Consider the following 71,388-nt stretch of genomic DNA (forward strand, 5'->3'; position numbering starts at 1 on the left):
GAGGAAAGGGGCTCAAAAACAACACAAAAAAAACTGTTGGAACAACAACAGTGCAAAACATCCCAAAGAAAGCAACCATTATGGGCTTACCTGACCGCATGGGGATATTATTTTGGTACGGAAACAGGGACTAACTACCAAAGGGAGAAGCCACTGATGAGTAACCAAACCATCAGCAGGGTGCCCTCCCAGGGAAGCCCGTTCGAGCCCCCCGGCAGGCCGGCCGGCCAGGGGCAGCAGCCAGCAGCTGGCACTGTTGCTCCACTGGAGGAGCAGCCGGGAGCCGGGGGGCTTCTGAGCATCCCTTGCACACCAGTACACCCGTGCGGAATACATGCTTCCTGCACGGACATCTCACGAGGAAGGAATAAGTTTTACATCATGCATACGCACACCACTCTCGCTTAGACCGTGCACCCGCAAATCTAATCTGGTTGGTGAGATGGGTGGAAAATAGTGACACACTGCAAAAAAAAAAAAGGGAAATTCAGATTAATTTCCAGTGCATCACAAAGCAGCATGGGGCAAAACCCCTCATGAAAGCAATGAGGTACTCTCTGTAAGGATAGCTAGGACATGGAAGCTTTCTTCCAAACGAGAGGGACTCTCCTGTCCTCCAGGGGTTTGCTGTTTGCAGCGCAGCCCGCAGTAGCAATAGCTGGTGTTAAAGAGTGAGGTGAGGCCATAAGAGGGGATATTACCACGGGAAGTCATCCTTGCAGAACTCGCTGATACAAAGGAATAGGCATTTTCTATCTTTTCCCATGACAGAGCCCTTCAGTAGTACCTCACATGCCTTAGAGAAGTCACAGCACACCAAAAAGTAAAATAAAATCCTGTGACTTTAAAACTGCATTTTTTTTCAGGTATTAATGAAGTTAAAACAACATACACTTGTGCAGCAAGGGCAGGGAGAGTCTTGGGGCGGAGGGGGGGGAATAGTACCCCCACCCACAAATCTGCTCTTCACATACATTAGTACATTTCTTGGCAAAATATTAAGTGTATGAAAGCAAGGAAGAACAGGGAAGAATTAAATAAAAACATATGAACTTTTTAAAAATCTAAAATTACACATTGGAAAAATCTGGGAGGTGAGAAGGAAGAACTTAAATTGGAAAAAAAAATCAGTGTTAATCCACAGTAAAGGAACCACTTCAGTACATCATGTGGGGAATTTTAGCCAGCCCCAAGCACAAGACAAGCTTTCATAAGCTTGTCTGAAGGAAAAGTAGGTGTCTGAGCTCTGCCTGTGCTCCCCGCTCCGCACCAGAGCAACTACATCATAGAAGGCTGTTCTGTAATCAAGGTGATGACTGGCCTCAGGCATGTACAAGCCAGAAAGTCAGAGAAAAGTCTGGACTAAATAAAGAAGATGGACAAGGGTGAAGGATTATTACCCAAGGTCTCTCTGCTGGTCACTGGTTTTGAGGAGGTTTCCTCATTCAAGGAAGGGGAAAAAGAAAAAAAAAAAAAAAAGGAAAGAAGAAAAAGAGAAAGAATTATTGAGAAATAGGAAAGAGACATTCAAGGAAATTAATCAGTTCAGGGGGTTTAGAAAAGAAAACTGTCCAACAAACTAGAGCAGAAGTTTCCCTCTGCGCCCCCCAAAAAATAAATAAATAAAAGAGAGAGAGAGAGAGAGAGAGAGAGAGAGAGAGAGAGAAACAAGAGACAGCTTTGTCTAAATAATGTGCCACAAGAAAAACACAGCAACAGCAGCAGTGAAATCCTCCCCTACTGTGACTGCAGCAGCAGCAATTCCAGAACACATCGGGGGGCTTGTATACATTGCATTTGGTTTATTAGCCTGAAAAATAAGTAATTAGTTCCTTTGCATTGAGGAAACATGATGCATTCCTTGGACTGGGGAGGAAGAGGAGGTGGTTCAGCAGTACATTAATGTGTCTGCCTGTTGCAATGGTCTTCAGCAAGAGAACCATCGCTTGGGAGCTGCACCTGAGTTTCTCCACCAGTTTTTGGCACAGCCCCAAAAATCATTTTGCTAGAAAGGAATCTTTCTGCCAGCACGTTCCCTCAGAGCAAACCTACCACCAACTGCAAAATATTTAATCTTTGTAAATCTGAAAAGAAAATAGGATAATATTAACAATCCCCCCTTAATCTTCCTTCACTATTTATTTATTGTATCGTGTTGCACTGATACATGCAGCTACGTACATTTGCTATAGCCTCAGCAGCATGTAAGTGTGTGGAAAAGGGGGATATGATGCTGTCTCTTTCAGCTTTACCCCATGATAAGGCCCCAATGACTGCCTGAGGGGAGGTGATATGTGACCACAGAAATCAGTGCATAGCACTGAGAAACCAGCAGCCAGTCTGAGAGTGCCTGTGCTGTGCGGTGGGGTCTCACAGTGCTGCCAGAGCCAAAAATGTCTTACATATTCTGTGGAGCTCAAATCACTCTTAAGATCTGGGGTCTCAGTGCAGAAAAACAGAGGCCATACACAGCCTATCAGGCCAAGTCAGGACGACAGCATCAGTTTTGTACCAGTTACACCTTTTCTGCAGCTGGAAGTCCTCCTGCTGTCACAGAGGGATCCCCGCACAGACTGAAAGCTGGAGTTCACCTGCATCCCGTAACTGAATTTGGGGGGTTTCTTTTTCAAGGGAAACACGACACAAGGCACTTCTAATCTCACTTGTGACCTCCACAAAATCACTCTGGAGGAAGCTGTAGCAACAGCAGAAAAACCAGATCTCTGTAGTTACGGGGAGATCTGGATCTTGAAATACCACCACTAGACGTCCCCTTAGCTCCAGCCAGCGGAGCAGAGCTGCTTCTGCAGCCCAGGGAGCCTCTTCCCATCCGCATGCAGCATCAGCAGCGAGGGCAGGTCAGCATGGGTGAGCAGCGCAACAAGGACGCTCAGGGCCCCTGCCTCCAGCCGGGTGGTTTCCAGCCCACGGTAGCTCCACAAGTGGTTTAAGGATGACAGTCACACCCCAGCTCACCCAGCAGATACATACCTTAAGTAGTAGCACCTGGCCGAGAAGAAGGGGTCCATTCAGGCCTGGTCACAGCCTGCCTTGGCCACCCCGACTGCCTGGGGAACGCCACTGAGGTGATTTCCTCCGATACCTTCATGAAGAAGCTGGTGTAAGGCAAAGCAGCCGGCACAGGAGTAACGCCAGCCTGCACTCTCTGTGAATCACCCTCACCTTTCAGAGGAGAAACTCGTACATCCCCCACATCCTGCCTGTGACATGAGGCGAGATAAAATATGCTTAGGAGGCATGACCTGGCCTGTGGCCCGGCTGTCTGACCACAGTAACCGCACTCTTTCCTTATAAACAGGACACTGTTCCTTCTGGGTATCTGTGATTTGCTAATTCAGCTTTATTCAGCTCGCTAGACATTTTTTTGAAATGAATTCTCCAAAATCAAAGCAATGGCTGTGGAATGTTGTCGGAAAGCACTGCTTTTCCTGCCGCTTTGGTAAAACATGGAAAAATCTGCAGTTGCACAGCCTCTTGAAGAGGGCTGTTCAGACACCTGAAAAGATGTTTGAGGAGACGTGCTTGTTTGGGAGGTGCGTTTGTCTCCCGAGACTGAAACTCACTCGCACCTTACATCATGGACCACTAGAGTGACATCGCCACCATCACCTCGGTCACTTACAGCAGGAATGGAAGAAGCAGTTGACAGCTGAGGTAATTTCTGCACAAGTAGAGTGTCAGGAGAGCCAACTAAATGGCCCTGGAGAGGATTTTGGTCTGGTCTCCAGTTAAAGCAACCACCATTAGCCTCCTCACTATTTATTGTCCCCCCTCATTAACATTACTGCAGTAATCTCTCTACCAACAGGGGATATTGTAAATAACTCACCATGCTACTTACCTGGACATGACCATTAATAATCACCACAAGATTGTCTGCTATCTTGCTGTGCTCACATATTTCACATTCTCTCTTTTACGCACTCGAGGTCGCTCACCCTCACCTGAACGAGGTCTCAGTCACTGCTGAGCCTTGCTCCAGCCACATGGCAGATCACAAGTGTGTTATAAGGGAACAACTGCTTTGTAACACATCTTCTCGTATTCCTTTTGCAGTGTCCATGCACTGCCACTCATTAAATACCAGCAGCCAGAACACCCTGAGGTGCTTGAAGACCATACTGGTATGGTATAAGCAGAGTTTTCTGTCTTCCAGCCAAGCCCTGCTCAGCCAGAAAGGCTTGCAAGTCACCTTCTGAGGTTTGAGTTCATTTTCTTTGCTTCTGTGTGCTCTCTGAAATACAAACACTCAATGTTAAAGCAGGCAGAGCACACAGAGAGCATACACAATTATTTTGGGGGGCCAGGGTAAGAAGTAATAGTCTTTAAATGACAGGAAGATCCATGTGAAGCTTGAAGGCCTGCTTTCCAGCAGTAGGGATGATGAAGCAGTGTGGTGGAGTGCCTGGGCATGACGTGGGACCTTGATCCTTGGGCGTCCTTGAGGGACATTTGCCAGCAGTCAATTCTCCTACTAAATATGCCTCACGGCCTTATCACCCCTGATGCCACAGCTCCATGGGGTAGCAGTCTTGTCCCTTAATTTAAGATGGCATATATTCTGTGTGGTGACTGTGACAGTAGTAGTTGCAGGAGATGCAACTCTTTCAGACCTCAGCTGGGGTTGTTTTATGAGGACAATATTCAGATCAAAAAGGGGGCAGAGCTAATTCATTCCTCTGCCAACCCCACCCTCCATAAGTAGATGCCAATCTGTCTTTGGACTTTGTCCCTGAGTTAGAAAGGTAACCAGAAGGCATCAGATAAGAAACTGGACACGACAAAATAGACAAACAAAACCTGAAGGACTTTGAAAATAAACACACAGGGGGTGAAGGCACTTTCAGATGGATTCCTATGCTTCAGCGCATAGGAAGGCCTGTGGCAGAAATTTCATTTAGGAGAGCAAAATACACCATTAAGATCTTTATAACAATCTCCAGCCATTCCCTGTGGGGCTTTTCATCCCCCACACAAACCACAAGCTACAGAGGTGTCACGCTTTGGGCACCACACAAACACAGGACAGGTGCAGGAGTGCCATGGATGGCAGCGTAATATAAACAAAGATAAGGGAAGCAGCAAGCAAATGCACCCCAATGACCAGAGAAATCCTGGCTTTCTTCCTAGAAAAGCTGTGGTACCACCTGAACCAAAGAGGATCCCAGAGCAGAGGACAACGTAAGGTTAGGCAACATGCATGCTGACTAAATAAATCGAGTAAGAACTTCATCAGCATGACAAAACTAAAGACATCCAGAAAAGCGCAATGAAAAGATTTGGTTTAAGAACAATGTACTCACAGCACTGTAAAAGGCCATTTAAACAAACTAAAAACAGCTAAGTTGATTTAACTTAATAGCTTATGCAGCAGTGCCGTGCCAGAACAGGAAAGCCTGCTCATAGCGGAGGAGTAAGCCCAGGCGCATGCCCTCCCGAGGTACCTCTGCAGGCAGAACCGAGGGGACGCAGCAGTGGGACAGAAGCACACTGCTCTGTGGCTTGGAGGTGGTCCCGATGGGCACCCAACACCGGCAGTGGGTGCCCACGGGACAAATGTCCACCCACAGCACAAATGTCCACCCACAGCAACTGACACCAGGTCCTTCAAGAGATTAAAACCTGCTCCCGAGTCTGCCTGTCATGACGGCCGGCTCTGCTTTTCCTTTCCAACTGAACGTGGTGGGCATCGGGTCCTTCTTACCGCTCTCTTTTTCCCATGCGTGCATACACAGGCATACTAAAAACCTCCAGTGTCCCCTCACTGCAGTTCCCTGGGTTTTGCCTTCCAGCAGATTTCCTCTGCAGCTGCCAGCTCTTCCTCAGGTTTAAATGTGCCCTTTCACGCTGGTCACTACAGAAAGAGGAGAGTTTTCCCTTTTCGTCCAGCTAAGCAAACAAACTGAATCATCACAGTGCAAAACATGACTGCATTTTAGCAGTGGCACTAACATGTGGGGGAAAAGGAGGTTCAGATGGAAAGTCTTTCAGCTCTCAGTGTCAAAGTGTAACTCTGCTTGGACCCATGAATGGACTTTTTTTTTCCATTGAACAATTCTCTCTCCTACCACTTCAATGCCCAGCCGCTATCAGTATTCAAGCATGCAAATCTGAGCGAGCCGCAAAAACAAGCGCTAAAAACCTCCCTGGGAAGAAAAATGCTGTTTGTGCAAACTCTCCCATTCTTCTCTCAGCCTCCACCCAAAGGCTCCCCTAGCAGGTGGTAGGATGAAGTGGGAGAGGGAAGATGACAGCTTATCATTACGCACTGTTTTCGGTGTTTTGCTGAGCTGGGAAGGGACAGAACATCAGGCACATTCCCAGGCACTCTGCCAGACTGGGGCCCAAAGGGTAAACAGAAAGTAATGCACAGGATGCAAAGCATCTTTAAGAAAAAAAAAAAAAAATCAACACCAGATGGTCAATGAAATGATCCAGAACAGGAGACTGTGAATGAACATTTCGAGTTCTGCTTTAGCACCTTATTAAACATATAAGGATCTGTGGGCTGCATTCTGGGAGAGCCACGTCAGACCAAGATTTCGGAATACCCCATCTCCTCTGCAGCCACCATGAGACAACCGTGGCACCCGAGCACCCTGCTCCCTCTGGCACTGCAACGGGGCACAGTCCTCCCATTTCTTCCCCGATCAAAACTCACTTCCGATACCATTAAATAGTAAATCACCACAGGTTCTGGCTGTTTGTTTTTTAACTGAAGCCTCATATAACACAGCGTGCAAACCCCTGACGAAAGGCATTTGTGCGCCAGCGTGGGTCGATACCATAGTTTAACACAGAGCAGCTTTGTGAAGGGAGAACAAGGATACTGCAGTGTGCTTTAAGGCTTTTGCTTCCTATGGCCAGCCCCGGATCTCTGTTCTGCGTTAATGAACGGCTGCTGTATTCTGCATCGGGGTGGTCCAGTGGGACGGCACTCGTGGGACAATTCAGAGGGGAACTGCTGCATGCGAAGTTCCCCCGCTTCTCTGGCTACCTCATATGAACAATGCTGGCAAAATCACCCATGCGTATCACGGAACCTGGAAGTCATGCTGCATCGCTTAGGGTTCATGCTGCTTGGTTTAAAGACTCAGTGGGCAAGAAAAGGGCTCTGCTTCTCACAGAAATAAGCTCTCTTGTACCCAAAAGGCAGTTACAAAAGCAGCATCTCTCCAGCAGACAGCTCCAGAAGAGCTGTAGGACTGTCACAAAGGCTCCTCATATGCTGCTGCATGCAAGAAGCCACCCTCCCGTACAAGCTGTTCCAGTGATTTCCATTTGGCCTCGACAGCCTCCTACCCATTTCACAAAATACACCTCTAAAATTTGAACTCTGAAATTAAACTGCAAACATCAGAAATTTCCATGCCCTCATCCTTGCCTCTTTCAACAGAGAAGTGTGCATTTGTTCTCCAAGAGGTTGCAAGCAAAAAGCTTGGGAGCCACTAGAGGAGACTGCAATGCTGATATCTTGGGAAGGAGCCTGGGAACTGTGAGACACAGCTGAGACTTCCTGGGGATCGCTTTGCAAGAAGTCCACAAAAGCCCCAGTGGTACAAGGGAAACCAATTCCTCTTCACCTTTCTGAAAAGGAACCACGGTTTCCCAAGCTTTGTTCACAGAGTTTTCTACAAGTTTAAATACCATATCACAAACGTGTGTGAGGAGGTGCGAAAACAGTGTATTAGTCTCAGTCTGCTCTTAATTTAGCTCTGAGCTAAAATAACTCACAAGCCAATTATTTGGTGGGAAAAAATAATTACGTCAGTATCCTAATGAAATAAGAGGACAGGCACTTGCACTAGTTCACTGGAAACATGTTCAAATGCACGGCTTTAAGTAAAAGGGTGCAGCTCTTCTCACACACACCTGGACAAGCAGCCTTGCCTAAGGATGGGCTTTGGGAACAGAGTGCTGCAGGCCAGCCCAGGGAAAACCTGGCCATGTGAATGCGTGCTATTTTTTGTGCTTCCCTCCTCTCCCGTGCTTGCTGTCAGCCCTTCCTGGTCACCGCACTGCCTCCCTCAGCACACACAGAGAGCGAGCTGTGCCTCCTGCCCCACTGGCCTCCGACAGCTGCAGTCAACCCACTCTTATCGTCATTCTCCCTCCCTTGAAAAAGCAAAGAAAACCACCAAGCATCTTCAAAGCCAGTTACCAAGCAGCAATGAGGCAGAAACCCCAAACAGAAACATTGCTGGTGAACCAGATTATTTACAGGCTCAGGATCAGCAAAGCAAACACACACCCAGTGATTGCTCTATACTTTTAGTTTCTATTTTCTTACCTTTTTGTTTTGGCACAAGAAAGACCTAGCGTGTGACTGGAAGGTCAGGGCATCTCCAGTTACAGCAGCATCTCAGAAGCGTTGTTCTAGTAAGATGATATCCTGCACAAGCCACGCTATGCAAAAAGCGGAGCAGGCACAGGGCGTGGGATGCAAAACACTCCAGGCACAGAGATATCCACGCTACCTTAAATGACCATACCCCAGCTACAGGTCCTGCCTGAAAAGCAGGATGTTAGCCCAGGCTAACCTCAGCATTGCCAAGGCAAAACCCCTAGGGATACCCGAAAGAGAGAATCCCCCTGGAACGGCTGCCAAATCCACACAGCCTGCCCCATGCACAGAGCTGGCACCTCGTGCCGTGTCACAGGGGGCTCCTGGTACACCTCTGGTTTGGGTAAATCATGTCAATGTACTGACTTCGGCCACAGAGCGAGTAGGATATCCTCACCAAAAGCTGGGGAGGCGGCCATCCCCCCCCACTGCCTTCCTGCTAGTGCCACCCATGATTTCTGCAGGTGTTTGCCCAGGATTTCCCACCCTAGGAGTGCTCCTTCCCTTCTTTTCTGCTTGGTTTGAATCCTCAAACTCTTGGGTTTCACACAGTTTCAGAGGAGTAGCAAAACATCTGTGTACGTTCATTACACGCAGCAGAGGCTCTCCAGAAGGTTCATAAACCTTTCACTAATCTGGCTGGAGCTGCAGTTATGTACCAAAAGACCTGAAAGCAACTTGTCTGCTTTTCCATTTCATAAGGAGACTTCTGCGCAGCTCTAGCACTGGTATTGCAGCAACGACCTTTTGAAGCGGCTACTTGGCATGCGTTTTCTGTTTACTTTCTAATAAAAAAAGAATCATATGCACTGGGTTTTCTAAAAAGCAATTGCAGCAGCACTCAGCCACAGGGAAAAACTGTAAAAGTCCCTGATGCTTTCTGTTAACATTGCATTCAGACAGCTTTGTCTCTCAGCAAATGTATTTGCCAATAAACTTTCCCAGATTTTATTTCTTAAAAATTTTAATTAAATAAGAGGGCAGTTCTATTTATGAACAAACAGGACTCTGATCACTTTTACTTACATACAGACATTTCAGAAGTGGCTGAGGAGATGGTTTTCAGTCTGCAGTTACCAGAGGGACTCATCGTGGTTTAGACATTGGATCCTGCTCCCACTGAAATTTACAGCTGAACTCCCACCAATGTCACTAGGAAGAAGAGCAAGAAGGAGTACTCTTGTCTAAAATCTCAGCTTTTTCACACCATGATGGCTAACTTAGAGCTTCCCTGGCTACCATAATCACATTTCAGTAGCTCAACCACAGTAACAAAAACCCCTTTCCAGCTCTTTAAAGACTGGCAGAGCAGGCAAGCTCACAGAGGTGGAGGTCAGCTCTGCATCCAGGGGCAGCCCAAGCTGTGACTTGAAACCAGTTGTCCCTTCACCTCTGTCCCCACCAGTCAGGGCGTTATCTGCTGGAATCTCCCCAGCTTTCTTCCTACCAACATCCATCAGACTCTCCTTTTGCTCTGATGAGGAATGAAAACCAGACGTGCAAATTCTGACTTTTTCACAAGAAAATCTTCCATTGCCATTTCCTACCAATCCCACTTGTTGCCTTATTAACACATACCTATTTCAGGGGCACAGGCTGCCTTCAGAGTCGTGGAAATGTAGGTAAGAATTGTGGAGCAAGAGAACAGCATGCAACGCAACAAGAATCTAGATAAGATGAAAAATTGGACTATCAATATTTGTACAAATGTGTTTCTTTAGTATATATATGATGATTTCTGCAGAACAGTGTATTTCCAAAAATGAGATTGTCCAGAAGGGAAAAACAGGACAAAGTGAAGAAAGGAGGAGACAAAAATAAGAGATTTTTTAAAGAAAGGGACCTTTAAAAACACAATGGTGGGGCAGGCTGTAGTGAAATTTAAACACCAGCCTGCAGTAAACTCCATGTAACAGGATCCCTGAGCACAGCGCGGCTCTGAGGGGGGTTTCAGCTCCCCTTTCCAGGCCTATCTCTTCAGCCTTGCTTCTGTCACATAAACAAACTGAAACAAACACATGTTTTTAGGTTTGTTTCTAAAATAACCAGAGCAAAGCAGAAACACTGCACTGCCCACGCCAGGCTCCCCCCGCCCTCCTCGGGGAAAAGAGGAGAGAAAAACCATGCGTGTTCGCCACACCAGATGAAGTGCTACGGTAACAAGGATTTATACTGAAGGGAGCCAAAGAAATGGTCCTGTTGGGTGCCAGCTGGGCATCCCAAGGCTCTCAGTCTAGCCTTGTGGCATCCCCCAGGCACGTGTCAGCCCCGCCAGTAGGTGGACCACATCCAAGGGGCTCCAGGTGCCAAGGATCTGCTTCTCTCCTTCAAAGGATGCTAAAGCAGCCCAAGAGGTGCCCTGATGGGCTCCTTCTTAAACAGCAAGGATCCTGCAGTTTTAATCTCAATAACCACTAAAAAACTGTTTAGAAGTAAAGAGACATGGATGGATCTGACAAGGAATAAACACAGGCCGGGGGTTAAGGGTGAATGAAACCAGCTACTTCCCAGAGAGACAAGGGACAGCAAAAAGAGCGCACACAGTCCATTTTGTTTGATCCCAACAAAAGCAATTTCTGTTTCAAAATAAAGACATGAAGGAAATCATCACAATGAAGACATCTAGTCCTAAAAGCCACACCTTACCAATCTTATTCCACACTGAGCAGACACTGTAACCTCAGGGGTGCTCACTTTATTTCCAGGTTTGTAGCCCAAGAGACAGGTTTGTGACTTGGGAAGAGAGGGTGAGCCCAAGGCTTGGCAGCCTCCAGCCTCTTAGTCCCAGTCTGCCTCTTTCCTCGAGCTGCATACAACTCAAAGCAAATCCTATGACCCAGCATCAATGTTTTCCTGTAGTTCCTATACATATTTCTCATATTGTTGCAAGTATACTGTTACCCATGAAAGCCAACTGTGACTGTATCTACATCACTCCTCTCCTTTCTGCCTTAAACACTGAGCCCCACAGAGCCTTTTCATTTCACAGAGCTGCTTCTCCATTGCAAATCCAGGCTGATGCTCTGCATGGAAGAAAAAAAAGCATTTTACACCCATGTCTACAATAAGCAGAACAATATACCTGAAATGTTAGCTTGACTTTTCCTGCCACCTCAGTGGAAATCAGACATACAGTCTATTCAATAATTATTATTACACTGACAAAGGTACTGTCTCAATTCTCAGTTTGGAGACTTGATAGTTTTCAGGAAGGACTATCTGAAAGACACATCATCGAAGTGGAAAGAGAACCCAAAACCTCCTGTCTAAAATGTCACTTAATGTGACTACGAGTAAGATTTAAAATACACCTATACATTAAAGATGCTAGGAAAAATAATTTTCCATTTTAGAACATTTTTGTTGCTTTCCTACAACAGCATGTGCATGACTTGAATTGCTATCAGTGTACAGGGCCAGCATCAGAAGAGCTTACGTAGCTACTTTTTTCAAAACGATTAAAGGTTTCAGGATCAAACATTTCAAAGGTGCTTTGCCAACAACAGAAGAAAATTACTTCGCAAAATTTTAAAAAGCTTAATTTGGCAATGTTTCTTTAATTGGTTTTAAAACGCTTAATAAAATTTTAATTATACAGTCCTACCCTAGGGCCACTGTTAATCCATTATGGCTATGACAGACATTAAGTAACTTGTGGGATCCAGAAAAGAACATTTTGTCCTTTATTTCCCCACCTATTAATGTTTACTAAAGTAATTACAGAAGATTTAATAGATCTTCTCAGAAAAAAGAAGTTGCTGCAAGCTCCCCTTTCTTGTTATGACAGGCAGCCCACAAGCTCCTCTGGGTTCCATCCCGAGCTTTTCCTCCCCCCGCTTTTCTACTCTTACGCAAACGAGGAATTCTTGTCTGTCTCCATTTCCTAATCTGAAATTGGACTGCTACCACTCGATTTGCAGAGATGCTGCACAAGTCCTCGGAGAGAGGAGGCTTTCGAGCACAGAGCGGTGTGCTGCCTCCCTGCACAAGATAGCACGAGGCATGGGAAAGTGGTAGAGCAAAAGGACAGACCTTTAATAAAAGGCAGATAACTCAAGCCTAAGCTTGAATAAACCTGACAATGAGGTTCAAATGAGCAAAGTAGCCTGGAAGACTAGTGATAGGCTGGCAGTGCCTGGCAGAATATGATAAGCGTGTTACACAACACACCAGGAGATTTCCCAATTTTCCAGTGTACGTGTGAACATCAAAAATTGAATGGCAACACGGGAAAAGCAGAAAATGACTAAAGGGTGGGTATGGCTTTGGTTTGGTTTTTACCTGTACTGAAAAGCAGACAAAAGGAATGGTTGCTCTCAGCTGAGAGGGTACTGAGAGGACAAACCCTTGTGGTCAGCGAGCGGTACCTTGGCAATAAACATGGAATGAGAAGGTGAACACAGCTGTAAGTCCAGCCAGACACGATAAAACTCATAACACACAGGGACCCTCTTCCTCAGCTGCCCAGATGGGCTGCTTCAGCACATGAGAGTTATTTCAGCATGCCAGCTCCAGGAAAAGGCTAGCCCACACAAAACCAATATTCTCTGGTCTTTCACAGCACTCTGGCACACTTTAAAAAGCACACAAGTAGACTGAAATGCATCAATGGGCTGCCTGGAAGCCTACTCTTCTAAATTCCTTGTTTCTTCCCACTAGCAAGAGGCACCAGCAAAGCCTTCAATGCTGCTTATTTCTAAGGCATTCACAGGAAATACCTGCAAGCAAAGAAACCAGCAGGCTGTCAGGCTTTACCTGCAGGGGTCTCTTTCCAAACTAATCGTTTCCTCCTCCTGATGTTGGCTCTGGCCCAGGTGAGATGTACTTCATGGGAAGAGCTGCCACCGTAGGGACCTGAAGCTGGAAGTGCTGTGATAAATGGGGACTGGACACTTTGGCAGCCTCATCTCCAAACCTGCCTTGCTTTCACCCTTTTGAACAGTACAAGATAGGGGGGGAAAAGCCTACAAGCACTTATACCCTGCTATTTTATCTCAACACCATTTGCCAGGTGTTATGCCATGGAAAAATTTTGTTCATTTTAGCACACTGCCCCAGTTGCAACAAAGGTGCCTGTGTGGCTCTGCTGCAATTAGTCAGACATGTCTGCTTGTTGCCAGAGGCAAGGAAAGAAGCAACATGCCAGCGAGACTCTTAAAGCAGGTAACACAGAAAACATCTGTTTGTTCATCACAAGGAAGTAAGATGATAGCTCGTCAGAGCTGAACTGAAAAGACCTAACGTGCAGCCCTAAGGTGGACCCAAGAGAAACATGTTAGGTTACCTGTAAGGTAAACCAAGAAGATGGCTGGAAGTGTTGTGCTGCACAGAGGTGAGGGGAGCCCCCAACCCAGCTCTGTATGAAGAGGAGGCAAGGAAAACCTCAGGTTGGGGGAACACGTTAAGATCTGGTGATGCTTCTTATCTGATGTTAAGATCTCGTGCTTGTCCCAAGAGCCTGATTTGGAATAAATGACTCAAGTGGAGACATGGTCCTCTTGGTGAGTCACCTGCAATGAATTAGGATCAAAGCAAAGCAAAGCAAAGCAAAACAACAACAAAAACCACAACCCCACCCCAAAAAAAACACTTTAGCCACTTGATATAGGCATGAACTTCTTCCCACTGTGGCTACCACTCTTTTTGATAAAGAAGAGACCTGAGAGGGAAGAAGCTACCACTGCTCCCCCAGCCCCTGGCCTCTGTCAGCAGGAGGGTCTGTGAGGCATGGCCACATCTTCTCCTGCAGCTCCTTCTCCGAGGGCTTATTCAGAGCTGGGCGCAATGCACGAAGTATTTTCCACCAGCATCAGGTGGATGGCATACTGGAAATCCTCAAGACAGGGCTTGGATTTGCAGGATGCCAAAGGGAAGATCGTTATATCGGGCAGGATCAAATAGCCAGCCAGACTAAATGAGGTGAGATATGAGGACGCTTACTTAGGGCCAAAGGTTAATGTCTCCCCACATGACAAGGGCTGGTATCCGAAGAATCCAGAGGCCACCATGCAGCTACTGACCTTTGCCTGGGGAGCTGACAGACAGTGCTCACTGGCTTCAGGATCATGCAAGTGCCGCAGCAGAAACTGAGATACTGTTGCTAAAAGAGAGCGATAGCATCAGTAAACAGACCTGGGAAAAAATAAGCTGCCTCTGGCTTGATTCATTGCGAGCCCGGCTAGCTGAACTCAGGCACGAGGACGGAGCCCGAAAGACGGCAGGCTTACGAGACGGTGCCTCCGTATAAATGATGCTGGAGGACTAGAGGATTACCTTTCCAGAGGATCAGAAGGATTACCCTTGCAAACAGAGCGTCTCTTTCCCTCCCCTGACAGCTCCCAGACGCCAAAGGGTGATGCTCTGGAGCCTTACTGAGGAGCCCAGCGACCAAACCTACCCCAAAGGGGAGCAGACACACTTAGGGATTGTACTGCCAGTGCTGGCCACCCTCCTGCCATGCCATGGGAAATGCAGTGGCAGCACCTGAACAGCCCAGCTAATTCTTCCTCTCATGTTGTAAGGTTTTCCTTCCATCCCTCTCCCTCAGATGGGGAGACATCAAGACATCACACAAGGCTGCTGCCTCTTGCATTCATGCTCGTAGAGCATCCCCCCGGGCTCCACACCAGCTCCAAGGGGAACGGGGACAAACCAGGATGGCCATGGTGGGACCAGCCCTCGGGAAGCCCCTGTGCCTGGCTGGGTGTAAGCACAGCCCTGTGGCTGCTGGGAGCAGCCAGAGGATAATGCATAGCAGCTGCTGGCATTCCTCATGTGCCCTGGGCGCAATCAAGCCCAACAGTCGACTGACTTTTCCAGCGTTACTGAGAGCAATGGAACAGCGTCAAGGATACCTAGGAATTTCCCTTTTATCACAGCTGTAGCCACAGCGCGTTTATAGGAAGCAGAAGGGATCAGTGGCCCAGCCATCAAGTATTTTCCTAATTCTCTCCCCAGCACAAGTGGTAGGCACATTTTCTCCCTCTCCTTATACTCTCCTTACGGATCCAGCACAAGTGCTGTACCAGTGCTGGAAAAAATGGGGCCAGCTGAGGTTTTTGGAGGTTATGCATTGCTTTCTGGGTCTTGCAGTGAAAAGTTTCAGCAAAAGCACACGTGTATTATACTGCCAGTACTACAGAGCTGTAAGTCAGACACCATTTGAAAGCAAACTTCAAGACTCTAAGGCAGGACTTAACCAAACCAAATCCTGAGCAGACATAAAAATTATTTAAATAAACCAGAGCATGTCACTTAAGCGTTTCATTGTTTGCAAGGTAGTTTATACGCAACAGTGGAAGGCAGGGGAAAAGTGTTTGCATAGAAACTCCTAAGAAGGCCCATTATATCACACTTCCCAACAAAGCCCAGGCTGTTATCCCAGCTGTAATCAGTCTCATTGTGCAACAAACATGATCAAAGGGAAAAGATCTTGAACGCTCCCATACGAGAAAACCCTTGGCCACTGAGCGAGGAAATTACCCAGGCAATATAAGGTATCACTCATCTCACTGGCTGTCCTTGAGAACTAGACCATGGCATACAGGAAGATAATTAGAAGCGCAGAATATGGAATTAGTAGATGCTGCAACATTTTTTTTTCCAGATAAAAAGCATTTTTCAGCTCAGTTTAGACCATTTGTTTCTATACTGAAAAAAGCAGTAAGAAAATAATCTCATTTCATTTCCAGTTCACCTACAAAACACTAAGCAGACTTATTTCTTAGAGTTAAGAAGAGAGATTGGAAGTTTCTCTTTATATGTATTAGTTAATCATATTTAGTGAGGTAAAGGGAAAAGAAATATTGGTCTTGACACGTGCTACCAAAACCTCTAAGCTAAATAGTTGTAAATATACATTATAAATAGCTATTCCACAAGCACAATGGACGCATGCTAGCTTATATGAGCTATTAAAGGACTAGGCTGAAAATATGCAGACTTTAAAACCATGTTTTAAGAAGTTCTAACCAAAAACACATGCAGAGTATGCATTCTAGCAGATAATTACACATAGTGAAGCACAGCTCATACAGAAAATAGAAACAGTGTAGCAACATGCGTTTTTTGTCTAATAGACAAGCCCATATAGTATAAAAACACTTCCTGTTTTCCTTCTAAGAAAGCTAACTTTTTAGGCACTACAGGTCACCAACCTCTAGAAACTGACTAATCTAATCTGCGATGTGTAAACACACGTGAATTTACAAGATCCAAGATAATGCTATTTTTAACATCTTCCCTTGTCCAAAACATCAGCTTGCTAAAAAAAGAAAAAGGACCGGCAACCCACAAATCTCAGGAAAAACACGAAACCTAAATGCCCATCCTTTCCAGTCAACAATTCTTTCTCATTCCCGTCTTTTATCTTCCGAAATCCAGGGAGGCTGTATTTAAAGGCCACAACACATTTTCTCCTGTTCCTGGGATACTCAGCAATTCAATGCAAAATGAGAAAAGGGGTGATCTCTTTCCTTTAAAAGACTGCTGACAAACTTTGTTCGGCTAAGGGGGCAATTAAGCACTTTCTTTAGCTGAGATTTCTGCTATTTTTAACAGGAAGAAACTTCAGCTGTCTGATCCACTTTTCCTTTAAGATCTTGTATGAAATTACTACCTGTTGTGTGCATATACATGGGAACAAAACCATTAAAGTATAAGCTGCTGCTTTTCAAAACCCTGTTCCTTACTGGTCGGAGATGACTAATGGAGCTATAAAACTGCACCATCAATCCAGGAATCATGAATATACCTTAGCTGCTTTTTTAAGGTGTTTCTGTGTGCTTTACAAGCCTTGCTAGAGGCTGCGGACTTGTGCCGATAGGATGGTAATTCTCATTACTTGCTCCTAAAGCCAGGCTGAAACCTCATTGTTTTTGTTTCCTAGAGAAAGAGCTAAGAACACATCTGCATTTTATAAAAGCTCCTGAATAGTTGCTGATCAACAACAACCAGCAGCCAAAGCTTTGCCTCCAGAAACTTGCATTGTTTTTCAGTTGGAGTTGCTAGATACAGTGTCCTCGTAAAAAATCTGGTTAAGTCATTTAAGCTCTGAAGCTGAGAACTATACTTCCCTGAACAGCTATCATTAATTGTTACTAATGAGAATTATATCCAAAGGATTCTGGACTGCATTGTTCAGCTTCCTTTGTTCTTTAAAGGATACTCATCATCAAGCTAAAATCCACCAGTACTTCTAGATTTTGTGAAACAAAGCTATTTCGAGCTAGTAACTCAGACATAAATAGGGAAAAAAAATATTTTCCTATCTGTTTCCTGGGTTTTATTATAAGATCTGTGCAGGCATTAAAACAGTAGGGCAGGGAGCTGGAGCTGCGATGGGAATTAAGAAGTTGCATGTGTAAAAGCGTTCACGCTACTTGCTATTGGCTAGGGCTGGGGGAGGACTCATAAACCTCGCTGCGATTTCTCCAACCAGCACATGGGCTAAATTTTACAAGGACCAGGCTCGCAGTGAACCAGAAGAGAGGCAGCTGATGCCTGCTGCCCGGGGGCTGCCGGAAACCCCCACCGCACCGAGTGCCGGGGGCTCGCAGCGCAGGGGGCCCTAGGGCTGCCGGGCTCTCCTGGCAGACCGCTTTTCCTGACCATTCCTAGAAGCTGGAGTTGTTCTCCTGCCCCAGCTCCCTTTTCTGTGAATTACGGCAAGTCCATCAGCCCCCCTTTCTCAGTTGTTGGGTCTCCTCGTGCTTTTTCATGTACCCAGGACAGGCACCGCAGGCACAGCCACGTTGTGCTTAGTTTGGGGTCACGCAGAGCTCAGAGCATGCAGAGCTCTGATGCTGGAGCAATGGATCCAGCTGCTTGTGCCCCGACCCCAGGGCAAATGAGTGAGCAGTGCCATAAATCCCCCACAAACTGCTGGGTTAGGGGGAATGAGAAAAGTGTTGGGGTGGGCTTGGAGAGTGGGAGCTCAGGGATAGGAACCAGCCACGGGGCAGCAGGGCCTCTTCACAGGATACCGGTTGTGGACTGGAGATGCAGGTGCCCCCGAATGTCCTCTGCCACCTCACACTTCTCTGCTCACACCACTTCCATCTCACTCCATGCTGTTCTCTGCTGGAAACAGGGCAGAAGCAGGTCTATAGCTAAGAGCTGCGGCAGCCTGTTCCACGCACTGACATCGACTTGTCCTCCCACAAAGACACAGAGTACACTTGCGCATGGCTGGCATGGAGGGAGGAGATAAGAGCTGCTCCTGAAACAAGCAAATTGCAGCCAGTTACGCTGGGGAGGCATGGAGGAGGTCACTGGGTTCCCTTCCTCCCTATCCCGTGAGACCCCCTGCGCTCCCAGGCATCCGCAGCTCACGATAATGTGGGACGGGGTTCAGCAGGTCCAAGATGCCTACAGTGCCCACATCCAGGCTGTAGTTTGTCCCAGCTTTGCTCCCCGAGATGATAACTTGGCCACCTTACAGCTAGATCTTTGCAGTACGTTGTGCAGGTGGTCAGAAAAGCCTTGGCCTCAGTTCACTTCCCAAGGAGCACTTTACACCACGGCGTGCTATCCTTGTCCTGCAGCACTGCACATGCTATCTAGCAGAGATCTAGTGGGTTTGCACTTAGTCATGAACTGCTTGGCAGGTTCCTACCAGCAAAAGCAGCAATTTTTCAGTCTCCACCGGAGACCCTTGAAGGTGTCCAACCCGTAACGCTGATGTAAAAGGCTCTCTTGGCAGGGTGTTCTTCAGGCAGATCCCCAGCCTTAACAGCCACTACCTTTTCCCCAAATGCAAACTAGCACCTACCTATTGATTTCAAGAACCCTGTGAAGATAGCTTATGTGATGGATCCATGAACCCCTCCTTGAATTGCAGACTTGCTGAACTACTGACACGCACAGAAAGCTAGCTGTGGTATTACAAGAGTGAAAATAACCTCCCAGGAGAAGGACATTGCTATGGCCAAGGAATAACCTTCTCTGAGGGCTTACCTTCAGGTAGAACTAGGAAGATACGGAAGGCCATACATTTCAAAACGAGATAGGGAGAGCTCAGCACAGCACAGCTGCAGGACACAACGTAGCTGGCTCAGGCCAGGGAACATCTTTGCAGCGCGGAGTAAAAGCTTAGCCGCGGGTGGACTGAGAGAGTCGGAAAGGACAGCAAGAGCTGTGGGTTGGATTTCACAAGGAGCATTGTCCCCTTCAGGGATAGCAGCAATAGGAAACGCATGCATTTTTTCCACCGTGGTGCAGAGCTCGACTGCGAGGAACTGTAATTCGGGACTCACACTGAGGCAGGGGAACAATTCACCACCCTCCTGGCTGGGATTTTCTTCATTCCTCCCTGCCCCTAAAACACCGGTCGCCAACCTGCGGACAGAAGGGGTGCCCCCACCCGGGGCAGACACCAAGCGAGCCCCATTCCTTTTAAAACCCTTTCACCCCTCCGCAGGAAAACTTCCAAAACCCGCGTTCCCAAAGCCAGGGAAGCCTCGGGGAGCCCCCGACCCCCTTGGGCGCGGGCGGCTGCGCGCTCAGCGGCGCGCCCCGAGTTTCCCACGGAGCAGCCGGTGCCCGGCGCGACCCGGTGGGGGCCGAGCCGAGCCGTGCCGTGCTGAGCCCTGCCGAGCCGGGGCGGTGCGCGGGGACCGCCGGTGTCCGCGGAGCCGGGGCGGGGCGCGGGGCGGTGCGCGGCGGGGCGCGGTGCGGGGCCGCGGCGGGCACACGTGGTGGCTCAGCCCCCCAAAAAGGCTTCTCCCGGCCGGCGGCAGCGGCCACTTCGGAGCTCGGCCCCCGGAGGTGGGTCGGGGCGCAGGGGGCTGGCTGCGGAGCGGCACCGCCCGGCCGTGCGGAGGCAGCCCTACCTGGCGGCACGATGAACCTGACGGCCGAGAGCCACCGCGTCCCGCTGAGCGACGGGAACAGCATCCCGCTGCTGGGGCTGGGCACCTACGCCGACCCCCAGAAAGTAAGTTCGGGTCCCGGGGCAGGTGGGGAGCTGCCCTCCTGGTCCTTTCCTCTCCTCCCTCCCGCGCCCGGCTTGCTTTTTGCTCCTCTCCGCGCAAACTTTAAAGAAAAGGGGAAAAAAAAAAAAAAAAAAGGAAAGGAAAAACCCGACTTCTCCTTAAGAGCACCGGCAGCGCGCAGAGGAGGAAAGGTGGGAAGAAGGGGGGAAATATCCCAAAATCCGGCCGATCCCAAAATTCTTGCGCTGCGCGTCTCGCCTCCCGCACCACCGCCGAGCTCCGCGCTTGGGGGCGCACGGGGAAGGGGCTGGGGGCCGGGGACCCCCGGGGGTGCCGCGGGCAGCGGGAGGGGAGCAGCCCCCGGAGAGCACCGGGTCCCCGTAGGAGGTCCCCTAGCCCCCTCCCCGGGCGGGGGCGCCGTGTTTCGGCTCCCCCGGGCTGGCCCCGCTGCCCCCGGCGCTGATAAGACGAGGGATTTCGGACCGTCTCGCAGCTGGCCCCGCCACTTTCCAAGGAATGTTCCTGAAACAAAGACCCAAATTCCTGCATCCTGATTCCTGCGGCTCCCACAGCTGACTGCCAGCGGCCAAACCACTCTCAAATACTCTGCATCCCTCGGTTTTGTGCGTCCCGGGCAGGCATCCCAGCTAACTGTGGCACTTTTCTGCTGCGTCGAGGCCGTGGAAGCACACCTGATGCTTCTTCCCTCCGCGCACCTGGGAGCACGGAGGCAACTCCCTAGCAGCTACCTTTCGCTCTCCTAAGCGGACTGATCTTGCAGCAGCTCTTTTTTGTTTGTAGGGAAGCGAAAGAGATAGTCCATCGCCAGCCCCCTTCTTGTGTAATAGTATCAGAGTTGAGACGCAATGTTGTATGCATGACTCCGCATACCACGAGGTATTTAAAAATACCTTTTTTAAGAAAATTCCTGATTAAAGCCATTTAACAACCGCTAAATGTGGCATATTAATAACAATGTCAAAGAAGACCCTCAAGAAAGGCTGCTGCAGGCAGTGTATGAGTGATACAGAAGGGGTGTAAGAAATCCCCAGAGCTGCCAGTTTCCTTGGTTAGCAGCGCCAGTTCACACAGGGAGAATCAGTGGGAATCTGCAATTTCAGAGGCTGGGCACCGTCCCCCACATCACTAGAGTTTCTGGAGATATTTTTAGCTAGTGATGTTCCTTGAATAAGGGTTAGCGAAACAAAATTAAGTTCCCTAACAGGAGCTTTAACGTACCACAGCCGAAGATTGCATAATTCAGTGACAAAACAGTTCTGAATAAACTTGGAGCGGTCTTTGCAGTTCTGCCTGCTGTGCCCCCAGCCCGCGGGTTGCTGGCGAAGGGGTGGCCCAGCCTCACTGTGCTTCCCACCCGCAGCCTGGGCAAGCTGTGGCATTATTTAGCTAAAGCAGGCTGCTCGGAGTGGCAGGAATCTGCCTGAGCCCGGTGGGGAGGCGATGGGATTCCCCATCCAGGGGCAGCCTTCTCGGCTAAGAGTAACCCTGCTAAGAGTTCACTCCGCAGAAGGTCGGATGTCCTGAAAGCACCGTGGCCACAGTCCCACCCCTTCTGCCCTGGCCCTGCAAAATCCCATGTCCTCCTTTGCCCGCCTGTGGGTCAGGGCAATGGCGAGCCCTCCCCATGGAGCTCATCCAGCAGTCATCAATCATTTTTAGGTGCTGGTGGTTTCCAGCCGAATCAGCCCCTGGGAATTGGCTTTCTGCGTGTGCCTCCTTTGTTTTGTGGTGAGGGAAGGGGAGGACAGGACAATGCAGACAGGACTTTGCTATGGCAACCCCAATTTAGAGCAATTGCAGCCGCTGTGTAAGGACACCCTCTGTGCGGATGGGTGCGTGTCCCAGCCACCCATTCACACTCCCCCCCCACATCTGTAGGAGTTTGATTCTCTGAGCTGTCTCCCTTGCACATGATAAACACATTAGAAAGTTGTGAGTGGGAGGAGGAGCTGAGGAGAGGTAGCAAAGCACTGATAAGTCGCTTGCAAAAGTCTCATTTTCTCAGGAGACCAGGTGAAACACTACGTGTTGATCCGGAGATGCTGCAGCCCTATGCTAGGATTAGGACGGTGTGTTTGAGTCGGGGAATGTGCCAGGGAGGGCAGCTGGGGAAACGTGGTAGCAGGGCACTGCTGGATTTGTTGCAGGATTGTTTGCAGCTGCTGGTTGGTGATGGGGCAGGGCATTTAAATGGGTCACGGCTTAAAGCCTGTCCATCCCAAAAAGGCTGCTTTGCCAACGGGAGGACGGGGGGCTTCTGTCAATGTCTTGCCATGGCACGAAGTGTGGCTGAGCTGGGACAAGCTGCTCTGCTGAGTGCTGACTTGTGCCTGGCACACCTTCCACCGGGATGCCTGGCAAGGTTTCCATCCTGTTCCTCTTGCCTAGAGAGTTGAAAGGGATTGTGGCAACGAGGGACAGTTTCAAGGTTTACCTTAGCAAGCAAGGCTATAAACTAGCACTGACATGTTTCTCTTAAAATGGTTAGCTGTAGCCTTTTGTGGCTGAATTGTTTAAGAAGCAGCATATGAGCCACCCGTTTGCCAGTGGTGGGGGCAGGCAGCTGGTGGAAGTCACTGTGCCAGCCGTCCCGAGCACGCTATTTCTGCTCATGAGTCAGATCTCCGCGACATGTAGCCATTTCGTGCTTTGATATGAAACGCAGAGCCGCTCACTTGTCAGATTATTCATCTTGCTCTTGGAGGCAGACTTTTTTTCAAAGGTTATTCACCCTGGCACCTCCGTGTCAGAGCAGCTTGTCCAAAACAAATCTGTTTTCTCAATCTGGCGCTGTAGCCCAGTAGCTCGTAATGAGCCCGGAGCGTTCTTCCTGAAGTGCAGGAATGCGCCCGCTGGTTAAGCAAACCAGGCATATCTAGCTAGCCACGGAGCGGGGAAAGCTGTTCCTCCGACGGCTGGTTACAAGGAAACAGAGGCAGGAGGCCAGCTTTCATGTTTCGGGCTTTGTCTGGGTAAACTGCACAGCAGCGCGTTCAGAATTGAAATGTGTCAGCAGCTCGTCTTAAATAACTTAATTGTTCTCCTAAAGACTACTTCAGAAGATAAGTCCTGCTTGTGCAGTTGTGAAACATCAAACAGAAAAATAAAATCTGTTGACTGAAGCTTGGTCTCGTGCATGAGCTTACTGACTCAATGAAGCGCATCACTTAGCTGGAGCAGAGCTGGCTGCTGGGGAAGAGGTCTGTTTGACAATCAGGTTACTTTGCTTTTTTGAAAGCTTTTTCCCTGCACTGAAAGGAGAGCTGCTCTTCTGGCTGGGTACAGGTTGAACTAATTACTCGAGACTAACAACACTGATAGTGCAATGTTGGGAGTCTTTGATTTATTCTCCTAGCACAGCAGGAAAATGCAATGAATCCACTTGCTCATCTCCCTCCAGGAAGAAAGGAATCTTCACTGGGTCATAGAATTAGTGATAAATTTGGACTGATTGTTAAAAAAGTTATTAGAAGACATTTTTGCTGCTATAAGTGGTGTTTCCTATTCTTATTTTCACGGAATGCTAATAGCTGTATTACCAAAAAGCTTAGTTTGCTTTTTGGTGCAGATGCCAGTGCACTGAAGCTGATTTTGTGCTCTCCTTGCACAGGGAAGGAAAAAAGTAAAATCTTGCCTGCCATAAATTCACCTCTCCATCCTAGCAAGGATGGACTCAAGCAAAACATTGAAAATCTCAGTTGCTGTCTCCTTCTCCTTTTCCCTCTTTCCTTCTCCCCAGTGTCCCTTCCCTTCATGGATTTGAGTGGGAACCACAGCAGGAGCAGGGAGTCTGGACTATCAAGGCCCTCCAGACAGCTTTAAAATTTGAGGCCAATTCTGCCTCTCTCTGGCTGCGCGGATCCTCCTGGCAAAGCCCCGTGCGTGCAGGAGCGGCTCTGCCAAGGCTGCACATCCAGCTTTCCCTCCCCGAGGGCCCCCAGGCCGCTGACCCTATTCTTTGGGGTATTGAACACCTCGGGGAAGAAGGAGGGAGAAGGCAGCCCCAGGGGGGTGGGAGGGGAGGATGGAGGAGGACAGCCCCCTCGTTGAGCCTGTAGCATCGCCCGGTGCAAGTGCAGAACTGGATCAGAGGGCTTGGTTCCCAGTGCCACCAGTGACTGGTACCCACACCTGGCAGGCAGTGGATGGGGCATGGGGATGAGCAGGCTCAGAGGGGAAAGGTGCTAAAAGCGCTCCTAAATCCTGGAAATCCTACGCCTCGTTAAAACTGCACTTACGCCCGCTTCACTTCATAACTCATCCCTGTCAACGCGGCTAAGATCACCAGCCCAGTGCCTCCACATAAATACTTGCTGTCTCCCTGGAAGGTCAAGGGGCCTTGGCCGCACATCCTCTCCTGCCTTCCTGTTTTGACTGAGGGAGGAGAGGGCTCGGAGGGAAGGTTGTAGCAACCACACTGTACACAGGCACCGCTTCTGAAACATAAGATTGGGCAAAGCGCTCAAGAATAGCACTGGGTGAGGGCTTTTGGCAAGTTGTGACTCTGCTAAAAATGAGGTTCTGAGGTAGCCAAATCCATTCATAAATTGGAAGCAGTTTTGTGGAACAGTTTCAGGCAAAACAAATGGCAAAGCATTTCATTTTGGGCACTGGCAGTACAAGCTGAGGAATCAAAGGATTATTAAAGCAGTTGGAGGGAGCAGTTGCCTTACCCCGAATAGCCCGCTGGTTAGGGAACCCACTTGGGCGGTGGGAAACCAGATTCAGTCCTCCCCTCTGCCTCCGGGGGTCAGATTCATATCATGCAGCCCAGGGAAATAACGTGATTGTGGGGTATGTGGTAGCTTGAGGGGGGCAAGAAGAACCACGCACACATTGGAGTGGGAGGAGCACCCATCCCACAGCCCGGTGGCTCTGGCTGCAGAAGAGCTCTGCGTGGTGATTTCTCGCCAGGCAGGAGAGACCCATGCCTGAACCCGTAACTGCCACAAAGTCACCCTCGTGAGTGCGAGCCTGGGTTTTGCTTAAAAAGGGTTGGCTGGTTTGAATCAGGGAAAGGAAAAGTTCATCCAGGGCTCCCACATCCGATCTGAGTGACCAAGTGAAGTCTTTTTTGGATAAGTAAGAACACTGTTTTGGCACTCTGAATTACTTTTTACACCCAAGCTAGAAGCTGAACAGAGTAAATTTTTGCTGCATAGTCCTAGCAGCCCCTAGTGCTCTCGTAGGAGATTTTATGCCAAAAATGTTCCTCGCACAAGGGTGCACGCACAAATTATTTCAATCAGCCCTAATGGTGTGGGCTGCATCTCTGCTGCAGGCTGCCCTTTGCTGGGGCTGGCCGTAGGCTACCTTGAAGTCAAGAGAGGTATCTGTTAACTTATCCCCATGGTGAGATCTGGATCCCTAAGCTGCAGGCAGGGGGGGTTACACAGGATTCAATTCTCTTCGTTTTCCTCCTGGCCATCAGCAGCTTCTGAAACATGATCGGATGGAGACAGCAATGATAGCAAGTGACTTGTAAAGAAAGTCACCTGGCCTGAACCAAATCCATGAAATGGATTGGGTGTTGAAAGTCTCAGGCAGGAGCAATACCCGAGATCTCTGCAGTTGGGGTTGAAGCTTAAAGGCTTCCACTTCCTGATCTCTTTGCTATTAATTTCTCCTTCTCCAAATCCAAACTTTCTTCTGCATCCCAAGGCAAACCTCCCACTCTGCTACAAGATTTTACTTGAAAGAAGTAATAGAGGCAGAAGCAAGCAGGAATTGCCATAACATGCACCGTGTCCTTACAGCCTTAGTTTACTTCCCACAGCACACTATAATAAATATATATATAAATGTATAATATATTATATATATATATATATATATATATATTATATATATATAAATATATAAAAAAAACACAGTCCTATTGACATGAACAGTAACACACAATCATGTCTGTGAACTCAGAGAGTACCTGGAGTATGAAGTTAGCTCTGTAATGAACCTGCACAAAATCACCACAGATGTAGGCCACCGATACATTTTGCCTTTTTTTAGCCTTAAAAAAGGTATCTGGAATCCAATTTGAAAAGAGCTGTGGGGGAGTCAACTGACATACTTGGCTATGAAGCCTCATATTCATGCCCTGAACTTAAGTAGTACAAGTTCCCAGAAGAAAACTTAAAAAAAAAATAAAATTGTGGGGCCATATCTCCCTAGAAGCATTTCCACAGGGCATTGTGCCCCTTTACAGTGCCCACTGGTGACCACTGCTGGCTTTCTCAAGCCCTTTGCTTTCTGAGCAGCAGCATTTCCCCGTGGGTATTAATCAACCTTATCCCTGGGGAACACCTGGGAGCAGCAGAGCACACAGCAACATGCTGCCTCTCAGGGCCAGGATTTCTGAGGTGTCTCTCAGGGTCTCTGAGGACATCCTCAAGCCACACTCCCGAGCTGAGACCCGCACACGTGAAGCAAGGGTGGGAGGAAAGGAGGCACATTACAACAGCCCAGGGAGAAAGCTGTGCCTGAGCTGCTATACGTCCAAGACGGCTCTTTGCCTGCCTATGAATAAACCACTAGCCTAGTCTTCAGGCTGAACAATATTTACCCCCAAACTATGCCTCTGTAGCCAGATCAAAGTTATGACTCAGTTGGTTTCCCACTCGCAGGACTAGACCATACCCAAGCCGTTCTGCTTGCAGCGTGCAAGTGGCACACCTCGCCTTCGGTTATGGGCAGCGATGCCCTCATTGCTTAATCTCTCAGATTTTACTCCTTATTCCTCAACTAAGTCACAGTTACTGGCAAGGCCTGGTTGCCAAGAGTGGATGAAGGCAGGATTTCTTAGTATTTGGTCCCCAGATGCTGGGATGAGGCAGCAGCAGGCGCCAGCTTTTAGCAGGCAGCAGAACAACGTGGCTCTTGGGCAGGAGAGCAGCCAATGGTTTGGAAACACAATCAAAAGCCCCGTAAGTAAGAAGTGACAGGAGAAGGAGTCTGTGCGAGGCTTCAAGAAACTGCAGTGACTCTGGGCTGTGTTACCGCCTTAATCCATCTCTGCTTTTTGCTACAGAGGTGGTGAGCATGCCAGAGCACGAGGGACAAACGCTTAAGGTACTGCTTTCATGGGCTGTCCTTCTCATCACAAATAAATGAGGGTACTAAGTAGAAAAATGCAAAAAAAATCAAATGGTTTTCAAACAAATCCTGCTTTCATCACTGACTTTTGCTAAAAATCTTAAAGTTGCATGACATTTTATATTCCCCTATCATATATGTTTTAATGGCATATTTGCCACCAACGAAGAGCAGAGTTCATTTATCTTGCAAATAATCAGAGCCTTTTCCACTGTGCCATACAACTTTCCTGCTCTGCAGCTGGAACAGTCTTTCTACACTCCTGTGGCTTCAATGCCTTCTCAGCCGTGACCTCTCCTCCCCCTGCCTGCAACCACCTCTTGACGCCTCAGTTCCTGCTAACTCCCTGTAATCTCATGTTATACAATGGAACAGTTTTGGCTTGCATAAATGCAAGATCGCATCTCTAACTCATTAAGAAAGAAAAATTAAGTCATCTAATTATATATTAAAAAAAAAGGACCTGTTAATCAGAAAAGGCAGCCTTTTTTTTTTTCTGATACTTGGCAAGCTCAAAAGCTCCTACCTTTTGCGCAAGAACTCTCCGTTTACTGGTAAAGTTGGATTTGACAAAATGACTTATCACCCTCTGTCAAGCTGGAGAAAAGATTCTTGCACATAACTTTCTTAACAATGTAAGCCGTGTTTTTATGAGTCTTATTTGCACAAAGCCCTATTTTATTGGCTCTAAGACAGTGCTGAATTCACAGAAATGCCTGTTTACCTCTCTCTATCTTCTCTGCTGAAATCTCCGTGGTTCTTCATTTCTATGAATCCCGTAGCTTACAAGAAAACAAACTGATAGTATGACTAATCTCTGCTTCGTGCCAGTGGCTTCTGTGGTGTTTCCAGCTCTGAACACGATTAGTGTCTAATCATATGTGGCAGATTAAAAGCTTCATTCACTGAAATGGTCAACATGTAAAATGCCTGATGGGGATGGGCCTAGTCTCAAGGAAGAGGGCAAATGAAAGACTAACTTTCTAGCTACAAAGTTCATCAACCTATGGAGTAAAGTGGCCACAAAATTGGTAGTTGCAGAAAATGGTAGATTTCTTAGTTTGCCCTGATGAGCAGATGGAATCACTGGTAAGTCAGAGTGACTTAGCCCACACCCCCAAACCTGAATATTCCCTAAACTACAGGACCAAGAGATGTATATCCCCCTTCTGCAGGGTGGATGACCTGGGCTGATGAAGGCGTTGACAGCTAGATAATCGCCTGGCCCCAGTGCAGCGATGCCTGTGTAATCCAAGCGGAGGGGCTGGCTCTTGCAGCCAACCTGGCACAGCTTCACTTGGCTCCCGGAGGCAGCACTGACACACGCGGGCTTGGATGCCGCCGGAGCACTCTAGGGGGAGAAGTTCCCAGAGCAGGGCGACATTTAGGAGATGACAGCTTTGGCTGGGAGCTGGTACGGCTCTTGGATGGTGGATATCAGATGCTAACATCACCCACTGGAGCTAGATGTGTGGCTGTGACAGAGGGTGGAACTGCATTTAATCAGTCCAGATGCAAAACTAACAGAAGGTTAATCCAGATAAGCTTTTAAGGACGGTAGCACTACCCAAAAACAGTTTTAAGGATTCTTGTTTGAAAAGTAACCAAACAGGAAGCAAACCTTTTCCGTTCCATAGCTGTGCACGGCAGTGATGAGCACGAGCTGTTTCAATACATCCCTCTTCCAAAAACTACAAAGCTAGCTGTTACCAATGCAAGAATATGCAGCCCAAATATTGACCAAAAAAAGATTACTTTTTCTCTTTCTCTGGCTTTGTAAAGATGCTGGATTTTTAACCCTGCCCAAGAGCCATAGGGAAAGCCCTTCTACGTAAACAAAAGTTCTGCAGACTGCTTTACAGAAGTGGAGACAGGGAATCGCCAGCACTGTTGAAGAGAGTGGAAAAACTGAACCCCTACAAGTGAGTCATCTGAATTAACATGACTGAAAGATACACTTTTTGGCAAGAACACTTAGAGCCCAATTTCTAGGCAAACCTGCTCCATTTTCTGAAACGTCCCTGAGTGACTCCATACGCTAAACGTGGCCGCGCACTCCCATGTGTCCCTGGTTCCGTGCGGTTCCCTGAGGAACAGCGTAAGCATGTTCTTACAGCTCATGCAGGAAGAGAACATCTGGGCTGCGTCTTCGGTTGACCCAGGAGGCCACGTTTGTCAAAACTTGAAAATGCTGTGCAGAAAATGCCTCTTTAAGCTTCATCAAAGCCAACTTCTGTTGGTTCAGCTAACTAGGTGGTGGAATTCCCCAAGCTTTACATCTGTCTTCATAAACATTTCTGCCAACTGGTGCCAGAAACCTCTCCCCATTAACTCTAGGGAATGAAGTGGAGGAGCTACTGGCAATCTTTGCTTTCTCCTCTGCTATTGCACAAGCTGGTGCTTCATCCTCCCCTAGTACCTCACACATCCCTGGGATCACATTTCTTGTTTGAAGGATGTTTAGCATCCACCCTTTCAGTTAGATGTGTGCTTTCTAGGGCTGGATATTGTGTGCTCCAGCTCTACAGGAAACTGTCCCAGTACACCCCACTGGCACTGCGAGCATGGGACGCCAGCAAGCACATCATTTTCTTCGTTTGCTTTAATCCTCTAGCTGCTTAAAATTGGGCCATAGCAGACCTTTTGCTTAGGCTTGCCTTAAGTGAAAACTTGCTCTCAAGCTGAGGATTCTGCAATCAAGTGGTAAGAAAAACTCCAGCAGCCTCTGCCAGCTACAATAATAAGGCTTTCCTGAACACAGCTTTGGCTAAATCCTAGAATAACAGTGTCACAGGAATTCTAGAAACGCTAAATCTGCAGTTATGCAATCTAGGTTGCTGCGGTTCAGGCAGTCAGGCCTCAGGCTTCGGACCACTGATGGGACTTCACACGAGACAAAAAGGCAACCCTTGTCCACGCTCATTTGCAGCACGACCTGAGGCAGAGAGCATCGCCATTCACTGCATCTACTGTGGGTGCATTTCTCATCCTCCACTTTCTAATGAAGTGCAGTGCTATGGAACATAGCCCCAGGCCAGCATAGCAGCCCCTTGCTCTGCTCCCTGCCGCGCCGACCTCAGCTCTACCTGCTTTTGCAGAGATCCCTTCTCCAGGTTTTGCTTCCCGGATGGTGGCTGCCAATACTTCCGGGGGAGGAAAGCCAGATTTTCCTGTGTACAAGAGAGAGAGATGTGCTGGTGGTTGCGTTTTCCAAGAAAGAGGTGTACGGTACAGCTTCTCCTTTACAAGATTAAACAATTCTAAGAATGTACCCTTGTGCAGCTTATATCCTCTGGCTTTGTAAACTCAACCTGCACTTTCCTGTAATGTCTTCAGTACACGTTTTCTATGCTCTGCTCCTGACATCTTAAGCCAGTCCTCTTTGCCAGTTTTTCCGGAAAACAGGCAAATGGAAATAAGCAATTGGGCTTCTAGAAACTTGCATAAGAATCTGTGTGTGAGTGCCGAGCTCTGGCAACAGAGGCGCTGAGCCCAGGAATGTACCTACTTTCTCCTTCCTGTATTTAGCTGACTAAGATTCCTAAACAGCAGCTCCACATCTTAAATTATAGGTTAGCACTGGAGCGCTTAGCCCACAGTTTGGATCCCTTGTGTAATTCAGCTGCAGCTCGAGTCAGATTTTTTCCAGGAGTTGGCCCTGTCTTTCCCAACACCTCAAGCTCTTCCTCCCAGGATCACCAGTCCCAGAGGGGGGACTGGATACCACTCACTGCCCAGGTGAGGTGCTCAGAGCTAAGGTAAACGGCTCATCCCGTCAAGTGTTGCTTCTTCAGCTCCCATGAGCTGCTAAGGCGGGGGCAACTCTAAATCTGCGTGAATGAAATGAGGCAGAGCAGCACGTGGGAGCCTGTCAGACTGTTTACCGTATGCGCCAGTACGGAAAAAAATGACAATACTGGTGTTAAGACATTGAAAAGCACTGCCCATGGGAGCTGTTCATGTGGTCTTGCAAGATTGCTATCTACCACTGATGTCCTGTTAGCTTCGTCTTTGGAGGTAGCCGTAATCCCTCTGTATCAGATAAAAAGTAGATAGAAATTGCTGACCAGAAAAGGATGCTACAGAAAAAGCAGAATGACTGTCAGGAAGCTGAAATGCAACACTAAATTGCAGTAATGTGTTGGACTACCCCAAACACTGCTAAGCAAATACTGTCCTACTTGAGAGGCAACATAAAAATTTGTGGGTATGCCTGCAAAAAAAAAAAAAAAAAAAAAGTATTCTCCTGTGGCTTGATCGTGTGCAATCCTGAGTAAAACTGAAGCTGTACATTTTCTGTGGTAGGGAGAATAATTTTTGACAAAATGGGATGTGATGGAAGGTGTCTGGAATAAACATTAAAAAAAATTGATGGTCTCAGAGGAAAAGAGAGCATACCCTTTCAGACAGGCAGAACTGATGAAGCACATTGCTTTTTCAGACTCATAAAATGTGGTAACTGGCCAGTTGGCTACTTCATCTATGGAGAAGGGGCCAAATTGCTTCTTCCTTTCTTTCAGTGAAGGTGCAGATCTGAGCCTGCTCCCCGCATCCTTCTGCCAGATTATATTTACCATAGAACATGAAGGAAGTGATTGCTGGTTTAATCTGTCATGTGTGCCAGTGAATCAGTAGGTTTACAGGCTATTGACTGATAGAGTGGAAAAAGCTGTGAGTTGTTTCTTTAACCTGTATGATCTTAAAAATAACTTAGATGCTATTAAAGGTGTTCTTAGTGAAAGAGCAAATGGTTCTAGTTAACTGACCGGTTTTTCTTTCATCAGAATAGTTGTAATAAATGTAATACTTTTCTGGCACACAGTCACTGAATGTAACAGCACTGCGGATAAAATCTGGCTTACAGTGTACAACTGGTTATAAAATTCCAGTTCTAAAATAACAGCCCTTGACCAAAGTAGCACGGTTGCAGGGCACACTGATTAGAAACTGAAACATTAATTACAGCTAAGGATCAAGCACACCTCTTATCTACGGCTAAATAAAATGTAATAAAGAAGTAAAGATTTGTCTTAAGGCCAAAGCCTCCTGAATGACTACTGACAAAGCGCAAAGGTTTATAGCGCCGAGACATTTCAGTACCTCGTCAGGCATTCGTACTGCTCAAAGCCTAATCCCCACTTACTTGGGAAATGGTGTGAGAACATGTGGAGGCCTGCCTGAAGAGAACAGACAGCATGGGCAACCATTCTTGCTGGTGGGATGCACCACCACCTGTAGGTATACAGCCCGCAGTGAGGCTGCCGAGGTCTGGCTGCCCTGGTAGAGGTGAGCCACTGCCCAGCCCCTACTCCCTTTACTCCATGAAAGACTGAAAATTGAACAGTCTCAGGCTAAGCAGGTGAGTAGAGGGGAGAGATCCAGGCTTGCGCCTTCTCCGCTGGAAAGGCGGATGAGCCGTGGTCATGATCTGAGTCATCCTGCTTTAATACGGTCTGTCAAAAACAATGGAATAAGATACGACACTTAAGGCAGCACTTCTAAAAAGTGGCATAAACCACAAGATAACTAGCCTGTGCAACTCATCAGCGCAGTTTACCACAGCCCATTACTGCAGGCTTTGGAAGGATTAGAGATGTGAAATGCTAGAGATGATAGTTTCTCCATCAGAATGAAAATAAACATACAGTATAAAGTTTCCAGACTCACAGATGTCCCAGGCCTTCAGCTTGGAGGGTTCAATAAAGGCATTTTCCAAAAACCATTCCCTAGGTTCCCTTGCATTTTCATCTGAAACACCTTAAACTAGAATCTGTCAGAGCTAATATACCACATCAGATGAAATGAACTAGCACAATGAAAACATTTGTATTTAATACAAACCTATCTCCAGCCCTTAGTAATCAAGGCATGATCAAAAAAAAAAAAAAAAAAAACCTCCTCCAGCCCCTAAAGAGTAAGATTAATCCTTTAATCCTTGAGATGGAGGAGTCTTTCACAAAATTATTTGTACAGATGTATATAAGTCCCATGCAGAAGATTAAGAAATACATACAGCTCTAACATAAACTAGCCAATTCAGCCAAATGCAATTGAAGTAGCTGCACACTTGCTCATTTTCCTCTGTTCCACCCTCCTGCCAAGCCTGCAGTGATACCCTTCTGTGGTATGTGACACTCTGCTCTTCTTTACCTATCCCTTCTGCTTCTCTTACCGACCAAATGGCCCCAGTGTCAGAGAAAATTAGACAACCGAGAAAATCAGCAACTCAGTAATCAACTCAGAAATCCTTGCTTTGCGGAGTTTAGTTTACAGCTTGATGAAACAACTGGGAGCTGTGCTGATGCCATCTGACAAGAGCAAAAGAGAGGTGAGGAAATGTTAGGATCAGGTCCTTAACCCATTTTCAGGCTTTCCAACATAAGGGAAAAAAAAAGAAAAAAAAACTTTAAAAAACCTGTATTAAGGTAATATGTCACTGTAAACTGAATGTTCTGGTTGCATACACATGTGTAACAGAAATCAAACAAAAATGTCTAAAAGCCACAGTTATTGAAAAATCAGGTTTCATAGAGAAAATACTTACCACACTTTTTAAAATATATTTCTCTTTTGGGTAACTAGTCATCCCTTGGACCTGCGCTCACACAAGCTTTAAGCTGACCCCCCCTTGCTCTGCTGGTCAGCCCAAGCCTTGCACCGATGGCTACAGTGCCGTGCAGCTCGTTGCTGCGGCAGAGTTCTGAGGTTACTGTCAGCAGCACCTGCAGACTCAGTGCTCGTGCCAGAGCTTTTCCTCTCTCACCTTCCTCAGACCCTGTGCTCGCAGGTTCAGGCAAGGACAGAGCAGTGAACATGTTAGATGTTGTCACTGCTCCGTGCCTTGCGCTCCTGTCACGCTGCCCGGCACGCCCCGAGTGAAAGCTAGCCACCGACTGCTCCTGAAAAGCTGCCCTGATCCTCGTTACATCCTATCAACAGCTAGGCGAGGGCCCTCTGGGGGCTGAGCATGCCCTTCGGAGGCTCCCCCAGTGAAAGTAGCAGCATTCAAACAAGTGTTTCGTTGTCTCTCTTAATTAAGCAGACAATATTGCATCGTCACTGCTCTAATTACTTGAGCATGTCAAATTGCACCATTCTGCCTCTCAGCCCTCTGTAATAAACCAGGGCAAGCACGAACGGCTTTACGTTTTAAGTAACATTTAGGCACTGCATCCTGGCGTAGAAAGTCTCCACTGAATCTGAACAGAAGCCAGCCCAGTCCTGTCTGACAGCGGCCAGCCCAGATAGGATGCTGAGGAGCAGAGCAAGTTGGCAGGGATACGGTCCCATTACTCCAGAATAACCCACTGCCAGCCCCCAGCTCTGGGATTTTAAAGACAGAGATATTGACCCCCTTGTGTCTTCAGTAAGCCTTTCTTCCATTAACCTGGAAGAGTAGTCCAGTGTTCTTGCAGGCTGCAGCAACCTGTGGCAGCTATGAATTTCACACCTTCCAGTTCAGCAGGTGGTGGAAGAGCAATTGCTAATTTTATTGGAAACTCCTGGGAAGCCAAGCCGAAGGAAGGCTTGGAGGGGGACAGTGATCCTTGTGGGGAAAGTGGTCCTCCCCAGCAGCACCTGATGCGAGTCCCATTTTTTATCGTTCCTTGTCATCAGCAAAACCAACAAATTTGACATCCTCTCTTCATATCCTGTCCCCATTCCAGATGTCTCTGGCTTCTGTTTTCTTCACAGGAGAAGTTTGGTCTTGGTCTCTCACTTGGAAATAGCAAAATTGACTTTTTGATATTTGCCTGCTGGCAGACAGCAGCACAGCAGGTTGACTCACCCTATTTCAGTTTTCCTTCAAGTGAATCAGATGTCCCTGTCTTAGCAGAGCAATGCCTATGAAAAGTGGGAGAAAAGTGTTGCCATGTGTTATTGAGAGCCCTTGACCACCACTGCTTAGAGCTGCTCTGCTCACACATATTGCAAACTCTGGCAACAAGGAGATGTTTTTCAGCCCAATTTCAGTGAGCAAATGCTTTCAGTGAGCAGTCTTATGCTTTTTTGCTTGGTTTGGCCTGTGTGTATTTTGCTTGCCACATTGGCTTATGGAAAATATGGCTGTTCCGGAAAGAAAACACACACACGAAAAATGCTTACTCTGAATTTCAGCAAAGATGAGTAAGCATAAGTGCAGCACACAGTACAGAAATGTGCCTTGAACTTATTAAGAGGTTTTTTGAGCTCATCTTAAACCAAAGCAGTAAGAGGTGTATACACATACACTAAGAGCCTACTGATTCTTAGCCACACTGTAAAGCAACTGTCCACAGCTGCGAATACCAGTAGACCCCCCTGAGCTATTGCCCTTCGGACTGTGATGCCCCTAATTGTAAGTCAGTTTGAGGAGAAAGATGTCATACGCAAATTCCTTCTTGCCCTGCTGAAAGCCCTGATGGATCACAAGGTATTCAAGGAGCTTCTGATCAGACAGATGTTTGATCAGCTCTGCCCAGCCAAAAAGCCTTCTTCCATTTGAGGAAGGGAATTTATTGAACGGCTGTTGTAGGACAGCCTTTACTCTCTAGAAGAGAAATTCTGAAATCATTTCCGCCTCAAATATATTCAGTTCTTACTTTCTGAGGACTCTTGTACTCTTTCTTTCCTAGATGCATAGCAAATGTTCTGCTTTTCCAGCTCATTTTTCCAGCCTAGTTCCACATTTATGACAGTTTTGAAGAAAATTATGCAGCACATTTTTGTTCAGAAGTTGAAATACAGGTGTTTGGGGAGGTAGGGGATGCTTAGACTGGGTGAACTCCATCGTGAACCTTGTGGCTATCTCAGTAACTCTATTATATTGAAAGAGAGGGAAGCAGGATGCTCTCTTGCATACTTTTATTCTTTTTCTTTCCCGTTAGACTCCCAAAGGCTCCTGTTTGGAGTCAGTGAAGATTGCCATTGATACTGGTTATCGCCACATCGACGGTGCTTTTGTCTATTTCAATGAGCATGAAGTGGGCCAAGCCATCCGGGAGAAGATTGCTGAAGGAAGGATCAAGCGAGAAGACATTTTTTACTGTGGCAAGGTGAGAAACTTGTGCTCAAATTATTTACACTAAATCCAGGATTTCTGTGAATGGGCTTTCTTAAGAATGCCAGTGCTCAACATCCGGCACGTTTCCAGACCCAACGTCCTTTGTTTTTCTTTCCTAGCATTTCCATAATGCCTTGGCAATATCAGCACTAGATTTGCTATAAAGCACAAGAATCCCTGTTGTCCTCATCTTAATGCTAAGTTAGCAGTGAGAACAACACAACGTGCATTCCGCCTAGTATTGTAGGCATTTGCAAGTTCCGACCATTGCTACACATAGAGTTGCTACCTAGGCTGTTACTGTCCCATGTGTTGTGCTGGCACAAGCATTTGTATAGTCACACACTGAGCCAGACCTGGAAAATAATCTTGCAAATGAGTTATTTTCTGTTAGAGCAATTCCCCATACAGGTTTGCCTTGAGATTGCACAATGAAAGGGGTGGGAGCAAACACGTGCATGCTAGTGTCTGTGTACAGGAGAACAGCAAGTGCTTGTGTTGGTACTGCTGCCAGAAAATTACTCATCAAGCTACACCCTAATTACTGTATCAACTGTCATTAAAGACTTCTCTGATCATGAATCAACCCAGTTCGAGAGAAGAGGTCATCACACTTCCGCTTTAGAGCAGCAAGTCTGGAGTAGTGCATGAGCTACTTAATGCTTTAAAACCCTAGCTGTAAGAGCCGATTCTCTGCTAGAAGAATGAAATCCCTTGCCTGACAAAGCATATGATAGAAGCTGCTACAACCACGATGACTAGATTGAAGGTATAAGAGAGAGAGCTCACTGCACGTTGCTGAATAAAGATCAGATGACCCCCAGAAAGTTCATGGTCTCTGCCCAGTTTCTAATGGAGTTTATGGCCTCAAGTTCCCCTTCCGGCAGTGCTACTTTGCACCTATCAGCCTCATATTTTCCCTTTCTCCTTTCCCAAATAAGACGTAATCCAGAGAAGTTACTCAGCAGCCTTGGAAATAAATATCATGGTTCCTAGAGTGAAAGATCTGATGGGATAAAAGGTCTGTTTTACTATGAACAATTTGGTTAAGCTTTATGATCAGGGAAACTAAACTTCAGACTGGGTAGTTTGCAGACCAAGTGGATTTTCAGCAGCTACAGAGCAATTTCCAAGTAAAGCAATTTCCAGTCTGTAAAGTATGCAACTCTTTTCCTAGTTCCCTGCTCAGTTCTGCTGGTAACAACCTTGCCATCTTGAGAAAAGCTTCAAGTCCTCAGATTTTCCACCTTTATCAGGGTAATCTCTCAATCTCTCATAAGCCAAAAAAGTTGATTTGGGTCAGGCGAAATATTTAGTTTCAACTGCTTTATAGATTCATTACAGCAAATTACCAGTAATATTTCAAATCAAAAACACAAAATTGTGCCAAAAGTTTAGAACCAGATGTACTAACAATATTATGTCTTTAACTTTCCCAACTGCTTCCCCTGCAGTTTATTTTTCCATATAAATTTTTAGGATCTGCAAAAGTGCATCTCTTGGTAAAATTTTACCTTGATTCCAAACTTACTTTATTAGGGCTTTCTATGTTCAGATGTCTGATCTAATCACCCAGTGATTTTCCCCACTGCTTAAACATTGAACTATCTGTGAAACCACATCTTCTGTTTCTCAATTATAAGTTCAATTGTTCCCTAAACTGCAGGTCCTGCTAGTCTCGAGGTTGCAATTGGCAGTACCACAATAGTCAGTGCCTGTGGTTCCAGCCTTCCCTGTGACTGTGAGATAAGACACACATGGATTTATCTTTCTATTGTGTCCTAGTTTTGCTCAACAAAATGAGGGTTTTATTTTAGGTGGTCACATCAAGCATCTCATTAACATTCATGAGAGCATCTCTGTAGTCTTTAGAGTATTCAAGGGCAGAGGTGGAAAATATACAGCAACCAATTCAATCCATCACAAGCCAGATTTTCACAGGTTTCACTAGACATTTTCACAGCCACTCTGAACCTCCCAGGAAGACTGGGACTGGATGACCCTTATCTTAGGAGCCTACATATCTTCAGCTTTGTGTACCTTATGCACTTAAGCATTACACAAACTATAGGCAAGTATCAAGCCACCAATAGATACATCAGCCATTCACAGGTAACTGACCAACATTAACTGTCGCATCTTCTGTGAAACATGGTGATAGACCACTCCTGAAAGTAGCAGGTGCAACAAAAAATGCGTTTGTTTTCAACCTCTTTGAAATCATAAGTCCTGAAAATGCAGAAGACTCTGCACACTCAAGCCCACCATGCAGACCTTCCCTCAAACAAAGATGATGCAAACCAAAGGTCCATCAGCGGGTACTAACAGGAACAGCCCCACTGAGTGGCAGTGTTACTGGAACAGTGAGTTGGTGCAACCGTGCTGCATCTGCCAGTTGAAATCATCAGCACTTGCACTTGGCTCTTGCTGCTGGCTGGCTGATCAGGCACAGCAGCTCAGGATCCAGAAATTTTAGAGGTTTTCTATCAATTGCCAACAGCTCTCTTGGCTTATATAGCAAGACCTTTTTGGTCTCCTCTTTCATCCCAGGATATTTCTTTCATTAAACTAAAAGTAACATTTCCAGGAAATGTGGTGTCCTGAAATGCCAAAGCCAACTGGCAGCTTTGACTGCTCAAATGTCTACATGGGTTCTATTTAGGTAGATAATACAATAACTTGTACAAATCATGAAAACAGTTGTGAAACTCTTAAGTTTCCATGGTATCTATGTATTAAGGTAATACAAATGTTTGCTATTGCTAAAGGCTGTTTCCTTAGAACCTCTGCAGTTTTTTTTAAAGGGATGGATATTCACTGCTTAGTACTTAGCTCACTAAGCTAGGAAGGGCACTCGGAAAAACAGCTCCTAAGCTGTCGACATACCTCTGGTTACTAAATTTCTAAATCAAAGTAACAAAACAAACTGAAAATGAAGGGTATACAGACTCACTTCCTTACCTATATTTAAGCTCAAAAGAACACCTCATTTAACATAAGAAATGAAAATCAGAGATTGGCAAATGTTCAAAAAACCACCCAAACCAAAGGCTTTCAGGAAATCCAGCAAAACAGCTTAAAACTCTGAGTGCAGGACCTTGGTCTCTGTACCATAGTACACCTCAACCCATGTAACCAATACTTCACTGATCATAAACTCTTCATGCCTTGCACCATACAGCTGGGATAAAGCCCACTGTGAATTTCCAGGTGCCAAAGCCTGCTTTGGTGTGTCAGCTCAGGGCAGGGACAGACGTGCTGCTCTTGGTACAGCTAAGCTTCAAGATAATGTGTCCTTGCCTTTGCTGGCACAACTGAGCAGGTAATTACTTGCTGGTTAAATAACAATCTAAAACACTTCAAAACTTACCCAGGCTATGTCCTTTGAAGCCTATAATCCCCATGTTCTCCTGATAATCTCATTTCAAGCGTTTCATGTCTCAGAATGGATTCATTCTACACCTTGGCATACTGTGGCTGTCAGCACTGGTGGCAGAATTGGCTAGACAATGACTGTATCAACAAACGTCTTTTTAAACATCTTTTTTTTTTTTTCCAGCCATTAAAGGTGCCAAAAAGCTCAACATGACTCTAAATGTCAGTTTTCTGCGTTAAGGGGATGGGGCAGGGGGTTGGGGATAAAACAGTCTGGTTTATTTTGTGCAACCAGATGGCACTTTTAACCTTCTATTGTGTGTTAATTCCACTTTTTGTAGATTTTAACTGCAGCAAACAGTTTACAAAGAGCTCTTGGTTACTAATTACCATGCTATGACTCCATTCTTGCAAGAGATTTGCATCAGCAGAGTTTCTGTTAGAGGTAGCACTGCACGCCAATCAACTGAGCATACCCCGTGGCAACCTCGGGGCATAGCCCTGCAAGGAAGTGGCTGTGATTAAAGAGGATGAAGAGGCTGTGCTTTAACTAGTCACACCTGCGTTACAGCAACAGAACAATAAAATACTTTTAGTGAGGCTAGGGGAGTAAGTTAAAGCTTCCCTAGGTCAGGCAGTCACTCAGGCTCCATGACCACAGGAGAAAACCAACAGCTCCTCTTCGTGCCAGGTGCCTGGCTATTCAATAGCCAACTCACATGATCTGAGCTTCTGCCTTCAAGCATAAACCTGACCACAGATTTCTTGTGGGAACAAAGTTTTCCAGTGAAAGCATATGCTTGGAAAGCTCATAAAACAAAAGGAATCTGCCTAAATTCATTGAGCAAGAGTTTGCAATATACTCAACTCTGAATAACCTGTCTTGTAATAAACAAATACCTTAATGGCTTTACTGTATCAGCACACAGGCTGTCCTGGGCAAGGATTCCTGTCTTAACCTCTACAACTCCCTCGGGCAATAGGCAGGATAAGACACCTTCTCTTTGTCTTGCAGCAATGTAGACCACAATGGCTTTGCAGTATGCATGCTGGACTTGGTGAGAAGAACAGGGATGTGTGTGGGAGGGAGGAATCAGCTGAAGGGTGCTCACTATGCCTCTGGCACCAAAAAAAAGAGCCTGTGTTTGCCTCCCCAGCTGTGGAATACCTGCCACCCCCCAGAGCTGGTGCGTCCCACGCTGGAGAAAACCCTGAAAATCCTGCAGCTGGACTACGTGGACCTTTACATTATTGAGCTGCCAATGGCTTTCAAGGTAAAAAGAAAAATTGCCCTAAAAAGTACACGGTTGGCTTGAACCAAGGCATCCATTTAACATCATCTTTGTAGCCTCCAGTCCATGTTGAAGATAGCATTTTGGTGATATGTTGTATGTCCACTGCCTGCTCACATTTCTATGCATTACCCACACAAAGAAGGGCTTATAGGTGTGTGAGAATAGTTACTAACAGCTGTAGCACAGGAAGGACAGGACTCCTGACTGCGATTGAGCACTTCATATGCTGAAGAACTGCATAGCTGAAGCTGCACATGTCATACAAAGCAACAAGGGGCCAGAGGCAAAGCTGGGGGGGAGGGGGGGGGGATGTCAGTGTAAAGAGCCACCAAACTGATTTCTATTAATCTCTCTCAAAAACAGAAAAGCCTCAGTAGCACTAAAAACAACAGGCAAATCATCATTGTGATCTTAATCTCCATAACCATAGTGATCCTCTCAGACAGCTTCAGTAGATGTCAGTTGCAATTTTTTTTGTCTTTTTTTTTTTTTTTTTTTTACAAGGTAGGTAGTTCTCTGATTATTAAAATTATGTTGTACCACAGACACCAAACTGCCATAAATCATCAGATAGGAAGCAATTTACCAATGGAGCAATCACTTTAGACCTGCAGTTCCTTTTTCCCTAAGTCAGCAATATCCCATTAAGACCTATATAGGAGTACTGTGCTTAGATTTTAAAACTTTATTTATATGGTCCCACGTATGGAATCCTTTTGGGTGCATTTTTAAAAATTTCCCACCACTTGCAATTTCCTGTTTCCCCTTTCTTGTGTTTGTATTCTCTACTAGTTTATTCTCCCACATAGTGAAGGTCGTTGTCTCACAATATAAAGATATAGACAGCTGGCTTTAAAGTAATGTACATCTGACTCCCTGAGGCTTGTATCAACAAGCTGGCTTGTTAAAAGAGTAGAAGTCCTGGAGACTCATTCATGTCCCCCTTGAGAGGGGATAAAAAAGAAGTCACCTTCTGCCCGAAAAATATACATTTTTCTGTGCCAAAGGTTTCCTTTTTTTTGCTCCCTCCCTCCCAAATACACCCATCCCACGCACAGTGCTTGCCTTTGGTGAGGAGTGTGCAGGTATAGCACACTAACAAACTCCTACTCTGCAAAAGCTGGCACTTTGCTGTCTCCCCAAAAGACTCCTAATAAAACTACTTTCTGCTTGAAATCAGTGAATAACTTGAGCCAAAGCTCACAGTCCCACTCTGGAGCCAGAAGGAAACATGCCTCTGCACAGCCCAGTGGTGCAAGTTCTCACAGGGGCTTTTAGGCAGACTGAAAGGCATCTGCTTCCTGGGAGCACCACTCAGAGGAAAGCCCCGCCATGATCTGAGTGGATCAGGAATGCTGGTATCTGGGGTGGCATTAATTCCATCCTATTGCTTTCTGTTTATGCAATAGGCATTTACAAGTTGTTACACTGCTCTCTTGAGAAAGCCCCTACGTCAAAGAACACTGTGTGACAGCAATGGGACATGCAGACCTGTCCCCCTACATCTGTGTTGGTGAGGAAATCATTATCATGGGAGAAGGTTTTTCTTCTCAGTGATTACCAGCTGCTGTGCTTTAAATATGCAAGTAAATTGTCTGGTAGCTTTTGGAGTGCCCCCAGACTTGGAATATGATGTGATATGATCAGAACCCTGCACAGCAGCAGTGGCTGTACAGTGTTGTCCCAACTGTTTGTGCTCTCACACAGCAACATGGTATGAAGCCACCTTATCATAGAATCATAAAGGTTGGAAAAGACTTCTAAGATCATCTAGTCCAACCATCCACCTACCGCCAATATTGCCCATTAAACCATGCTCAGTCTAACGTGTGTGGCCATCTCCATGACAATTGCAAGAGAAGATGAGAGCATTTGTGGGAATGACTGGTGATGTATAGTCTGTAAGAACCCAAGCTGAGAAACATGACAAACTTCTGAGAGACCTTTTTAAAGACCTAGTAACCACCATCCCATCACCATCAAAACACTGTCTTTATCCCTCTTTATCCATCTGCACCCAGGTTTTTCATTCAGAAACTTCCTTGCATTAAAAAAAAAGCGTAGCTTGGCAGAGAAAGTACTGCCTAGAGACTATCAAGCAGAGACAACCATACTTCAACATCTTGTGCAGTTCCCTGGAGGTAGAAGGAAGGATTTATCCTTGTGGAACTCCTAAACTCAGTCAAGAGAAGTTCATCCTCAAGCCACTTTCATCCTGACTTAGTTGGCTTTTTAGAACACAAGGGCTAGAAATAGAGGAAGACATTGGGGAATGATAAATTAGCTAATGTAGCTGCTGAATATTGGCTACTATAAAAAGTAACATTGAACAGAATTAAAAAAATTAGAAATGGAACTGAGTAAAAAGTGTTGAATTCAGAGCCATTGATCTGCTATGCTTGCGTGCACTGAGCTCTCAGTCCTTGGACAGCCTGTTGGGATATCCTAGGGATGAATGGTTTGTTCCAAAATACCAGAGGGTGGTTTTGTAAAGAGGATTTCCCCACCTCAAAGTATGATGGCAAATAGTTTGACTTCTAGTACAAAAATGTATCTAATAACCACCTGCCTCCTTCTAGTCAATTTTTTTTTTCCTCCCAGCAAGACACAGAAACAAAGGCAACAAGTTGTCTTTGTGAAATTCATTGAGGAAAGCCAGTACATATGAAGGAGATGGGCTTATGCTTGCAACTTAGACCTCGGGGTCTGAAATCTGAGGCCTTGTTTTCCCTAGGCTCACTTTTCCCATGAAATGCCTTGATTTTGAACTCGAGAATTGAGAGGCGCCAGTTACTGATCATTAGTCACAGCTGCATGTTCACAAGGAATTAACATGTCAACATCTTGTACCCGGTCCTTTGAAATGTAGCAGCTTGCAGTCAGATCAAATGTCAAACAACACTGAGGGGCTTTTATGAAAAAAAGTGAAATTACTATCAGACAAAAGGGAAGGAGGTGTTAATGCATTGCCTGCAATGGCAGTGAAACAGTTGGCAAATAAAAGAAAGCTGTGCTTGTGAGATATCGGCTCATAACTCATCTCTGAAGTCTTGTTTGTAGAGTATAGAGTTAGGAAGGAAGAGTTCCTAGTGCCCCAAGAAAGGTAGACAATACACTTAGAAGGTTCACGACCTGCACTACGGCTGTGCATTTAGACCTCTAATAGTAATATGTAACTCTTGGAAATGGTCCCTCCAGCTGGAGCTGCACTGAGGTACTCTTCTCAGGTGCCCGGGACAAAAAAAGGTCAGAGGAAGGCTGGGAAGAAAGGAGGGAAGGAAAGAAGGGGAAAAGAATACAGGTTGGCACTCTAACCCAGCTCTTGGAAGCAGATGAGCTCTTTGGTTGCCATACCATAAGGGTCAAAAGTTTATTGAAAAGTAAAGCCATCCTGGAACTCCTGAGTATGCACTCATGTAACAGTTCGGAAGGGTATCCAAGGACTATAGAGCACCAGAGGATGTGGTAAGCCCAGCATGAACGACCTGTTGAACTTTTGAGTGTTTTAAAAAAAAAAAAAAATAAAATCAAAAGCTTTTTTTGTTTGTTTGCTAATAGAAACACCAAGACTGGAAAAATCTTTGTTCTGAGGTGCAAGAGTTCTCCACCCCCCTTTCTTTTTTCTTTTTTTTTTCTTTAAAAAAATAGGAAAAAAAAATGTGGTTTTACTTTTCAGCCTGGAGATGCACTCTACCCAAAAGATGAAAATGGAAAATTTATCTACCATGAGACAGACTTATGTGCCACCTGGGAGGTAAGCAAACACAACTTCCATATACGCTATAAAAAAAAAAAAATCCTCATTTTCAGTCCTGCTTGTAGCCTTCATAAACAAGTTTGAGGCATATTAACAGGGCAAATGGATCAGATTCTACTAGCTCCATGGATAAATTTGACTTCTGTCTCTAGGGATGTTGCTTCTTGCCATCACTTAATTATTTTTATAACAAAACAAAACACTGTTGAGATATCTGATGTCTACATTCCTTCTTTTAGAGGATGCACATTTGCTAGTTTTTGTAGCAAATATTCATATCTGTAGGGTTTTGTTTTTTTCCAGTCCCTCCTTTTTATCAGACCCTTATAGCAGCAAAAAGTTGCAGCCCTGAAGGACGAAGTGACTTGATCCTCCTCAAAAAAGGAAGTTTTTCACCTTCAAGATAAAACAGAATTTGCCCTAAAGCTAATCATTAAAAATACATAGAGAGAGAGAGAGAGAGAGAGAGGGAGAGAGAGAGGGTCAAGCTCTATTCCAGGTCTAGTAGATGAAGGTGGAGAGCGGGAGAAATTCTGAGTAAAAGTTCAGAGTGGCCAAGAGCCCAGGGCAGGCCAGGGCTTTCTCCTGGCAGCTGAGACATCCAGGCAGGGTCTCATAGGGCTGAGGACTTCCACATTAGCTGTTTATGTTTCCCTTATCTTGGGCTCATGCAATTCATTCCTCTGTTTCACAAGCTAGTTGCTCAAAGGAACAGCTGTCTGAATACTTCAGGCTGGTGCTTTATCTTGAAGGATAGCCTGTAGTAGGTCCCTCTTTTCAGTTAAAGAGCTGAGAAAAATAGCTAGTGGTGACTGTCTGGAAAGAATACCATCAATCTAAATAAACCTGGCTAAACTCAGTCCACGTAATTTCACTCTTTCAGTATGGTGCCAGCAAGCAAAAGTGGCTCCAGATGATATTTGCTGACTTGTCACTGGATGATACAAAGCATATGAGGCCAACTAGAGGTCACCAAATACCTGGTGCCTCTTACCTCCCTGCTTTCAGCTCCTGTGAGACATGAAAGGAAGAACAAAGCCGGCAGGGGGGGGACACCCAGCTCTTCTGGGGGTCTGAACTGCTTTGAAGCTCTGTGTGCAGAGTTTCTGGGAGCAAAGGGGGGAGACCACAGGAAAGGGCCCTCTTTTTCCTTAGAAAGACTTAGCAGATGAAGCTTAATGAAGAAGACTGGAGCACATGTTTATATCCAGCATTAATAAAACTTTCTCAGCTTCTAGGATTTTTTTGAATTGCAAAATCTCTAGAGTTCTCCGCTCTCAAATTTTTCTCCTACTTTGTATTGTACCAAGGTTTCTGTGCTGGTTTTGTGATGTGCCTTTCTAAGTATTCGAGTGATTACACAGGACTTTATATGAAAGATTCTCATAAAATGACTGATCAGAAACAAATATGTTTTGTTCCCTCTCCCTTCTCCAGCTTTGAGACAGTGCTAAAGCAGCACAAACTAAGCAAAGCTCTCTGAAAGCAAACATCTGATGCAAATATCTATACATCAGATTAACCTGTCTGCTTTCCAAATTCTACCCTTAGAGGAAAACATCAGTGTTTGGTCTGGAAAGTGGGCCTAATGGAGTTTAAATAGCAGGATAGCACCATCCCTTGTGGTAAAAGAGCTGCTAGCTCTGCTGCTACAAGGGTTTTCCAGCAGTCTCAAGAACTGACTGCCTTCCACCTCTCTAAAGCACGTGCTGCAAGGAACGAAGCCAAAGTTTGGTAATCCAACCAGCCTTTGCTGTCTTTGCAGGCTATGGAAGCATGCAAAGATGCAGGCTTGGCAAAGTCTATTGGAGTATCGAATTTCAACCGCAGACAGCTGGAGATGATCCTGAACAAACCAGGACTCAAGCACAAACCCGTCAGCAACCAGGTATGACCACAAGCCGAGGGCAGTGCCCACCCCAGCATCACTGCCCAGCAGGGAACACGGAGACAAGACATGGCCCAAGATGCCACGTGCAGAAGGGTGATACATGCTTTGCCATAGCTGCTGCCCTCTATACTGTCACATATTTCCAGCTTCAAATACTGCTCATCCTATCTAAGCTAAAGATAAACACTTGAAGGTGCTGGAACGCTCAGTTTCTGCTCCAGGACTATAAAACACCTCTCTGTGCCAAGCTCCTTAACAAGGTTGAATGCTGAATCAAGGCAGATTTTAAATCTCTGCCATGTACCTTACCTCACACCCAAAAAGTTCACAAGATAAATCATTCAGGGCTAACCAGTCCTCAATGAAGCCACATCTATATCAGCTGACACCACACCTAAACAACACTAAGTATCAGAGACTGAGTCACTCTGAGCTTCCTGAGATTTACAGCCATTAGAAGTAACTCCTAAATTTCCCATACTTTGTCTCTTCTGCCTTTCCCATAAGAGTTCCAGTAAGAGTTGGAGAAAAAAATTAAATAAATAAAGGGGAAAACACAGATAAGCGACCAACTGGAGCTGAACAAGCCCACAAGGTTGATAGGGATATTTGGGTTAAATCACGGTAGCTAGACTCAGAGATGGTGGCAGGCAGCGGTGACCCATCCAATCGCCCAGTATCTTTGACTGGCATTTGGCAGCTCACTACATTTCCTAGAAGTCACTGGGAAACTCTTCTGACTCATCTGGCACAGACGAACATCCATGTTAGCGGTATCAGAGAAGAGGCCAGAAACCATCCGGGCTCAACTTCCCACCCTCCGCGCATGGCCTGGAGGGCTGGGATTGGCACGGGACAGGGCACGGAGGCTGGCCATAGCCCCCATTTCTGCCTTTGGCCTGCACAGCAGGGCAGCCTGAGAGAGGAGATTCCGGCACCCTTCACTGGTACTAACATTCCCAGTGGGTACAAAATGCAACTGCAGTTCGTGGAATGCCCCTAGGACTGCACTGTGCACTGCTGCTGCTGCCTTATGGGGTCAAGGGAAATTGGACAAAAGATTAAGCCCAGCTTAGGGCAGCTGGCCGGCAAGTGTAGATGTGCCAGATAGCTTCAAACTGTATACAAACAGAGGTAGATCCATCATCTTGTAGACCATCCCTTTCCCAGAGACCGAAAACATAGCCAGAAAATCCCTGCCTGCAAGGGAATGAGGCACAGTATTTGCAGTGTGGGAGGGCAGAACTTATAACAAGGTCATAACCGTTGTCGAGATCTCACCTTTTACACATTCCCCCTCACCTTTCTGCCTGGGACAGTTCATGCCAACACATCCCCTAAAAAAGATATGTTGAAGTCATCCTGAATGCAAAAGGCAGAGAAACAATGATCTGTCCCACAAGAGATGAGTTGCCTTCTCAGCCTAAATCTCTAGTCAGCCTCCTTCACCTCAATCCCCCCACTTATTGCCACCTTTCCACTGGGACCAATACAAACGCCCTGCAGCCAAACTGTAATCATAGACATTGATCTGCTGCCCACCCATAAATAAATACATAAATAAAAATCCATCACCACCCAGCAGCGTACCATTAGAACTGTAACCACAGACTGAATTTCCCTGTTCCTTAACTTAATATATATCCTTTCCTGAAAGCTGAGAAGTCATCCCTAGTCTGCAATGCTTGCAAATATTGGGACACCATTTGGTTCTGTATCTGGCCCTATTGATTAATCATTCTTTCTATCTTACTCTTGTAGGTCGAATGCCATCCCTATTTCACTCAACCCAAACTCTTAGAATTTTGCAGACAACATGACATTGTTATTGTTGGGTACAGCCCACTGGGAACCTCAAGGGATGAAACATGGTAAGTCCCCTGCTACCCTCAAATAGCAGGGCCATCATCCAGAAAAAGAATAATAGATCTCCACTGCTCAATCTGTGTGAAATGCATGTCCCCACTTTTCACAGTAGTTTTGAACATGAGTGTCTAAATATTGCAGTTGTGAATGTAAACTTGCAACACTCCTGCTGCATGCTGTCATCAAGAAGTGCCAGGTGGTCTGTGTGGGAGGTCTCCTCTGCCAGAAAGCAAATGTCTGTAGTTGGGAATGCTGAGGAAGTAGAAACTAAGTCAATGTTAGGACATCACATAGGAAGTTGTCTTTGACAGTCCTCTATCATAAGTGTCAAAGCTTCTCTACTGTCCTTCACACTATTTGCCAAAAAGCTACAATGTTCTGTCCATGAATGAGTATGTCCTGTACGTTTTGACATTAAAAATAGGGAGATTTTTTTTTTTCTTTTCCCAATTCTCTTCCAGGGTAAACGTGTCCTCCCCTCCTTTACTGAAGGATCCTGTGCTGAATGCCATTGGCAAAAAGTACAACAAGACAGCTGCACAGGTTGCTTTGCGTTTCAGCATCCAGCGAGGGGTGGTGGTCATCCCAAAAAGCTTCAATCCACAACGCATCAGAGAGAATTTCCAGGTACATTTGCACTCTAATGGTGCACACATGAATCCATTTGCATTGTCTTGGCTCCTGAGGAAGGCAGTTTTCATATTTTTTTTCCCCATAGACACAAAGCTTGACCAATGCCAAGCTTTGCCACATTCAATTGTTTTTCTCCCCATCACTTCATGGTACTAAGATATGACAATAACAGAGCAGAATAGAGAAGAAATTTTGTTGTCTTCTAATCCTTTGAAGTGGCTAAAGTTCCAGCCAGTGGTGTTCCCCAGAGTATCCATTGCTGCATTGAACAGCACAATGGAGATGAAGTAATTTGGTAGGTCAGCAGACCAACATTGCTGGCAGTAGGTGTTCAGGGATGACTGATTTTTTCTGCCCCATTTTCTGCCCCAGTTTGTTGGGTAAGGGAAGGTGCTGCATATGGGTGTGCCAGGAATGCTCATAACCGCTCCACCAGAAAGCAGATGGCTTGACCACCACCACCCTAAATAAGATGAAGCATTTTTACCTGTATCCCTTGCAGCACTCAGTACCCCCACTGCTATACACTTTCCCTGCCAATGTATTACTTCTAAAGCCAATGGCCTGGTACTTACCAGACTGCCTTTCTCTTCTTGGAAGAGTGTGTAACTGAATGTGACTGAACTTATTCATGTCATATTCAAGACTTCCCTATAAACACAAGCAAGTGTAGATTTGGGGGAGAGGGAAGTGTGCAGGGGAGGAAGGAAGGGGAGGATTTTTTCTGGACTTCTGAAATATGGAATATATTAATATTGCCTGTGACAAGAACTGCTAACTTACTCCTAACTTCTCCTTCCATTAGATCTTTGACTTCTCCCTCACCGATGAAGAGATGAAGGAAATTGCAGCACTGAACAAAAACGTTCGTTATGTGGAACTTTTAATGTAAGTCCAGGAGGAATCCTATATCCTCCCAGAACACTTGTGTTTTCAGAGAATTTTTTTTTAAACTCACTTTTAAAATAAGGTTGTCTACACAGAAATTAATATTAAAGTAAAACTTTGATATAGGAGCTATTTAATGCAGCCCAAATAGATCCCTTGGCCATTTGCAAAGAAGTATGCAACACATGCTTACAACTCAGGTGTCAAATACCCACCTAGTAGATGACTGTATCTGGCTACTCCACCTCTGCACCACCTCCTTAAGCACCTTCCACTATATGTTGTGATGGCTGTCTCAGCCAGTCACAAGCTGTACTGGGTACAGTACAAACACCAGTGTGGATAGCAGAGCTTAAATTCAAATAGGAACACTTTCTTGTCTTTCCCCTCCTTAACACCTTCTCTCTCAGTGCTTAGCAAGTCACATTGTTGCTCAAGTGCTACTGCTTATGGATTGCAACCCTAGTATTTTCAGAGGCAATTTGTCCCAAAATGACATGCAGAAGAATAATAATTAAGAGCAATGCTATAAGAAACCACAGGACTAGTTTAAGGTGAGCTCTGCTCCATCTCCCTTAACAGGGCTTGGTCAGAACATAATTTGCCCAACCAACTTCCTCTTAAAACCACAGACAATCAGAAATTGTTTTGGCCTTCCCTGAGGCCAAATTCTTCAGCAACCTCCCTTGTCTGCTGCCATGTTGAGTTCTACCTTCTTACATGGAAAGCAGAAAGCCATGTAGCTTGTATGACTGCTAGACCAGTTCCTCACTGATCTTTTCAGAGAATTAACAAGGCTTGGTCTCTTGCTGCTTGGGATCTAAAGCTTAAAACCCAACATAGTTTTTCTTCACCTGAAGGCTGCACTACCCAAGAAGGCTCAGGCTGACCCAACATCTCTTCTGGAGAATGAGGCCATTTGTTTTTCCTTCAACTCAAGAGCATCTACAGTTTATGGCCAAACTCTATGCTTTCCCCTTTTCAGGGCACTCAGTGTGTAGCCAAAGGGATTCATTTCCATGCATTTCTCTTGTTACCTTGGATTATCTGCATCTTGCCAAACTGTAGTGTGCTCAAGCACTAATGATAATGAAAAGCAGGACAGCAGCATCAATAGCACTCTAAAATGTTGACTATCACTCAAAAGATAGGGGGAATTTTGCAAAGGAACAAATAAACCACTTACTGTGCTGAATAAATACGATAGGAAATATGAACCAAGTTAAAAGCATCATAATGGAGTTCATCTTTCACATTTAAGCTCAGCAATGTGCTCTGAAGCTTTAGTTTCTTAAAACAGCCTTCCATCAATTAGCAGCACTCAGTTCCAGAAGGCTTCTCACAAAAGGCCTAGCAGATTCTTATGTGTGTTTTGGTAATGGAAATTGTTTTTTTCATAGCCAAGTTGAGCTATAGCATCATTTAAAATTTGTTAGTGAGGATATACATGAAAAGTAACCTTGGTGCAAATGCAAGAGCCTTTTCCGGAAGCAAAATTAAAGAATGTAAATGCACACAGGAGAACTTTCTAGGCTACTAATCCAAAACTAATAAATGAACTGTTTTATTTGACTAAATTCAGTCATAAAAGGCCACTGAGGACAAGGAAAGCAGGATGTATGGGATGGACATTGACAGCTCCATTTATTACAGAAGTGCCATGTTTGGGGAAAATGCTTAAATACAGTCTGGCCTCAACTTAAAAAAATAACTTCTTGGAAAAATGACGTTGACATGTAAGGAGCAAGTAAACCCATATCTACCTACAAGTGTGTTCTTGCACTGAAGTGTCTGGAGTTGGCACTGCAACACATGACTTACTAGTCTAGAGAGATTTATTATTTTATGCAACAACAGGTATCTGAAAGGTTAAACCATCATACAGAAAGACTTCTGGTTAGCCAACTTTGTCGAAAACCTTCCACTGCTGTGATGCAAATGCCAGGGAATGGAAAAATCCCGATTTCCTGTGGTTATTCCAGTTATCAGTTGTTGTGGGTACAACATCCAAATCTGTTGTTCTGATGATATAAGCCCATAGAAACATAATATTGCATTAATTGGAATGAGCTAGCAAATTAAACTTCTGAGCAGAAAATTGTTATTTTTCTGTAGTACTCATATTTTTTCAAGAACTCCATCTGAAATGGTTTCTCCTCCTTTTGGGAAATCTAAAAGTAGTGTGCTGGTAAGTTTTACAGTAATCTGTCTGTTGGATTTATCTTGTACTCCAAGTCTCCACTATGAACATTCTTCTTTACCATTTATTCCAAGCTACATTATCTCCTTTGAGTGAATCATTTTGGTACACAAGAGGACTCAGACCTTTGAACATGTGTGATCTGATTAGAAAGCATGCTCCATAGATAGAAAGTAGAGATTGTGACGCTGATGGCTTAGAGATTGTCAAATTATACCAAAACCAAACATACCAAAGTGTTGTGGCTTGTTTTTTTGAACCATCTCAATCTCTTAATGTGTAAACACTTGAGCTTGGCTGAATATCAGAATGAAATGTTTTGACACAACCAATTCAAAATGTTTGATGTATTCCAGTCAGTTAGCTTCAATATTGTGAAATGTATCCTTCCCAAATTGGAACGATTCACAGCTGGGATAAATGCCAGTATTTGTTGTGCTCTGCTGTAAGGCAAGGCAGCCAGCTGCCATGGTGCACCTGAGAGAGTTCTTCAGAAATTCTTGGTTTTGCTAATGGAAAATGTTTGTCAAGCCAGGGCTTGTGGTTTAGCACCATCTTCTCAAAAAAAAAAAAAAAAACACACAACCCACATATAATCAACACTCTGCCATTAATGGACAACAAGTGCTATTTTTCACCTGCAGTTTACTCTGGGAATTTGCGTCTTGTCTTTTATACTGCTCCTGAATAATGCATCTTCCTTGAGTTTTTAAAACCAGAGCCTGAAGCATCTCTGCCTTTGATAGCATGCAGCTATGAACATCCCTTTCTTTCCTGAATTGTGTCACCCCAAAGCTTCTTTGTAAGCTGTATGTCACTGGTGTTATTAACCTGGCAGCACATCTACACCTTGGCTGAGCTAGTGGGTTTTAGCTGGATACAGCAGCCACTTGGAGAAAGGACCAACAAGACCCAGACTTGTTTGTGCCAGTTCTACACGTATAAGCCAAAGCAGTACAGTCTGGTGTCTCCACCTTCACTCTAACTATAGCCTCTTTATCTGAGGGTATTTCTGGACATTTGAACAAAGTCATCCTCCCATTCCACAACATGCACATAATGGGAACATACCCCTTCCCTACAACACTTCCAGTAACATGAGTTAAACCCACAAATAGAGGAAGAATGACTAACCTCCAAACTCTTGTCGTTTCTTGCCCCATCTGTCCTTAAGGCACATGATCTGTAGACCCCAAAAAAATGGTCCTTCACTGTCCTCTCCATAACTGCATGGGTTTACTTCCTGCAGAGAAGATTATTCAGAGCAAATAGCATCTGAATCAGCAGAATAGCCTTCCATGAAGGCTGCCTATATTCTTCAGGGAAGAGAAGAGTTTTGCTTGACACGGCACAACTGCCTCAGTGACAAGATAACCTGCTTCACCTGAGAAGCTTACTTGTTCAATCTGACCTCTCCACAGGTGGCGTGACCATCCAGAGTACCCCTTCAGTGATGAATACTGAAAACAAAGCATGTTCAGGCAGGTTCCTAACTCAGCGTCATCACACTTGGTTGAAAGAGACCCAATGTTTGGTGCTTTGGTTTTATGGGAGACTGTTCAAATCAGCATTAAAAACATGAAATTTACCTCTTGTTGTCTTGTCAGTTTGTTATTGCTACTGAAGAGCACGTCTATTTAAGCCGATGAGTCTAGGGTTTTGGCTTAAGAGACTTTAGCTCTATGAGCATTTAAGTTTCAAAATTGACAACTGATAAAATTGAAGATTTCTCTTGAAAACAGGCACACTCAAACAAGCCAAACCATCTTCATTCAATGGCACATTCACCATTGAATTTGAAATGAGAATTTTTGCCTCAGTAGATGTAAAGCAGTATTGTTTTGTTTCACAGCTCAAGTGAAATTTAGAAATAGGGAACTGACTGGATTTTAAGAGCGTGTGCAAATAAACAAATATCCACTACTGCATAGAGTGAAGCCTATTTTACTCTGACCAGTGTATTTGCTGGTACCCATACAACTAGTTCAGGCCCTAACACAACATAAGCATGTTCATATCCCCTCTGCCTCAGCTCAGCAGCCTCAATGAAGCACAGGCCAGTCTCTGGCTCTACATTTGAGCTGCTATGTAAGGATGGCATTGAATAGTGTTGCGTGATTATAGCCATTCTGGAGCTAGCACTATTGCAGGTACTTCGCAAGAGCCTCATCTCCTGAAGACAAAAATCCCTTAAACTTTCCTATTCCATGAGCTGTCTCACCCAAGAAAATTTCTGTTCGCTTAGAAGTTCTTACGGGCTTTTGTATTAACTTCTGGCCAAGACAATTCTTAATTAGTAAACTGAGTTTTAAAGGAGGAAGTTGTTGCCTTTGTTAAATACCACTTTCTACTGTGCTTTGAGATTGCAGAGCACTGTCAGGTCCAGGAAATGGGTAGGAATAAGACAGAAGGAGCCAGGCTGAAGCCTGGGCATTTCCTTCAATCTTGTTCTCCAATTTCTGTAACAAAAGGGGAAAAGCACGGACGCCAGTGTAAGAAAGACTAACCCTACAGCATGAATCTCTTTCAGAGCATCTTGCTAAACTATTTTAGCAGCTTGTAAATCTGTCAGCCCATGTCCTCATCTGCAGAAGGCTACTTTCCCTCCCTCCCATGCCCAGGCACTCCAGTTTCCTGCTGCAGGAGAAGGTATGCTAGAGAAGTACTGGAGAAGAAACCAAACCATACAGAGAAAGATTAGTTCATGTACTAAAATCTACGTGCTGCAGGAAAAGTAGGTCATAAATGATCTTTGCTCTATATCACCTGCTTTTATTTGTTACCATTGATGTTTCTTATCCCTAGAGTGTCTAGAAAAAGAAAAGCACCAGAGCAGACAACCCATGTAGGCACTTCTGTTGGGACAGGGCATGCACCTCAGAGTTGAGGCAAAGAGGTACAGAGGTAACCATGTCACAGAAGGAGCAGGCAAGGCTCCCAGGTGGACCCAGTGGATCCCAGCTCTGGATGAGCTCCATGGGCACCTCTAGAGAAGCCAGGCCCCATCACAGAGGGGATGGCCTTTATGCAGCATTTATGAGTCCATTAATAAAGCTGTGGCAACAAAAACATATTCTGTTTGCCAAGGTTATCCAAGGGCAATTCCCATTTTATTCTGTTACACACTTAGACCAAAAACCTGGACAAAATCCAAGTCTAAAAATCTGAGTGCTGGAGAGGGGCACAGTTCCCACCATACTCAACATGTTATTCCAGTAGCTTCATAAGCACACGCTTTAAATAGAGCTATCAGGGCTCACCAGCTACACAGTAGCACTGTACAAGCTTTTGCACTGTAACTTGACCAGGTGCAGGTCTCTGGCCACAGATGAAATTCAGGTCAGCTTTGACAAAGCTCTCATTTTGTATACTGCAAATGTCAACTAATGCCCAGCTTAAAAGCTCATACCAGCTTCTTCTCAGCAATCTGTTCCTTCCAGACATTCCCCCCCACCAAATGTTAGGCAGGGCCTGAGGTTGTAATAAATCAGAATCCCTTCATTTGACCTTGTAAACTTGAGTAAGATGATATGCTGAAGCCTCTCTAACAGGAAATACCCTATAATCAAGACTTCAATCTGTACTAAGTTAACAGGCAGGATGGACTGTGAGAGCTCCTCTGGCCCAAGATGTGCCAGCAAATCCCTTTCCCTGCTGCTCCCCCTCGCCTCTAATTTTAATAGAGCTCTCCTCCTCTGCATTGTCTCATTTGAATCCAATGAAAAAGATTCAGCCTCTTCCCAGGGGCTAATGCTCCCATAGTTGTTTCCATCAGTTATGAAACTGATGCTGACGTCTAGCCTAGTTTTTCCCTCGCTTTGCTCAGTTTCAGACCATTGCTCCCCATTGTTCTCCATCTTGCCATATAAATAAAAGATGTGGAGGAGGAAGAACAAACAGGCCTGCAGATAGGGGGCTTGGGAAATGTGTTCCACCAGCAGCTACACAAAGAGATGGAAAAAAACCAAGCCTCAGCCCCACGTCCGATCTGCTCCCATCCGGCAGGTTTCAGAGGCACATTGAGCAGGCTGCCTGGTGTGAACCAGGTTGCTCCAAGTACTGCCTGCAGCCCTGTCCAACGGGAAGGGCCAGGAGCAGGCAGAGGGGGCTCAAGCACCTCCTGCTCTAATGGCAACTACATGCAGCAGGAATAGACGAAGACCTGTACTGGGAAAACTCAGTTACCATAGGTAAGCCAAGTAGTTTGTGACTCTTCCAGTAGCTGCAAAGTGAAAAGAAATCCAGAGCAAAGAAGCTTGCCTCAGCCATGCACAAGTGACTTTACAGCAGACAAGAACAACCCATGCAGTGTCTCGCATTTTTGCAACCCAAGAGCTGCTGGTCTGATCAGCAGAAAACCAAGTGGTACACTCACGTCCACAGCAGCAATACAGTTGCCACAAATGTGTGCTGGAGCACAGGCTTACCTGGCTGTCAGAGGAGGAAGCTTTCCCTGGTGTTACGCAAGCTGAGGGCAGAGCCCAAGGCTTTTGCCGCTGCAGCATCTTGGCCCTTCCTCAGGCATGGGCATGCTCATGTTTAATAGGTGAGGCAACAGGGAAACACTGCTGAGCAGTTACTGTGTCACACAGGGATGCTGCCCACCTAGATAGCTGAACTCATTTCCACGTGGGGCAGAGCTTCGTCTTCGCACAGACTAAATTTCTGCAAAAATACTTCATTTCAGAAGGGATATCTACCCAGTTTTTTCCTGATGCTGTGAAGCTGCCCCAGGAGCTAGAGGGAAAACACTGAGAGGCAAAGCGGGACGGGCCTTGTGTATATTTTACAACTTTACATTAAAGACTGCCCTTTGTGTTTATATTGCATATTTTTGTACCACAAAGCTATCAAGAACTTTTACAAGGGCATGAATTTCACCTTGCAGAGGGAAGGGTGAGTGCTGCAAGCCCACACTGTGCCATCAGCCAGAATCAGAACAGCTTTTGGGTAAGAGAACTGGACACAGGGAGAAGGGAAGGCAACACCTCCCGTGCTTTCATGTCTTACCTGCCATTAAGGGCTAGGTGCTGTGGAGCTGGATGCTCTGTAATGAAAACGAGATCTCTTTTCTCCCTGCCAAAGTGTAGTGATAACCAAGGACAGGAAGTATGGCTTGCAAACATCAGGAGAGGTCACAAAACACAACTCCTTTGGTTACACAGAGCAGATTCCTCACTTGATGATATTCCTCACTTCATTTTTTTAATCCAACAAACCTCAGAAGCTGTTTACTTACCTCCAGGCTGACAACGTATCTAACCTTTACCATATCCTTTGGACTTGCAAAGGAATTCAACGTAAGAGAGGCTGGTATTTTCCCAAATTCATATTACTCTATAACCAGAATCAGAGTTCATTCTTCAGTGTAGTTCATGAACCACTTAAATAAGCGTGGAAGCAAAGCTAGTGCTATAGAGACATGTAGAGGAAAAGAAAGCCTGGGATGTGCAAGATATGTTTCAGGTCTCTGCATCAGGTAGAGGATAGATTCAGATCCCTCATATATTTTACAATAAACCTGACTGATAGCCTTAATAAGAGGCATGACCTTCCTCCTTGTGAGTAGCACTGAAGTTCCCTTGTTGCCATCCTTCAAATGTAAACACTTTGAAATAAACTGGCTTGGTACTTGCAAGACCCTCATCCCCTGATTTTCAGGCAGGGAGGAAGCTGATGTTTCCATACATATATTTTGCCCAGTTCTCAACAGGGCAGATTTCACAATCTAGAAGAAAGCACCAAGTTGAAGAAGAAAGTCAGTAAGAGAGTGACATGTTGGAATGAGATTCAACATGCTTATTTCACTTATGACCTAAACTGCAAACACATTTGCTTTTTGGGGTGGGGCAATCAGCGCACAGTTGGGTACTAGTGCAGTTTATTGTTAATTGATTCTTAGCAGTGCCATATTTCAGCTCTTCCCAACATCCTACCACCCTGGAGCAAAAAAAACAGCTTATAATAAAGGACTTTGAGAGTGCAAAAACAAAAAAAGTTCATTTTAATTTTTCAATGCCAGACAGACTCCTCAGGGAGCCTTAACTCAACATGCATGAGCAATACTCACAACAGGACAACACGCTGCAAATAAAATGCAAAGCAGAACCAAATGGAAAAAGGGGAGGCAGAGAAAGGGGTGGAAAGAAAGATGCATGTGTGTGTGAACACATACACATGGCACAGAGGGGTACTCAGTTTTTGCTCTGTAGACTGCAAAGCTACCTGGATGGAAGCCTCAGATCAGTCTAGAGATCTTCAGTTCAGAGACCACCAAGCTGCTTGGCTCATGCCCCTGTGTTCACAGAATGGGTCTGTTTGGCATGCAAGACTTTGAGGCAATAAAAGTGCTCTCAGAGAGCATGGCTGGAAGGTGAGGAGGGGAGGGGAACAAGATAGCTCCCTTCCCTCAGTAGTTAGAGCACAGATAAGTGATGCAGCAAGGCAGGTTCAAATCCTTATGGAGGCTTAAACCTACATGTCTCAACAGTTACCAAGCTGTACAGCCTTTTGGAAGGGATCTGTCTACAGCCACCCCACTGAACCTTTCAACTTTGCACAATAAATTCATTAGGGCAAAAGTGGGAAAGACTTGGTAGCTAACAAACATAATGTGTTTTCTTGAGAAGGAGGAAACTCACGGTGCAATCCTCTCTCAGTTCTCTACTGACTGTAGAACACCCCCACAGAACAAGAATCCCTTGTACTATGGCTCATTCCTATGTTATGCAAGTTGTTCTCTCTCTTCTGTTTCTTTTGGACACAGCACCAGTTATATTATCAGAGAGGATTCTGAGTCTTGGAAAAAATGAGGTAAATGCCCCTTCCATCACAATATGTGTAAATATGAGTCTTGGTTTTCTGCACGTCTAGAGGTTATTACCACAGCAAAAGCAAACCCTGTAGCATCACTTCCCAACGCAGACAGTACAGATCCAGATGAATTAAGGCATCAATTTGCACCTAGTAAATAAACACCTCTAAACCAGTTGTTCCAGCACTCTGTAGTCATTAGCTATTGAACTTGTTTAATTATCTTGGACTCCTCCAAACCTAATTCTTTTTACCTTCTTTCCAGCTAAGTGCATCCATCCTGACTCTGCTCTCCCAAGTTTCATTTTGCAATATTCATATTTTGCCCCCGTAACAAGTTCAATCAAACTTAATTGCCAAGCAAGACTCCCCTTCACATGCTGTCACTCCCTGTAAAGCTCTCTCAGCTACTTGTCCCCATTCTTATGGTTTCCTCCCACCCACCAAGGAAGAAGGCCTTAGCGTGGTCCACCTCCAGGAAAAGGTCACTCACTCAAGCTCTTTCCCAGCTCTGTTAAAACTCAACACTTAAAAAGAACATTGCAAGTGAAGTATTTATTTCTTTTAGCTTTTGTCTTGGAAACATGGCTATGCTGTGCTAGATGATAAGACATACAAACCAAAACTATTTAGGAGAGAGAAAGCATGAGGAAACAATGTTGCACGTCTCTCAGTCATTTTGACCCTGTGAAGGATTATGAACCTTGCATGGAATAAAGGCAAGACTTGCCCTACAGAATACAGCTTCTGGCAGAGTCAAAACAGAAAAAGGGTAAAAATAGGGGTGGGGAAGCTAAGGAAGCCAGCTAAGAGCTACAGAGACTGGCTTGTTTAGGGTGGTAAGGAGAGAAGCAAGATCCTCATATTGCCAACTACATAATAAGAGATATGCATTCACCTCTGTATTTACAACTTGTATCATGGTACAGGAATGAGGAACTATTCAGAGAAATCAAAGGGCATAAGATCAGTCAAGATATGACTTTTTAACTATGCAGGGCTACTCTCTGGAACTCATGGCTACAACAGTTAAAGGGTCAGATAAGGTTGTTGGAGTTTTAACATAGCTATTTGTATTATAGCCAGTGCATGATACCGCTGTATCAGATACTGCCTAGCCAGCTGGACAGGCACGCTGTGGGAAGAGGAGAACCTTCCCACCTCACCCTGCATGCTGTACATGGGATTATATGACTGAAGACTCAAAGGGATTTGTCTGGGGCCAGGGCCACAGACTGTTTGGGGCTTAATATTGTCCAGGTGCATCAAAGAAAAAAGCCTTTTTAACAAAGGTAACCCCAGTGCTCCATGAGGAATACTAGAAAACAGAGGTATTTGGAGCTTTGCAGCCAGGAGGCTGAGTGTATTTATGACTGCAGAATCCTGCCTGCTTCATGGTGCTGGCATGGGGCACATCAGCTTTCCCACACACCCAGAGTGCCTCCACCACAGGCACACACACACAGCACCTCGCTGACACCCAGGGCTCACAGGCAGAGAGCAGCACAGCAGCCTAAACCCTCACACAGCAGACGGAGCCTGGCAGGGAGTCACCAGGGTCTAAACAGTAAAACAAAACACCTAAGCCTTCTGCATTAACTAGGCATCAGCTTGGTATTACCGCAGCCTAATTGGTTGGTATCAAGTAGATTATTTCAAAACCCAGAGATATTTTTCCTCCAGCACACACACAGTCCTTCCTCAGAAACCACCACAGCATCCTGCCTCACAAGCCAACCTCCAAGCAGGAAGCAAAAGGCCTGCTGGATGTGCAGGCCCACACCACTGCAGCAGGTTTGCTCCATCCAACACTTTCCCTTCCTCCTTCCACCCCCATGTCCCTACAAGTGCAAGGTGCAAACACTTTACCTGAGGGAACGAAAAGGTGCAGTGAAACCATCAGCCCCCATCTCAGCAGCTTGAACTGGAACCAGGACAAGAAAAAAACTAGGAAAACAAACAAGCCACCCAGACCCCTGCACCTGGGAGACCCAGAGCCTACAGAGAGCTTATGTGCTGCTAAGTTAAGAAGTCACAGGTGCAGCTATTCTCAGTTACCCTGACCTGAGAGGGGGAAGAGGTAGGAAAAAGCCCCAGAGCAAATCCTCGGTGTTGGCTGGGGCTCAGGCTGTGAGGTAAACCAGTGAACCTGGGAAAGTAAAAGACCATATATGCTTTATTGTCTTTTGACTTACTTTTTTCTTTCCCTTATGTATGAAATTTATCTCAACTGTTTCTGGGTCATCAGTCTGCAGATCTACCTTAGTCATCCAGCAGGGGTGTTCACAGAAGAATAAATAAATGAATCACGCTCTTTGCAGGCATTGCTGTGAAATAACTCCTTCCCTACTTTCCCATCCCTCCCAAGTGGAGGAAGCTGAAGTAGCGTGCTTTGGTCATTGAGCATTTCCCAGGGCAGCTTTGTTCTGCACAGCTGTGCTGCTGCCAGCACCTTGGGGTAGCTCACTCTGGGGGTCTGAATTGGCCTCAGTGCTTGGCCAGGGCCCTGGATGTGTCCCTGTGGCACCAGGAGACAGAGGACAAATCCGTGCCCATAGGGGCAGCACAGAGCAGGCACACCTCACACACTTTGCCTGCTTCTGGGTATGGGATGTCTTCACATTTGCAACTTTCTTAGATCTTCAAAATGAAAGCAGGCAAATAAGAAAAGGCAAAAAGGGAAGTTTGAGATAAATTAAATTTAACATTGCAAATTCCTTCCACATGTGGACCTGAGGGGCTTGAACCCATGGTCTGCACTGGGCTGCTTAGGTGTGATTTTGGAAATCATCCTACCCAATGTAGAGAGCAATAGGGAGAAGGAGGTGCATTACATGTGGCTTGATTTGCAGGGTGGAGGCTTTGGATGGTATGGTGCCAACCACCACAGCACCAGCCTTTGGTCCAGCCACATTTGTGTCTCTAAGATTGCAGCTGGGGCTCTGGTGGGCAACAGGACCTCAGAGGGCCTGCAAAGGGCAGGAGAGTCAGAAGAAAGCTCAGAGAGGAGATGTAAGCCTCAGTCTATTTCCACCATGAATTAAACACTAAAGTTTTGGTTGTAGGAAGGCTCTTGTTTCCAATTTACCTCTCTCCTTGAGAAAAGCACGGAGGTTTTCCTTCTGAAAATCTGGAGGATGGGCATTTGATCTTTTGAAACAGTGAAAAGAACAAAAGTAATTTCCACAACCCTTTAACCAACTCCCTTCTCTGCAGTCATTAAGCAGAGCATTAGGCAAGACTATGGAAACCCTTGATTTTCATCTCTTTCTTCCCTAAAGGAGGCTATAGCAAGGTAAGGATCCATCTCTCCTCCCAAGCAGCAAGTGATAAGACAAGAAGAAATGGCCTTAAGTTGCACCAGGGGAAGTATAGTTTGGGTATTAGGAACAATTTCTTCACTGAAAGAGTTGTGAAGCATTGGAACAGGCTGCCCAGGGAAGTAGTTGAATTACCATCCCTGAAGGTCTTCAAAAAATGTGTAGAGGTAGAGCTTAGTGACATGGTTTTATGGTGGTCTTGGCAGTGCTAGGTTAAAGGTTGAACTAGATGATCTTAGAGGTCATTTCCAACTTAAATGATTCTATGATTGTATAAAAGATTTGATCTTTTTGAGAGAAGTGTCCTAGCTCAAGGTTTCAGATCTGCTGTATCCGTGTACCTATGGCTTCTCTAGGTTGTGTGTGGCAGGTTTAGCCACATCGCAACAGTCTCCACTGGACAACTCTTGCAGCCTTTTTAGCAATTGCATTCAGCGTTTCAGTTCATTGTCAGGGTTAAAGTTTGCTTGTCTTTAACTGCCTACTGTTTATAACAGGAAACCTAAAGAGCACTCCCAGGATCCTACATGCAATTGCTCTTGCCTATTTATAACTACTATGGTACATGAAGATGGGACTTTCCACCCGCCTGGGGAACACCAAACTTCACTCTAATTTCCCAAAGACTGTCTTCTCTTCTGGGATTAGTCCCCCTTCTAAGCTGCCCCTTTGTTGAAAGTCCTTGACAGAGCAGAAGAGATTTATGTGCAAAGTGACCTCATTTTTTTCTTTCATCCCATTGATTTTTTTTCTTTTCCTGTACCTTAAGTGCTCACCATTAAAAGTTGTATTTTGCTAGTTTCTGAGTTTGATGTTCAGTATGAGACTTCTGTGAATAAAATAGCGCAGATCATGTCTCTGAACAAGCTCTGAGAAGAGCCAGGTCTTAGGACTTGCCTATAGTTAGTTGTTTTCTGCATTTCTAGTAATTCATGGGATAAAATTACTTGTCCTTCTGTACTTCAATAAAACTTCCTTTTCCAAACAAGGTGTAGAGGCCGTTGTTATGTTGTTACAGCTCCACAGAAGACCTTTTTTCCTCCAGAGGAAAATTACTACTATGGAAAATTTTCAGCTTTGGTAATACATGTACAATAAAGTTATAAAAGTTTATTTCTTTATGTATGTTCTTATACTCGGATTTACTATTCTGTTTATCACTTCATTTATCCACATTTCTCCTCTGTGAGTTTATGTTGCCTTTTAATATAGAGGGCAGTGCATTTGCCTGGAGCCTTGGTATTCACTACTGTTTTCATTCCCCATTAAGCAGATTGTCAGGATATTAATTAATAGTACAATTCTAGAAAGTTAAAAAAAAAAATCAGATAACATCTAGAAGTCCATGAATCCTTATGTATAACAAACGTGCCTAACAGCATAAAGTAAGCAGTCATCTATCTGTTCAAGTAATCAAATGGAACAAAAGACAGCTAGCCATAACACATCCAGTCTTATTTACTAGCTTCTTTTCCTGATCCCAGCCATACATACAAATGGATCGCTAACTCTGAGTGATTTATTTTGCCAGTGTGAGAATAGCCAAACACTGTCACGCCCCTGCAAGGCTTGCAGGGCTGCAGCCAACAGCAGTGCTCTGCCTGCACCAACCACTGCGTAATGTCTGTCCTCTCCTCAGCCACTTCTGCATGTCCAGCACTCAGGTTCCCATGTGTTTCCAAGAACTGCTAATAAATGCAAGCTTCTGGAGCATCTCTATGTAGACAGCAGGTTAGAGTTGAGCTTGGGTGGGACAGATGTGCTCCCAAAAATTGGTAAGGTGGCCCCCAGACTAGTCTGTGGTGGTTAGAAAGATGAGGTGTAAAGTCGTGATCCAGCTAAACACTTCGAAAGTCATCATTTCAGAAGATGCCCATAGTCCCTATAATTTCCTAGAGTCTCTTGTGCCTGTGGATGATATCTTGGATGTGTAATTAGCAGGTTTTCCAGATTACTGAGCCAGCTGCTATTTTTTTTCCTCCATCTAGAGGCTAAGAGTGCTTTGTGCAACAGCCAGGGAATGCTGTTTTAAAGGAAATGGTTGAAAATTGTCTCGAAAGTGCTTTCTGTAGATAAATCATATTAGGAGAGGAAGAAACACCTAATAAATGTTTTGTGATCTATTGTAAAAATATGGAAAATAGTCTAGTCAGGACTGCAGGAGGCCATCCAACTCCAAGGCGAAGCAACTGCATCATCTGACAGACATTCTTAAAGACTGTCCTGAAAGGGATCCTCACCTTCCTCAGTGATCTGTAGCAGGACTGAATTGGTACAAAGTGTTTTGCTGAAGTCTAAAGCAAATCTTCCCTTGCTGACACAGTCTCTGCCTCTTCCTCTGCTCAGCACGCACAGCCCTCCTGGTGCTCTCAAATCCCCTTCAAATAGCACACAGCAGCTTCAAGGCTGTGTCCTTGACCTCCAGGTTGTTGTGAGGAAAGATTTCTGAGCCACTTGGAGTACATAGTCTACCAAGTCCTTTGAACTAACCATCTGTGGCAGATGTTACCTGCTACTACCAGGGAACCAGCCTCATGACTCACCTGGCTCACTGCAGCAGGACCTCGTGGTGGTGGAGCTTTTACTCGAGTTAGCCACCATTTTCGCTCTGTGTCATCTGAGGGCACAGCCTGGGCACTTGAGAGAACATGACGCCTATGTTCCCAAAGCACACAAACCACCTTGTCAGATCGGATCAGGTCATCCAGCAAAAATAATAAAAGAGAACAACCATGGGAAAATCTGTCCATTGCAGAAATCTTATTCTAAACACCCATCAGGTATTGGGGTGGGTCATGCCCTGAAATGGTGAGGGAAAGTTATACTAAAATGTGGTTAAGAGGGGAAAAGATTGCTTTGGACTAGCCAAAAAAAATAAGTTCTTTCCAGCAAAAGGAAAAAAATTCTAATGGGATGAGTAGTCAGCCTTCTGCAAATTAAAATGAAAGGACACTGCTTAAGGGAAAATTGTTTGAAAATAAAACAAAAAATGTTGTATTTAGAAAACCTAAAACACTGTGACTTTCCTCAGCTTTCTTTGGTTGCTTTCACTTAAGCTAGTCAGGATTTGTACAGTACACGATCCATCAGATATCTAGGTTGTCCATGCTTTTTCTCTCCTTTTTCCTATTGATTCAGGCCATACCTGCATATGGTTTCCAGGCATCCTTCTTCTTCTTCTTCACACAATTGGCACTCCAGACACGATTTGTAGAGGATGTGCTAGAAAGATGCCAAAGATGCCAAAATTGGCCATTTTGCCAATTGGGCAAAATGTGGATAGATCTCCCTAGCTGAGGAGAGTCAAACTCCTCCTGCATTTGCTGCCAGGGGCTACATGCACTCTATGCAAATCTCAGACTGAAGGTAAAAAGTTGCATTAGATTCTTTATCATGTTCTTCACAAACTGTCACTTTATTTAAATTCAGTGTTTGGGAGCTTCTTGGCACAGCCATATCACCACTATCCACGTCAAGACCTCACCCCTAGCCACAAGATGACCTTCCCCTCCTACACATCATGCTGAGGCCCAGATCACCCATTTTGACAGCCTGAGATCGGCTTGGTATCTGAGCCGAGATGCTCATTGCCTGTCACAGAGAAGGAGATGATGGGGAGGTGAGGGCTAGGTGCCTCTCCGCAGCTGGGCTGCTGCTGGGTGCCCCCTTCTTGGTCTTCTTGGTGTCCTCTTGCCCTGAGGAAGCCAGAGCGGTGTCCCAAGGAGGCAGCCTCCACAGAAAGGCTCAGGTGGGAGAACAGGTGCTGCTGGGCTGAGCACCAGGAGGGAGAACTGGCAACCCAGAGCCGTCAGAGAATGGCTTTATTGTTTTTTGGTCACAATCTCTGACTGCTTTTTCAAGAAAACATTAACCAGGAAACTCCTGCTCTGATATGCTTTTCCATTCTGTTTTGGTTGCTGTGGCTATCTACTGGAAGGGCACAGTTCTCCCTGGGAAGTGAGGTGTTAGTGCTGATTTGTAGCTGGCACAGCAAGAAAACATACACACACTTACATGCCCATGCTGCGGGTGGAGGATGTAACACCAACCACTGCTGTGTTGCCTCGTCCCTCCTAGTTTGACACCTTGATTTTCACCGCAGCTAGTTTTGCTCTATGTAAGTATTGAAAATTTCCATGTTGGAGAACTGCTTCCGTGTGGTTATTGTTGTTATTTAACAACATTAATATCCAAGAAACATTGTAACATTTATTCCATTAGGAAAACTATGTGTTGTAGCAGAACATCAAGCCTGGCAAAGAAATGGTTTTCATGGCGAGGCCATGTCTTTTGCTAATCCCCGGAAAACCTGCCCAATTTGGTCAGTTTATAAGTCTTTGCACAATTATTCTTCACAAATGTGCTGTTGAAATGCCTTTAGACTTTTTGGCAGCTAAGTTCCCCTAAGGTTTCTCTTCATTGCTCATGCATTTGAACAGCCAGTCCCTGGGGCTGCAGCTCCTGCAGCCTTCACTACCTTCAGTCCTGACCTTCTCTTTCTAACTTTCCTCAACAGCTCACTTTTGCACTCCCAACACTTTTTTTAACCTTCCAATATTTGTGTGAGAGTAATCGAGTACAGGCAGGCTATCTTACAGCAACAGTCTGAACTGATTTTAAACGATTAGAAGACCTTGGCAGTGGATGCTAGAGGAGTATGAAATGTTTATACTGCATCTGTTTGCTTGTAATGCACCTTTGCCAGAGCCTTAATTCAATTTATGCATATGGATCAACTTTTTAATACCTTCCAGGAATAATTATTTTCATCATTTCATGTTTCAGTGTGTGCATTCAAATAAAACATGTTGCAATTGGATTGAAAAGTTTAAATCCTGTTTTGAGAAGTCTCATGAAAAGTTAATGGGTTTTGGCACTTTCAGAATAAAAGTCATTTTTAAAGATGTGATGCAGCAGTCTCACAAATATATTTTTGCAAAATATAAAGACCAATATTCCTCCCTGTTCTAACAGAATTCAGCTTAATTTAGTATGATTTCATTGAGTAGCTGTCAGACATTTATACACATGTATGTGATAGAATACATATATATACATATGTATGTTTAAATATATTTATAAATAAATATATAAAAGAAAACCCAACATCCACAACTCAATATGTTCCAAATTATTTCTGTGACCTTACCTAAGACTATTTGAAATGTGTAATTATTGCTTCCTGGCTTTCATTTAGGAGCTTGTTCTGGTTTCTTGTTCAAGAAATTGTCAGAGCTCTATGCTAAGACACCCACCTACATGGTTGTTAATGCAGGTATGAGCAATGCACCACAATCCTATACGATTCCTCCAGTTGCAAGGAGTGCACTCCCATGCTTTTCTCACTATTTTAACTACTGAATGTCAAAATATTAAAGTAACCACCCTTTAATAAATCATCACCAAAGATTACTGTAATAGCTACTTTCTTGATGGTCAAGGAGCATCGCCAAAATCAACAAAACTGTTCTCTGTGGCAAAATTTGTCAGCACTGCTATGAAACATAGAAAAATATTATCAGTTGTTCTCTATAAATGGATTTGTTTGGTTGTATTTTCATTGAAGGCTGAAAGTTGACCTTTCATTAAATGGATGGGCCATTAAATGGATGCTCCTTTTTGCAGATGGCCAGGTGCATGAGACCGTAGGCACCCTCCAGAACCCAGCAAACCTATACATGCTGCCAAGAAGGAGTCCACTGTGGATGGCTATAGAAGACTTCAGATGACAGTGGATCTGTTTCTGCACTGTAGGGAAGCGTTTTAAGAGTTATCCATAGTTTAATTCACACAGTGACTACAAGAACAATATCTCATTATGTTTCATGTCTAGTCACGGCAGTTCATAGTATTCCTCATGTCAACCTTTAGAGGTCTAAATGTTTGCTTCACTTAGTATAATTGGTGAGGGAAAAGCCTTTGGAATAGAAGTTGACAATAAAATCTGAAGTATAATATGATAAATTAGAATAATTTAGTGTAACTTGGTTTTTCACTAACCAGCACTCAGTAATAGACTGTGTTATTCTGACCTCAGTAGAGCAATCAAGGAAGAATTCTTATTCCAATGGCTTCTGAGCTTTTCTCAGATCAGCTGGCCTGATTTTCAGGCTGCTCTTCAAGAGCATCAGTTACAAGTGGGGATATTTTTTTCCAGAAAAAAAAAAAAAAGGAATCAGAATAACTTTTCCAATTACTGCAAGAACAGCTACTATTAAAGATTTTGCTTCGGAGTGGGAAAGAACTTGAGGTTTTGTACAGCAGCCATTTTTTGTGGCGCACGGTCAGCACCACGTCCTCTTCTCAGAATGCAGCCGATTTCAGTCCTTGGCGTTCCTGGGGCAGTGACAGCCCTTGGAGGAGCAGAGCCGGTAACCACCCTTCAGCCTCCCCTGCTGCTCCAAAATGCCTCCAAAAATGCATCTTTACATGCTTATTTTTCAGAGAACAACAACAAGCTTGTTTCACAACAGCTTTTGCTATGCTTTACTTACATTTCTTTCTCTTACTCTCTTCAAGGAAGAAAACACATGAATCAAGCCTTTGTTCACATCAGCATTAAGCTTCCATGGCGTAATCCATATTGCACAGAGATGCACATCGGCCACACGTTGTCACCCCTGCAGTCATGCACAACTCGGGATCCCACCTTCATGTGACAACATCTGCCTGTGTTGGCTTCCAGTCTCAAAATGATACTCTAACAAAACCAAATCTTAAAATTGAGGTGCCCGACTCCTCAAAATTACTGAGTTTTTTTTCAGGAGAATTACTCCTGAAAATTACTGAGTACTTTATACATTACTGATGCTTTGCTTGCACCTTGCTGCTTAGAGTATTGTACTGGTGCTGCTGGTGAAGAAAATGGCTGCTGTTGGCAGTAGAGGGTCAGCAGTACCTTTAACACACATAGCAACATGCAAAAACTTCCAATTTTCAGACAGACAAATTTCCAGTTCTAACACTCAAGATATTTAGACCTCTGAGCTCTTCCAAACTGATCATATTTGCCCAGGTGTTTTGCAGGATGCTTGAACCAAGCAAATATCAACATATGTCTAATTATTAATTACTGCCTTGAATGTTGCTAAATAGCAACAGAGGAGTGACATGGAACATAGAAGAACCCACAACCGTTTAACAGCTGAGTCACTTCACGTCACTGTCAAAGCCCAGGTCTGTAGCAATATAAAAGAGGGTATGAATTATCATTCATGCAATTCAGAAAAATAAACACTAGAAAGTACAACTTCGCTTTTAAGAAAATGGGCTGATGAACCACAGAAAGAAAGAAACTAGGAAACCATCGACATTAATGTCAGAAACTTTGCAGTCAGTAGATGCCGCCACCAAGATAGTTAGACAACAGTTTGGTACTTGGCATACAAACAGCATTATCTTAAAAAATGATTGAAACCTTTCACAGAAAAATAAATCTTGTTTGTAATTTTGAAAATAAGCTTACAAGAAGGCTACTTTTTAAAAAAAGTATCATACTCTTATTCTAAATTTTCTTTGGGCTTTCATTATTTTGCTACACGGCATAGGTTTTCACATTGTGCTAGGAAGCAAAGCAATTACAGACCATACCCCACATTTCAGTCACTGTCTGATAAGTTCAAACCTCATCCACCTCACTGTGTATATTCTATTCTTTGAGCTGCTGATCCTAGCTGAGGCTGGATGCTGACCAGCATCTGCAGCACCACCCAAAGCTGGCAGGCTCTGCTGCTGCTGCCACCACTGCCACCAGGGTGAATGATAGAGTGGGTGACGCCAGCTGCCTCCAAGGAGTCCAACAGCTCACCCCCAAGTACCAGCCCAGCTACAGAGCTGTTGGGCATGCTGAGAAAACCCCGCAGAAGATCCCTTAACAGCTGCCACGCTTTTGCCAGGGCTTAATTTGTTAATCAAGAATAAATTCCATGAGACTGGGGAAAAAACTGGCACAGCCGATGATCTGCAAGCCTAATCAAAGGATTTCTGTGGTCTCAAGCTTGAAGCTGAGCTGCAGTATTAGGACATGCTGCAGAAAATGAGTATACATAAAATACATAAAATGAAGAATGCAGCTGTTGACAGCCAGACACCGAAACAATTTGTTTAAAAAGAAAACAACTCAAAGAAAATATACTAGCAACTTCACTGCCTTAACAGAAGCAGATGCAAAATGTCATAAAGTGATGATTAGAGTGAATTGCCTGAATGCATAGTGATGTTGTGCAAGATGGATCAGTTTAGAAATGTACAGCTTGTGATGAAATATTTGCTTGTTCCAAGCCATAAGAATACAGAACATTGAGTTTTGTGTTCTGAGGGCGTGGAGCTGTTTGGTGGAGCCAAGGCCCTGCCATCCAGAGGGCACCCTGTGCTCCAGCAGGCAGCACCTTCTCATAACATTGTCTTTCCTCTTGCTTGGGGAGACAGACCCTGGGAAGCTAAGGTAATGACCCTAACCGGGCACATCTCCTACTCTTCCACGGTGCCAAATTTCAGGCTTGTGCCGTACCAAGGTCCTGCCAGAGACTGTGACAAGGACGATGCTAACACCAAATAGGTATCATGCATTTGATTTGTAAAGCCTGCCCAAGAAGAGCAGTACATATCTGCATGTGTGCCTGTGTGCACCAGACTCTGACTTTGAAAGGAAGCTGTTTGTTTGGGAGAACTGATTCTCCAAATTTTTTTTTTTTTTTTTTTTTGCATAAGAGTTCTCTGGCAGTTTGCCTGATTCCAGAGCAGGGTTATTTTGCAATTATTGTCGTCTGCTTTGCCTTAATCTTCTTTTTCCGTGAGATGCACTGCAGCAGGACAACCCTGTGGTGTACTCTCTTGCTCCTGCTTCCAGGAAACAAACTGATGGCTGCAGAGAGGCAGGGGAGGCACCAGGGGAATT

General features: G+C 45.2%; 1 protein-coding gene and 2 long non-coding RNA genes across 5 annotated transcripts in view; 1 reads left to right on the forward strand and 2 right to left on the reverse strand.

Moving 5' to 3' along the window:
• The window catches only part of LOC121063959, a 17,231-nt gene extending 7,696 nt beyond the window's left edge, over window positions 1-9,535 (reverse strand). Inside the window, exon 1 of one of the 3 annotated variants that reach the window (XR_005816243.1) lies at window positions 9,392-9,535. This is a non-coding gene — a long non-coding RNA (uncharacterized LOC121063959). Of the gene's footprint in view, window positions 1-2,991; window positions 5,435-8,311; window positions 8,489-9,391 lie in introns of those variants that run through there. The other 2 variants (XR_005816244.1, XR_005816242.1) reach the window with 2 other exon arrangements.
• Window positions 9,536-20,020: 10,485 nt separating this feature from the next.
• On the forward strand, window positions 20,021-53,947 carry AKR1D1 (aldo-keto reductase family 1 member D1). The gene is made up of 9 exons (XM_040544991.1): window positions 20,021-20,300; window positions 36,279-36,446; window positions 40,987-41,103; window positions 44,801-44,878; window positions 46,647-46,769; window positions 48,534-48,643; window positions 49,100-49,265; window positions 50,077-50,159; window positions 53,781-53,947. Exons 1-9 carry the CDS (start codon window positions 20,208-20,210, stop codon window positions 53,821-53,823), a joined length of 981 nt encoding a protein of 326 aa, XP_040400925.1. The 5' UTR covers window positions 20,021-20,207; the 3' UTR covers window positions 53,824-53,947.
• Window positions 53,948-71,180: 17,233 nt separating this feature from the next.
• Window positions 71,181-71,388, reverse strand: part of LOC121063962 — an 18,387-nt gene continuing 18,179 nt past the window's right edge. The window contains exon 5 of the long non-coding RNA XR_005816245.1: window positions 71,181-71,388. This exon is cut by the window's right edge and continues 8,686 nt beyond it. This is a non-coding gene — a long non-coding RNA (uncharacterized LOC121063962).

This window comes from Cygnus olor, chromosome 1 (assembly GCF_009769625.2).
Source record: "Cygnus olor isolate bCygOlo1 chromosome 1, bCygOlo1.pri.v2, whole genome shotgun sequence".
NCBI classification, from domain to species: domain Eukaryota; kingdom Metazoa; phylum Chordata; class Aves; order Anseriformes; family Anatidae; genus Cygnus; species Cygnus olor.

Bases quoted from the DNA above. Each gene is read 5' to 3' on its own strand.
- AKR1D1 (XM_040544991.1), top strand. From the start codon at position 20,208: ATGAACCTGACGGCCGAGAGCCACCGCGTCCCGCTGAGCGACGGGAAC. The intron at 41,104-44,800 runs GTAAAAAGAAAA...TTTACTTTTCAG, and splicing joins AGCTGCCAATGGCTTTCAAG to CCTGGAGATGCACTCTACCC. The intron at 44,879-46,646 runs GTAAGCAAACAC...CTGTCTTTGCAG, and splicing joins ACTTATGTGCCACCTGGGAG to GCTATGGAAGCATGCAAAGA.